Source organism: Talpa occidentalis, unplaced genomic scaffold, assembly GCF_014898055.3.
Source record: "Talpa occidentalis isolate TD23 unplaced genomic scaffold, MPIMG_talOcc4v2.1 talOcc4.15, whole genome shotgun sequence".
Taxonomy (NCBI): domain Eukaryota; kingdom Metazoa; phylum Chordata; class Mammalia; order Eulipotyphla; family Talpidae; genus Talpa; species Talpa occidentalis.
In genome coordinates this window covers 57,838,093-57,897,239 of record NW_023601543.1, presented here as the reverse complement: position 1 = coordinate 57,897,239, position 59,147 = coordinate 57,838,093, and the positions used below count along the sequence as shown (strand labels likewise).

At 47.3% G+C, this 59,147-nt stretch overlaps 4 protein-coding genes across 6 annotated transcripts in view; 1 reads left to right on the top strand and 3 right to left on the bottom strand.

Annotated features, from left to right (window-relative positions):
• Window positions 1-7,219, bottom strand: part of CFP (complement factor properdin) — a 7,711-nt gene extending 492 nt beyond the window's left edge. Inside the window, exons 1-10 of one of the 2 annotated variants that reach the window (XM_054695753.1) lie at window positions 6,547-7,219; window positions 5,791-5,916; window positions 5,567-5,717; window positions 4,231-4,406; window positions 3,649-3,819; window positions 3,325-3,516; window positions 3,015-3,188; window positions 2,576-2,767; window positions 2,329-2,440; window positions 1-1,001 (exon numbers count right to left, since the gene is read on the bottom strand). The exon at window positions 1-1,001 is cut by the window's left edge and continues 492 nt beyond it. In XM_054695753.1, coding sequence (XP_054551728.1) covers window positions 839-1,001; window positions 2,329-2,440; window positions 2,576-2,767; window positions 3,015-3,188; window positions 3,325-3,516; window positions 3,649-3,819; window positions 4,231-4,406; window positions 5,567-5,717; window positions 5,791-5,869 — 1,410 coding nt within the window. In that variant the 5' untranslated portion in view covers window positions 5,870-5,916; window positions 6,547-7,219 and the 3' untranslated portion in view covers window positions 1-838. Of the gene's footprint in view, window positions 1,002-2,328; window positions 2,441-2,575; window positions 2,768-3,014; window positions 3,189-3,324; window positions 3,517-3,648; window positions 3,820-4,230; window positions 4,407-5,566; window positions 5,718-5,790 lie in introns of both variants that reach the window. The other variant, XM_037512461.2, reaches the window with a different exon arrangement.
• A 4,482-nt stretch (window positions 7,220-11,701) lies between these two features.
• Window positions 11,702-23,295, bottom strand: ELK1 (ETS transcription factor ELK1). Its single transcript, XM_037512460.2, is given in 7 exon segments — window positions 11,702-11,791; window positions 11,794-11,842; window positions 11,926-12,027; window positions 12,711-13,157; window positions 13,814-14,263; window positions 16,169-16,441; window positions 23,211-23,295. Coding segments are annotated over 7 exon segments (1,419 nt in total). The 5' UTR covers window positions 23,262-23,295; the 3' UTR covers window positions 11,702-11,744.
• Window positions 23,296-24,560: 1,265 nt separating this feature from the next.
• UXT (ubiquitously expressed prefoldin like chaperone) lies at window positions 24,561-32,098 on the bottom strand. 2 transcript variants are annotated; one of them, XM_037512465.2, is made up of 7 exons: window positions 32,031-32,098; window positions 31,749-31,855; window positions 30,717-30,798; window positions 30,529-30,596; window positions 30,162-30,269; window positions 24,880-24,943; window positions 24,561-24,666 (listed from the first exon to the last, which is right to left on the bottom strand). In XM_037512465.2, exons 2-7 carry the CDS (start codon window positions 31,844-31,846, stop codon window positions 24,613-24,615), a joined length of 474 nt encoding a protein of 157 aa, XP_037368362.1. In that variant the 5' UTR covers window positions 31,847-31,855; window positions 32,031-32,098; the 3' UTR covers window positions 24,561-24,612. The 2 variants fall into 2 exon arrangements, with proteins under 2 accessions (XP_037368362.1, XP_037368361.1); XM_037512464.2 differs by lacking the exons at window positions 31,749-31,855; window positions 32,031-32,098 and adding an exon at window positions 31,355-31,578.
• Window positions 32,099-50,870: 18,772 nt separating this feature from the next.
• LOC119245680 (CXXC-type zinc finger protein 1-like) lies at window positions 50,871-58,783 on the top strand. Its single transcript, XM_054695944.1, is given in 10 exon segments — window positions 50,871-50,929; window positions 53,520-53,627; window positions 53,753-53,979; window positions 54,602-54,809; window positions 54,878-55,000; window positions 55,294-55,343; window positions 55,515-55,588; window positions 55,591-55,610; window positions 57,359-57,511; window positions 57,587-58,783. Coding segments are annotated over 9 exon segments (1,104 nt in total). The 5' UTR covers window positions 50,871-50,929; window positions 53,520-53,525; the 3' UTR covers window positions 57,734-58,783.
• The last annotated feature ends 364 nt before the right edge of the window (window positions 58,784-59,147 follow it).

Here is a 59,147-nt window from a genome sequence, read left to right as displayed (position 1 = left end):
CTGACTCTTCTCTATTACCTATGATGTCCAGCACTATTGTTAGTATACAGTAGGCGTAGATAAGTGTCAAATAAACGTTCAAATGAAAGGATCACCCATTCTGAGTCTGTTCTCTTGCTCAGATGTCCTCTCCTTTTAACCGTCCTCCACCACCCTGATGCCCAGACTTAGCTGTAGTATCCATTAGATGCTAATTAGTGTTGAATGAACAAACGCTAGAGGAACCTGTGTCTGGTTTGGTCTCAGGGCTCCTCCACGCAAATGCTGACTTTAGCTTCTCTCAGCCCCCACTCCAGCTCTGAGCACCTCATAGGCACTTCTTCAGTCCGCCCCCCCTTCCCCCTCCCGGAGCTATTTGTCGACACTAATTGCAGCATTGGAATTGGGCTGTTGGGAGTGGGCGGGTGCAGGTGCTCTCGCAGCGGGGTGCCAACTTCAGCCACGCCTCTGCCGCCATTCAACTGTGGATTGACAGGCCAGCCAAGAAGCTCCTGTGGGTGGGAACCTAGGGAGCTCAAGGAGGCGGGGAGACAGAGAATAAGCAAGCCAATCAGGAAGCCCGGAGCTCTGCAGAGGGATGCGCTGGGTGGCCCCAGGGCATTGTGGGTGGGGCGGGGTGCAGACCTTGGGGATAAAGCAGCGGAGAAGGAAGTTGGAGCTGGTTACTTGCCTGCCAAATTGTGGTCACATTAAAAAATAAGAGTTTTCCACAACAGTCCACTGTGAACTTAGCTTACACTGTGCCCTTTGCCCTAGAAGATGCTATGGCCCCACTCCTGGGGAAAAGGCTGGTTTATTGAGCTCTAGGAGGTTGGGGTCAGAGTGGAAGAAAGGGGTATTAGAGCTTATCTTCGGGGTCTTTGCAGGCAGGCACGTGTAGACATGGCCGTTTCTCCTCCACCATCATCTTCTGCCCCTGCAGCTCCTCACACAGTGTTGCTGGTTTCCCCCAGAAGGTTAAGTTCTTCTCATCCTGCCCTTCCACGGTGGTTAAGGTGAGCCTGGGACATTGGGAAAGATGGAAGGGAGCAGCTCAGAAAAGGCAAGGATACATTCGGCAAACTGTGCTCAACCCTATTTGCTTTAGCTGTGAGATACTGGGTCATTTCTGTATCTGCGCTTGCCTGTTTCTCTCATCTGAAAAATGGCAATAATACCTACCTCACTGGGCTGAGCGGGGATAAATGAGCTCATTCTGGGAACATGCTCCAAGTGGTGGCTGGTACACAGCAAGTGCTGGTAATTGTTACCTGTTGACACCAGCTACCTTCTCTTACCTCCAAAACCCTTTATATCTCTCCCTACTGCCCACTGGAAAAAAAATCCAAGTGCCTTGCCCTGGCATTCGAGGCCTTGTTGAGCCCAAATTCCTGCCCCAAGTCAATCCCTCCCTTTCTCTTCCACTAAATCCAGACATGGGACTGGTCCCATGTCCAGAAGGCTCTTTGCCTGGATTATTTCTCCCACTAAGAAAGCCCTCTATTCACTTCCACCCTGACTCTTTCAATCAGTCCTTTCTTCATTCTTTCCCTCATCCACTCAACATCCCCAACATCTTCAGAATCTACTCTAAACTCCACAGCTGGAGATCACTCCCCAGATGGCAGCCCTTCGAGAGTTGGAAATAGTCCACTCAATCTCATAGCTTGACATATGTGGAAATAAGGAAGGGATGAGTGCTTTAACCCTCTCCAACACATGGGTCGCCCTGGCCACCTGGAGACACTTTGGGCAGCTGGCGCCTATATCCAGGATAGAATGCTGTTCCCAAGCTCGTCCCCCCAGGGATACCAGGTCCTCCTCCTGCATCCAGGCTGAGGCGGCAGTCAGTCCCCTTTCCATGCACCAACCATTCCTCATATGCCCTCAAGGCCTTGCGGACCTAGAACCCCTGGGGGGTCCATGGGATCTGTTGTGAGTCTGCATCTGTTGCCAAAAAGGGTTTAAAGTGCCCTGGGGCAGTGAGATGGGAAGTGAGACATGGACTCATCCATGGAGGCATGAAGGACTGAGGGACTGAGTGAGCAAATCAAAGCTGGGGTAACTGAGAGTGGAGCAGATGGTCACACAAAGGACTGAGGGAACAGGAGAACGGCTGAGGGAGCAAATGCATGACTGAGGGTACAGAGTCTAATTTTCCCCTCAGTATCTTCTTTCTCAGCTCCTTTCATCTCTCCCCTCTTCCTGCAGTGGAGCATTTTCAGCTCAGCAAGGCAGGCCCCTTAGACCCAGTGGTGGGAGCTCTGGTTGGAGGTAGCTGACTCCCCTGCCTTGACTGCTGACAGTGATATCATGACCCCCTCCTAGGCACACTGGCCCCACACTCACGAGAACTTGGGGAGTGGGGCTGTGCAGAGGCGCTGGCGGCTGCGGAGGGGGTTGGGTCCACATGGGGGCATGCACAACCCCCAGGTACTCCACTCTGTCCATGAGCCTTTCCCTGCAAGGAGAACGGGTTATAGACTTAGTCAGACTTAGAGGTCTCAGTGAGGTGGTGAAAGGCTGCAGGAACTTGGGGTGCACGGCAGAATAAGAAAACTGCTGTGCTGGTATGGGCTGGCCCTGGGGCACTCACAGCGGCAATGCTGGATATTGTAGCAGTTCCGGATATCCTGTTGTTGCCCAGTACATCGCTGTCCATCAAACTTGCGGCCCTTGCAGCTCCTGGAGCGAGACTGTTGGCCCTGGATTTCTTGACAGCTGATGTGTTTCATGCCTGGGCGGGTACAGGTGCTCCACTGCCCCCAAGGCCCCCACTCTCCATCCACTGCAGAGACACAGGCAACAGGGACTCACACCAAGGCAGGGAGCCAGTGTGGGGGCTCAGAAGAATGAATGAGGAGCGGGGAGGAGGTGGGAGTGATCAGATGAGAGAGTGGGGGATCAGGGGCAGAACCAAGGCATCAGGGCCAGGAATGGACAGATGAGAGTCAGGAACAAGGCAATGGCAGCAGAATGGGATAGAGGAGAACAAGGGAGCTCAGGTAGGAAATGGTGCATCTGGAGGTTCTGACCAGGGCAGGACATGGTTGTGTTGCAGAGGTGAGTCCGGGTGGCAGCACCAGCACATAAGGGGCCCCCATGCTGGGGCACAGGGTGATCACACTTTCGTTGTTCCATGGTCTGGCCCAAGCCGCAGGTCACAGAGCAGGGGCTCATGGGACTCCATTTTCCCCAGCCCCCAGCCACTGTTGGGGAGGGGAAAGGAATTAGGAGAAAGGTCACCTTGATCCTCACCCTCAGCCCCTAGAGCTCCACATTCGCAGGGCAGAGAATTTGTGCTCAGATCAAGAGCTGCATGTCAGAGGTCTCATTTCTGCATACCTGGGCAGGGCGGCAGGCCGCTGCAGACTCGCTGCTCATAGGCTGATCCTACGCAGGGGTTCCCAGGAGGCTCCCTGGACGGCTCCGGTGCAGAACAGGTGCGGCTCCGCCTCTCCATAGGCACCTGGGGTCCACTGTGGCAGGAGCCCGAGCAGGGGCCCCAGGGACCCCAAGCAGCCCAGGCCCCGTGTACTGTGGTGGGGTGGGGGTATGCCAAGTGTGGGCACGTGTGTCAAAGTCCTCCCATCCTGACAGTTCCCTGCTGTAAACCCCCAGCACCACCCTGGGCACCTACATCAGTGTCCCATGGCTGCCCTCACTCACTCGGGCAGGGCTTCTTGGTGTCACAGGCCTCTGACTCATGTGCTTCTCCTGGGCAGTGTCCCCCACATTTGGGGGTGGGGCGATCACATGTTCGACGTCGGGTTCGGGTCCCTTTGGAGCAGGTGACAGAGCAAGGGGCCCAGGGCCCCCAGTCAGACCAACCGCCCATTTCTGTGGGGGGAAAGAGGGACACGGGATGGAGGTGTGGGAGTCACTGGGGTCCCAGTCTGCTCATTTCCTTCACGTCAGTTCATCCTGTCCTCCGCCACACCTGGTTCACCATCACTGCTCATCTGGACTATTGCTTCCCCCCTCACACATAGTCCGTCGTCCTGACAGGGAGAGGGAGCTGATAGAACTTGAGTCGGATTATGTTCCTCCTCTGGCCGCAAACTGATCACCATGGCCCATGAGGACCGGCCCCCTCTGATCTCATTTCCCACCACCCTCCTCTGGCCACACCAGCTTCCTCCTTAGCACCTCATAAACATCAGGCACAATCCCACCCTCTGGGCCTCTGCCCTGACTGCTCCCAGTGCTAGATGATGGGCAGCCCTTGCCCGCTGTGCTGATCTTCCTCACCAGGACAACATGGCTGGTCCTCACAGGCCTGAAGCTGCCACTCGAGAGTCCCAGGCTCCACCTTTTCAGGGCACTGCCCACCCCAGCCTATGCAGCGCCGGTGCCGCAGCTGGGAGCCCTCGGTGCAGGTCACTGAGCAGGGGGCCCACGCAGACCACAATGACCACCGTGGAGATCTGCAGAGAGGAACGCATTGTGTCCCATCCCAGTGAGAGCTGGCGAGATGGTGCATGGGACAGCAAGGTGTGGGCAGGTATGCAGGGCTGCTGGATAAGTGTGTGTGGAATGGATTGATGATACCTGTTCCTAGGGGTACTGGAGGATTGAATGGGAAGAGGTGGGCATGCAGTAAGTGTAATAAATGTCATTTACCTTTATGATGTGGAGTTACCCTTTGAAGACCCCAAGGACATTGCCAGGCACACAAATGTGAAGAGTAGGAGCTCAGAACAGCTGTTAGATACCCACCAGGCCACTGCAGTACACAGTAGCAGGCAAACAGAAAGTGCTTTATAAATAGAAGCCATCATCCCAATGTGCTCAGAGACCTCCTCAGAAATACCCCAGATGCCAGATCTACCCCCAACCTCTACATAGCATAATGCTATGGAGGTGAACTGCTAACACGGACAGGGGCCCCTCCCTATGATGTATCTGGGATACACAGCAAAGCAGTTAGAAAATATATCACGTATAGAGAGTGGGGCTCAGTACATGTAAAGTGGCATCACGATGAAGAGACTAGCGCTCCCCTCGGAAGTCCTTAGCTGGCCCTCACCCCTGTGATGCATCTGCTATGCTGGAAGTGCCCAATGGATATGAAGTGTTATCAGTATTAGGGGTCTGGAGCTGCCCTCAGAATTCCCCAAATTCTCCCACCCCACAATGTGTGTACACAGTAAGCACACAATAGAAATACCTGTGCTGCAAGCCACCCACAGTGCTTGATAAAGAGGAAGTGTTCTATCTCTGGTTTCAACTTGGTGGGGGGGGGGCATTTTATCCTGCAGGGTGCATGTGGTAATGTCTGCAGGTATTTTTCCTGTGGCAACTGGAAAGGGCGGGGGGGGGAGGTTTGGAGGGAGTTGCTACAAGCATCTAATGGGAAGCCAGGGATGCCACAACACATCTTGCAATGTACAGGTTAGCCTCCCCACAATGAAGAATTTTCTGGCCCCAAATGTCAATAAATTTGAGGCTGAGAAGCCCTGAGCTACAGTCATGACCAGGGCCTTGGAGCCCCCCCTGGGAATTCACAGAGAAGGAAAGAGCCCAGTGCCGGGTAGCCTTATAGACAGTCCCTTTTGCCTCCCCCCAAGCCCAGGCTCCTCCTAACCTGCATGTGTGGCAGAGCTTGCTGCCGGGCTCCTGGAAGGCATAGGCAGTGTTGAGACAGCAGTCTTCAACACGGATGTTTTCCCCCAGGAGGCCCTTGCACTCGCCCGAGGATTCCTCATACTGGGTGAAGCAATGTACAGGACCCAAACCTGTAACAGGGCAAGGGGTACATGGTTAGGGATGTAGTAGATCCGGGGGTCAGCAGGGCCCTCACTCACTCACCTGTGGCTGGTAGCGTGAGCAGCAGCAGGAGCAGCAGTGGCAGCAGTAGCAACCCCAGGACGTGCGCTCCGGCGGGCATGTTGAGCACTGCGCCCCTGCAGCCTGCCTGGCTTTATGTGGTCTGACCTGCACCGGAATCAGTGGGAAAGAGGAACCAGGGGCAGGAGGAACTGGGAGGCTGAAGGGCAGGCAGCAAGGGGGAGGGGAGGGCACCGTGCAGGTCTCTTCAGCTCACACCTCTGCCGTCACCTCTTCTCCTGAGCCGCCTCCTCCCCTCCCTACTTCCCTGCTCACTCTTGGTCCCGTTTTGTTTGTCACTGTATCCCCAGTACCCTGCGCTCTGCTCAGCATCTCTTCAGCACTCAGTCAATGCTCCTTGGACAAATCTTACTGAGGGAAAATGGAGCAGAGGCGTTTGGAGCAAGACGGACTTCCTGGCTGACCTCGGGCAAATCACTTCCAACCTCTCTGAGCCTTAGTTTCTCCACCTGTAAAATGCATAACCTCTACCACAGGGACAGGGTGAAGCTCGTGGGGGTTTTGAACAAGGGTGGAGTGAGTGTGGCGTGTTCCCCCTCATGGGGTGGAGCAGGCATTGAAGTAGTTGCTTCATTTTCTATTCTGACCTAACTGCTGTCCTCTTTCCTGAAAGTGAGGTTCTCTGCGGTCAGCATGTGGAGGGAAAGGCAGCACAGGGAAGTGAGAAGGGGAAGTGACAAGAGTGTGGGGAAGATTGGGTGAATTGGGGTTACCCACTGTCCTGCCCCAGCTGGAGATATCTTCAGGGCCCTGCCAGGGTGGGTTGGCCAGGAAACCACTCGGTGATATTTCATCAGAGTCACTTGGGGAGATGACACCTCCCCCCCTGAGCCTACATCACAGTGCTTGTTGGGAAGATTGAGAGCTAAACTTTTAAAAAAGTCTCTAGTGCAGTGCCTGGCATGAAGTAGATGCTCTGTGTCTGTTAAATACATTTATTCAACATTTACTGAGCACCTATAGGTGCCAGAATCTCTTCTTGGCATTGGGTGGAACAGAGAACAAGACAATCCCAAATCCTGGCCCTTAAGGAACTTATGATCTAAAACAGGAGACAGATGAGTGGCATCTCCCTAACAGAGGCATTCCCCAGCCATTCTTTTGGATGGGGTCCCATCACCCAGCGGCTCTCAAACCTCAGTGTGTATCAGAATCATCTGGGAGGTTAGTTACATCAAGGGTTCCTAGGCTCCACCCATTTCTGATTCTGTGAGTCTCAGGTGGGGCTCAAGAACATGCACTTCTAACAAGCTCCCAGGAAATCGCCCAGATGCCGCTGGCCAGGGACCACCCTTTAAGAAAGGGTCCTTCTAGTCCCTGATCTCGCTTTACTTTTCTTTGGGGGTCTCACCTGGAAAAACGTTTTCATGTATTCCTTATTTTACTGTTTTTTTTTTTAAAGATTTATTTATTTATGCATACAAGAACTGGGGTACAGGCCAGAAGTGTTGGGGAGGGGTGAGAGGATTCACCAGAGACAGAGCAGGGAACAGAACAGGCAGTCTGACTGAACTACACTGCTGAGGGCAGCAGTGGGCGAGCCAGGAGAGGTCTGCTGTGCCATGTGGGTTGCGCCCTGGCCAGGGATTGAACTTGTGCTTGCAGTGACTGCGGACAGCTTCATAGGTTGCGTCCTAACCCCTTGCGCCACCAGGGAGGCCCGATCCTTATTTTACTCTTAATTCAGCCCATTTTCCATGCAGTTAAAACTGAGCTCTGCAGACCTATTTTCTTTTAATAAGCCCTAATGAGTGAAATTCCAGAGCCTGTTTTAAAAGCAGAAATCGTTGTAATTAACAAGAAGGAGCCTATAAAAGATAGGGAGACAATTCCCCTAAATTCATGGAGGGAGAAATAACATCCTGCAAATTAAAACAAGACCAAAGAGTTTGATTTGGTCAGGTGTTAAAACAACTTTCCCAAGAACACTGGTCTTGTTTTATTGATGATAAAGTGTGTTGACATTGGTGTTCATTACAGATGTATTTGGTTTCCCGATAATATAAGCCTGTTTTTGAGAGTGTGCTTTGAACAAAGAGGTCTTGTTGATTCTAAGACTTCAAATACCAGCATTGTGTTATCTTGTGAAAATGAACTTCCCAAGAAATCTGTAATTCTAGTTGGCTGCTTTATCTAATCACCTGTTGCCCTGGTAATAATGTTATCATTGATATTTTCTTTGTTCCTAAATTGTATAAATACTCATTGGATTCCCTGTGGAAGAGGATTGTGTTCCCTTTCTCCCACACATTTGGGCAATAAAATGACTCTGCAGATTTCTTATTTAAACAAAGACCAGGAGAGTCTTGTCTCATTTAATGGTGCTGCTGCCATCTGATACAATGCATTTGTCTGTCTGTTGACCGCTGCCCTCCCTAAAACACCAGTTCCATGAGGGCAGGGATTTTTGTCTGGTTTGTTAACTGCCATGTTGGCAGGGTGTAGCTGGGCACCAGCAAACAGTAAGTGCTTGGTAGAGATGTGCTGAGTGAATAAGTAAAATTAACAAAACTTTAGAGATTCTGGTAAGGGCCAAAAGGAACAGTCTGGGTGGGAGGTAAAAATATGGGCATCACTGTGGCGAGGTGGGGGATAATCAATGTCTTAAAGAGGGAAGGAGCCTAAGGCAAAGTTCAGGGGAACTCCAACATTTCAAGTTTTGGAGAACTGGGAAAAGCCAGACCTGGGGACCAAGGAGGAAGGGCCTATGGGGAGGAAGAGGACAAAAGGAAGAGGACTTTCCCCCTAGGCCGGGCATAGTTGATCTGTGGTCTCTCATTTGGTCTCAATGTCGCGTTTCTTTCACAAAGTTACATACACAGCTCTGGATTTACAGCCTCTGTGATTATCTCTTACCAAGAGGCTCACATACATACTGGCAACAGTCTCGCAGACATTTCTCCATCACTCACTCGGAGTATTTTCTCTGCCATTGACTCCTGGCCTTACCACAGGCTCCTACTAACAGTTTCACACTCGTAATCATGTCTTAGAGCCTGCTTCATTCAGCAAATATCACCAGTATTTACTCTCACCAGCATTTTTCACATACACACAGTCACACCCTTTGATGTTTCAATCACTCAGTCAGGCCACCATTTTCTCACAGGCTCCAATAGTCCCTGAGTTAAAGGCACCACTAACTAATCTCTCATGAAGTTTACCACACACACAAAATCACCATCTCTCCTACCTCTTCTCACTCCAGCCCCCATTTCACACACCCACAGTCCCTGGTTATAGCTTCACACTCATGCACAGCCACATAAGTACCTCAGACACTGCCATAGACACCTAATCTCACAGTTCTTCTCAAGTGGCTTCCAACATAGCTGCTCCTTGATGTGCAAACTTTAAGAAAGTGTATTGCAAAGAGTTTTACACATACCCACACGATACATTTCTCAGACACGTGGTCAGTCACCCATGCACGGTCACCATCATTTTTATCTCAGTCATCTTCTGTCATTCACAGTCATTCATTCACAACTGCTACTAGGCGCTTAATAAGCTCCACACATTATGTCTCACAGCCCATCTCAGTTGTCCACACCATTATTTTCTTCACACAGTTTATCAAAAATGATTACAGCCTTGTTGATTTCTTGCACACACTGACACATATTCTCACACTCTCTCACAAAAATAAGAATCTGATGTAGTCTCCAGTGAAATGTTCTGCAGACCCACATACTCACACAGTGCTCAGTGGTCCATTCTCTCTCACACAGCTGACTTTGTTATTGGTATAATAGTCTTTCACTCACAGTTACCTGACCTCTAAAACTGTTTCAGTCACTCTCACCATCGTTTCTCTCATACTTTCATAATCCCTGAACCTGGGGGCTAGACTGTAGTAGTGACTGAAAATCAACATGCTGCTAGCCTCAGGCACACATACACAATTACAGCCTCTCCTATCCTTCCAGTCAAAGCCTTTTTTCCTAATCATTACTAGTCTCCCATGAACACTTTTTCACACAATCATGTGTCTTGTCTCAGTCACCCATTTGGCCTCACAGCCCCGTGCTCTCAATCAACTTCTCACATATACACACCCATCACCTTTGTTGATACAACAGCCTGACATGAAATTTCATGATTCCAGCAGTCACCTGTTTACATATAGTGATGTTTCTCACCTCCACACGGTCCTTAACAATCTCTACCACACTTTCATGTCCATGGAGGCTCTCACATGTTATTTTTGGTCATTCAGTTGTTTTGCTCATTCTCAGTCTGTCAAGCAGAGACTGATGTGCCGTCCCTAATGCCTTCCCATAAACATGATTTCAAACACATGCCACCATTTTCTTATCGGTACCTTAATCACTCATTCAGCCCTCCAGTGATTTTCTGACATAAGAGTCGCAATTTCTCACACAGACACAATGTCAAGTTTGTCAACTTCCACTTTCTCACACTCAGTATCATACACCTTCACACAATCACAGCTTCCCACAGTTTCTCTCTTTTACACACCTGGCTACCAATGTGCAGTGTCTACTACTGTTTCTTAGACACGCCATCATGTTCTCTTTCACAATCATTTTCACACCCTCACCCCCTTTCACACACAGCTATGCCTATTACACTCAGTCCCAACAGCTTCGGGGAAAAAATGCTAGCAGCCTCTAGTATCACCTTTAAAAATATATATTTACAGGAACAATTCCCCATTCTTGGGGACTCTTAGAAAAAAAAGATCCATATTTAGGGGAAGTGAAACAAACAGTGGAGACAGGTGTAGCACCGTCCCCCAAATCACCAACCCCCAGGTCCCCAGGCCCAGGTCGGGCCAGTGCTGACAGGAGGGCAGCCCAGGCGTCCTGTGAACCCACCCACTCCAGCCTGGAATTCAGACAGGACAGGCGCTTTAATGTCCCCCTTTCCTCCCTCCCAACTCCAGGGACACTTAGAGGGTCCTTTGTACCCGCCCGCAGGAAATTGGGGGGCTGGGAGGGAGCTGAAAATACACGTTTGGTATCAAAAATAAACACATGGGGGTGGCAGGAAGATCCCCCCAATCCCTTCCTTCCCACCCACCCCATCTCAGATATAGGAAGAGATGTCCTCTCCCTTGGTGAAAAGTCCCATTTAAAAATAGATTATACTATCAAAATGGCAGGGAGTGGGGGACAGGGAGACCTGGAGTACTGGCTGGAGAGGCCCCCCAGACGGGGACCACTCCCCCAAAAAACCCTCCATTGGGAGGTAACAGGCAGGACCCCAGGAGTTTGGCAGACACAGGAATGGCTTCTCAGGGGGAGACGAACAAAAGGGGCATTCCTCCCCGGCCAAGAGGTGTTTGAAAAAGGACAAGCTGTCTGAGAAAGGCTCAGGAGGTGGAAGCGCCTATTCCAAGGGTGTGAGTCATCCTTGGCCAAGACTCCCAAACCGTTAAACAGCACAAACTCTTCCTGGACCCTTGGGTACGGCCAGGAATAATAAACTACAACAAGCTAGCTCTTCTACTCACACCCAGAAACGGAGACAGGGCTCCCTCAGCTCCCCAGGGGCAGGCTGAGAAATAAATAAAGAAAGGTCCTTCTCAAGCCAGACCCCGATTGTCTCATCTTGGGGGAAATGTGTGGAGATGGGGGAGATGCCCTCACCAACCCCCTGAAAGGGTTGGGCCAGGTTCCTCCCAGTGGCCTTCAAAAAATAAATAAACCATCCCCACCACTGGAGTAGGGACGTGTAAGGGCGGCCACCAGGGGACTGACAAAGAGAGAAGTTGTGTTTTTCGGTGGAAGGGTTATTGAGAGAACCTTTTCCCTAAGAATCCCCACTCCACCACGACCACAGAACGAGTCTGTCGGATGAACTATGTATCTCCTTGATACGGCTGGCTGGAGAGAAGTTCAAGGCATGGATGGAGTAACCCAGGAAAGGGGTGGTGGTGGTGGTGGTAGTCATGGCTTCTGGGGCCCTGGGGAGAGCACCACGGGGGTGGAGAGGCATCCACGCTGATGGAAGGGATGTGCACCTGGGCGCTGCCACTGGATGGAAACTGGGGACAGAAATAGGGAGAGGTCATGGATGGGGCCAGTCAGGGTCTTGTACCCAGTCCAGGATGTGGGGAGGGGATCCTACCTGAAAGGAGAGCTTGGCCGGGCTACGGGGTGCAATGGGACTCAGGGTGCTCCAGAAGTGGATGCTGGAGGGCAGCGAGCTGGGTGTCAGCAGCACCGGGGTCTGCAGGAAAAAGGTGATTAAAGCTCCCGTGAACAGAGGGAAGGTGAGGGAAAAGAGAAGGAACTTGGATCCAGCTCCAGCAGCCTTCCCATTCAGACTTCTGAGGTCACTGCCCCGAAGTGCACAGACGTAGACCGTGACTAGTAAGACATGCCGGTGGCATCTCTCCAACTTTACACAGACACCATGTCCCCAGTCCTGAGAGCCCACCCCTCAGCCTCAATGGGCAAGACCACCCACAAGACCCTATCCACACGCTGGTTTCACACCTCACAAGTCACCACGCCAACACAAGTCACCATGTCAACCTCAGGTTCTTACAGCAGACCCTGCAAATCTCCCAGAAAATCCCAGACCAAAAACCCCTGCCCATGCTCCTCATGCCATGCCCCAACTCAGTTTCCAAGAAAACTCAGGGGGCGGGGAAGGCCTCAGACCCCACCTAGAAAACTCCCGGCCCTGTCCTTCATTTGGACCATGGTCCTGGGGCTTGGAGACTCGCCAGCCCTTCACTAAAGCACCCCTGGCCCTTCAACCTGGCCTCGGCACAGCCAATGCCACTCCCAGGCACCACCCTCCCACTCAGACAACCGCATTGGCCCTCGTGGCGTAACTCCTCCCACTCGCGCCGTGCCAATCCCACTAGTCCCGGCTGCCAGCCCCGCCCCTCTGCCTGCACTCACCAATGTATGCGTAGGTAGCAAGGATGGCGTCAGCGCTGGCCCAGGAGCCTGCAGACCAGAGCCGGCTCCCGATCCTGGAGTCCGCTCGGGTCCCGGCCCACCCAGCAGGCTCGGGCTGAGTGGAAGCTCCAGATCCCGGGGCTTCCGGCCCTTCTGAGGTTGAGCGATCTCCGTGCTGGAAGGTGCGGAAGCAGGGAGGCCGCCCACCTGCGCAGCTGTCTCCATGATGACCGCGGGCAGCCGGGCTGGTACGCCCTCTGCAGGAGGGACTTCAGCGCCGGCCTTAGGGGCTTCCGGCCCAAACCCCATCTCGGCACTGGATGCGGCTTCCAACTCCTCTTTGGGCCGGTCCACTTTCACTTCTGGGGGCAGTGGCCTGCCCAACCCCGGCTCCGCACTCAGCTCTTCTGATTTAAGGTTTGGGGCCTCGGGTGGGGTCAGGATGACCTTGGAAAGGATTGGGTGCATAAAGATTGCCACGGGAGCCAAGCCAATGATTTCCCTTAGAAAGGTGATCTTAGTGCTGGGGACATGACTGCACACTGGGACTGGTGCTCCAACAGAACAAGGGAGCTCCAACTCGCCAATGAAGGGGGACCTCTTCTGGGGCAGCTTCTCCTAGCTGGGGGTAGGGCTGCCCCTAGGGCTGGGACTCCTTGGGATACCTCCCTCGTTTACTAAAGCAGTGGTTCTCAAAAATCTGCCTTAGAGATCAGCAGCATCTGCCTCGTCAGGAGACTAGTTAAAAATGCCAATTCTCTGGCCCATCCCCAGACCCACACAATCAGAAACTTTGGGTTTTTTTTTAAACAAGCCCTCCAAGTAATTCTGATGAGTGCTAAAGTGTGAGGACCAGTGCATTAAACAAATACGTTCAGGGCACCTAGTACATGATGAGGGTACAAGGAATCATAGCACGTATCTCCTGCCTTCTCAGTGCAAGCCCAGCTCTCCTCCCCATCCCCTTCTCCAAGGGGACTTCAGTGTCCTTCCTTCTGCCACACTCCCTTTAATAGGACATTTATGTCCCTTCTACCGCCCCATTCCTCATTTGGGAATTGCATACCCCTCCTCTTAATGATCTTCCATATTCCAGTCCTTACCTGAAGAGGCAGGCAGGCCTCCTCAGCCTCCAAGCAGGTCTCCAAGGGGCTGGGACTGGTGCTTCTGCTCCCCGAGGAGGGTACTCCTGTTCCTGCTGGGATGGTGTTGGGGAGCACTGAGACAGGCCGAGGGTGAGTGGGTGGCTGTGACTGTGGCTGCAGGGACTGGATGGTGAAGGTGGAATAGAGGCCTGAGCGCATGTACTCATTCCTGCTGCTGCGTGCCAAGCCACCTGGGCCTGCCATTCCCGCACCCTTGGGTGTGCCTGGCTTCCCAGAGGCAGTGTCCCCGGGGATAGCATGTATAGCAGTGGGGGCCACATTTGCCACAGTAGAGGTGATAGCCATCTCGGGTTGGGGCAGGCAGTCCTCAGTAGAGCACCCTGCGACCTCAGGGTAGGACACAAACTTGTAGACAAACTTCTGGCCGCTCACTTTGCGAATGATGTTCTGGGAAGGACAGAGACAGGACAGAAGGGCTTAGAAGAAAGGGCCAGGGTGGAGGGAGGGTATAGATAGAGGTGGGTGGAGGGGTGTGTCTCCTGTGTCTTTCTTCCCACCTACCCCTTTCCTGTCTTCTTACATAGCCACTCCTCTCCACCTCCTCACATATTCCCCCTCCCAGCCCATTTCACATCTTACCCATCTCTTTCTCAATTTGGGGGCTCCTCCCTTTTCCTCCTGCAGCTTCTACTTCTTTTTCCCCATCCAGATGCCTCGCTATTGTTTTCCAGTTTCTCCTCCACAATTCTTCCTTTAGTCTACTGCCCTTCCTCTCCTTCCCATCCATTACCCTCCAAGTCTCCCTCCCTCCCCCCTTGGCCCCACTCTACAATGGCACCCCTCTAGGAGAGTTGGTATAGGGGTAGGCTTTCCTCCTTGTTCCAGGAACTAGGGGTATCTGTGGGTTAATGGGGCAGGCCCTGGGGATGGCTGCCAGGACATGGTAAGACAGGAAAATAAAATCATTAATATAAATGTTGAAAGAAACTAAATTAATGTAGAAGAATGTGGTTACAAATTATTAATACAGAGGATCATTTAAAGCTATTGACAATGGTGTGGAACAGGACAAGGTCACGAAGGAGGACAGGATGAGGAATCTCATTCTTGACACTGTTATGGATGTTTAAGCTATGGTGGCTAGCAAACAAAGTAACTGAGAATAACTACACAAAAACATTAAATCACTGGTATAAATATCGGGGGGATAATCTTCAAGTTGGCTTTGGTGGGTCACAGATCATGTCTGGGGTATTTTGAGGGTAGGTCTGGAGGGTGTCAGGAATGTTGTGTGGTCTCAGAACACCAAGTGATACCACTGTTTTGGCTATTTGAGCTATAGGTATCAAATATGAAAATGGAATAGATGCTACAAATGATTGGGGGTGCACAGCATAGACCTAAGGCTGTTCTGGGGGACGAGAGGCATCAGAGGATACGAGGACACCCTGGGGACATCTGTAATGATGATTAGGTGTGTCAGGACTGAAAAGGAATTAATGAATATTGTTTTGGAAGTTTTAGGTAAATAAGTTTAAAAAAGAAGAACTGCTATAAATATCGGGGGTAGAGCGAGAATATCCAGTGTTGGAGTCTGAGAGGGTAAGATGAGGATCATTGTAAGTTTTAGCTGTAGAAGAAGATGGCAAAATAATTGATTTAAAGAATGGAGTGGACCAGTGTTGCCTGGAGAATCCAAGAGGAAAGGGTGAGGAGCTTGCATGATACATGTCATTTGGGAGGATTTAGCTAAAGTAATGAGAGAAGAAAAGAACTGATAAAAATGTTGAGGGTCCCAAAGGAGGAGGTAAGGAAAGGTTAGTAAAATGTCGTCATAGAGGTCTGGATATTAGGAATAAGAGTCTTTTGGAATCTTCATTCTTAAAACTGTTATGGGTGTTTAAGCTCAGGCAACTAGCTGTAATAAGAGCAGATTATTAAATAACTGGGGGCACCCAGAATGGGCCCAGGGGTTGTAGAGGAGGAAGAATCATTATTAATAGTGTTTTTAAAAGTTTTAGTTATAGGAATAAAGAAAATGAAATTTTATGTTGGGGAGGGGCAATGGGACAGTATGACTTTTGGAATCTCAGAAAGGGGGGTGAGGGTGGGTCCGTATTTAATATTGCTATGAAGGTTTTGGCCAGCACAGTAGGACCAAGAAATGAAATGACTGAGCTAGATGGGAAATGGTGTGTGTGGGGTGGGGGCAACAATGGACTCAGAGTCCCACAGGGTGGGGGAAGGATACGAAGTGGCCAATCTGAGTATGGTTTTCAAAGTTAAAGCCATTCAGACAATAAAATGAAATAACTGCCATCGATGTCCAGGTGCCCAGCCCTGACAACTTACCTTGTCGTAGTAGTAGCGCAAAGCCCGGCTAAGCTTGTCGTAATTCATGTTGGTCTTGTTTTTGCGCAGCCCCCACAGCCGGGCGACCTCCTCGGCATCCACCAGCTTGAACTCACCACCATCCCGTGAAGTCCAAGAGATGATGTGGCCATTGCCTTGCTCTCTCAGCAGCTGCAGCAGAAACTGCCACAGCGTCACAGAGGGGTCCATCGCTGGGGAAGCACTCACGCCATCCCAGGGGTACCTGGAGGGCAGAGGCTCAGAGCTGAGAGGCTGTGGACACATGAAGGGGCAGAGGTCAGCAGGAAGAGGATTTCTTTCTTGCCACCTTGCTCCCACCTCTGTTCCGGAACCCCACCTTCATTCCCTAAACACCCTCAGGCTAAATTCTAAGCTCCTCTGCTGGCCTTTGGATGACCTGTCATGGAATGAAACTTTTGGGACCCGAGGGTAGTTGTGAATTTTTTTGCATGTGGAACAAACATGACTCTTTTGGGAGACTGAGGGCAGACTGTAGTACACACAATAATCTCCCCTCCCTCCCCACAAAGGTGTCCACATCCTAACCTGTGGAACCTGGGAGTATATTATATAACATGGCAAAAGGAACTTTGCAGATGAATTTAAGATTACGGACCTCAAGATAAGGAGAGTATTCTGATCCAATCACACGAACAGGCACAGGAACCCTTAATAAATCAGGAGACAGGAAGGTAGCTCAGCAAGATACGTTGACGGGAGAGGCAACAGAGGGTAAAAGCATGGGAGGGACTTGCCCTGCCAATGCTGCTTTGAAAGTGGAAGGGGGCTCTGAGCCTAGGAATGTGGTGACCTCATAAAGCTGGGAATGGCCCTCAGCAGCCAGCCAGTGAGAAACTTTACTACTACCTCAAGGAAGTAAATTCTGCCAACAATCAGGAAACCCATCTTCCCCTGGAGCCTCTAGGAAGGAATGCAGCCCTGTGGACACCAGATTTCAGCCTGGTGAGACCTAGGTTAGACTTGTGGCCTATAGAACTCTGAGATAATAAATCTGTGTTTTCAAGCAGCTAAGTTTGGAATAATTTGTTACAGCAGGTATAGAAAACTACCATAATGGTCCACATCAAACATCAAGTTTTCCAGGAGGTTCCATCTGCTGGCCCCTTGCAAAGGCTGTTCACTCCATGTGGGGTTTCCTTGCTCATAGTTTGAGTCCCAGCCCAAGGGGCCTTGCCTTTGGGATGCCTTTCTGCAACTAGATGCCTCCTCTTGTCTGTCCTCTACCCCACACTCTTCGCACCTATTTCTGTCTCTATATGTCCTCCTTCTTGGTAACAGTAATAACATTTACTGAGCGCTTAGTCCCTGCCAGGTGCTATTCCAATTAGATGCATATGGTACAGTGGCCCAGGCTCTGGAGCCCACCTGCCAGGGTTGGAATCCTTGGAACCCGGGTTCTGCTACTTTATATGCTGGGCACATTCTTTAACCTCTCTGTGCCTCCTTTTTTCCATCTGTAAATAAGATTAAGAATACCATCTCGTTCAGAAGGTTGTTACATGGATTAAATACACCAGGGGCACTAGTTTCTGATTTGCTTGTAATTCCTTATCTGCTATTCCCAAACCCTAAAAGCTCTAAAGGCAGGAGGTTTCTCTGTAACCCTTTGGACAGCAAAACCTGATCTGGAATGAAACAAGGCCCTTTCTGATTTTTACTGATCCTCACTTAGCATGACTGTTAATACATTTTGCTGCAGAAATCTGAATGTGGCTGATTATGAAGCCCACTAAGGGTGTTATGTAACACCTTCTGTGCACCTTGTTATCATTCTAAACTCTGAAAAATTCGAGATTCTGAAACACATCTGGCTCCAAGGGTTTTGGATGAGGGCATGAAGACTTGTACTGTTCTTCTTTACAGGCATTGATTCACTCATTCCTCAGCCCAACTCTGAAGAGCAAGGTATTCTTAATATTGCTGATTTGCAAAGGAGGAAGTGGAGGCTCAGGTCTACGTGATGTCTACAGGCCACCCTGCTCTGAGGCAGAGCCAGGATTTGGACCCAGGCAATTGGGCTCCAGTTGTTTTAGCTTCTAATCTTACATGAAGCAAAACGGGGCCTTTACTGCTCCCTCAGCATGTCCCACAGAGGACAGGACCTTCCCTGTCCTCAGAACTGCTCTCTTTCCTGAGAGTGCATTGGAAATATACATGAATTTCCTGTTCCTTAACAAGCTTTCATCAATCAACTTCAGAGTGCTGGGATTGCTGGGTGGGGTTAAACATAAGACCTTCTAAATCAGAAGGTTTCAAAGAACCTCCCTCTGTCATTTGCAGCTTGATTCTTTCATCTGTAATGAAATATACAGTGTGTTCCTCTTCTGTCTGGGCTGTTCTGAAGTTCACTCAGCAGACCCAATTTTAGGCAATTATACAAGGCACAAAGCCATGAAGCATCCAGATCAGAGTGTCTGGTCATCGGAGACTTCATTGAGCTTATTGTGATGGTCTGCTTGTACCACAGGCGCAACGAGCTCAGTGTGACTCCTGGTGGAGAGGACAGGCAATTTTACCAGTTCCTCTTTCGGCTGCAAGAGAACCTACCAGTGAAGGTACAATCTTAACGATCTGCTTCAGGTCTCAACAGCACACAGTTCTTGTATTTTGCTTATTATCGTACGTCCCATGTAACCCCCAATAAGAATTCTAGTAATCATCCTTCCTCAGACCTGTGTTTATATGTCTCACCTCATTCACTTAGGAAGCATTTATCGAGCGTCACCTGTGGGCCAGTACTGGACATATAGTAATGCGCAAAACAGACCCAAAAAAGCCCTGCCCTGGTGGAAAACACATCTTAGTGGGGGAGACAGACCAGAAACAAGGTAAGCAAGTAGAGAATATATCAAATGGTGATAAGAGCTACGGACAAAAATGAAGCAGAGTAGTAGGAATTGTGATTTGTGAGGGGTAGTCGAGGAGGTAGTCACCGATGAGGTGACATGTGAGCAAAGACCTAAAAGAGGTGAGGGAGTCGGGCAGTGACCACCAGGCAGAAGAAACAGACAGCAGGACAGGCCCTGAGACTGGACACTGCCAGGAAAGTCAGAGGAAGAGAAAGGAGTGCAGTGAGGTTGGAGAGGAGGGAGCAGGACATGGAGCGGAGTGGCAAAGGGGGCCAGACCAAGTGAGACATTATGGGCCCTGTAAGGACTTCCATTTTGACTCTGGGTGAGACCGGACCCACGAGAGGGTTGTAAACAGAGAAGGTGATTTTAACAGGATCATTCTGGCTATTGTGAGAACTGACTGGAGGAGCTGAAGAGGCTACTGGAATAGTCCGAGTGAGAGATGGTGGTGGTAGCAGCAGAACTGGTAGAAATGGCTGAGTTCTGGATAAGATCTGAAGACAGAGCAAAAAGGATTTGCTGATAGATAGCATTGTGGGTGAGAGAGGCATCAGGGGTGATTCTAGGTTTGTGGCCTGGTCACCTGGAATGTGGGAACTTGGATCAAATCAGATGGGAGGGCAGGTTTGTAGAGGAGATCAGCAGGTCACGTTTGGAGATGGTTGGTCTTAGAGGCTTGTTAGATACCTATGCATATGTGATGAGTAATAATATTAACTTGAAAAACACAAACCCGTCATACAACCCTGACTGTGCTACACCATTTTCACCAATTAACTCATTTAATCCTCAAACTAACACTACGGGTTGTAGGAATTATTATTACCTCTCATTTTCCAGATGAGGAATGGAGGCAGAGAGGTTAACTCACTTACCAAAGGTCACACAGATGGAAGTCGGCAGAGCTGGGGTTCAAACCCAGGTAGTATGACTCTGGTTAGCGATCCTAGCCACTTACAACACCAGCTCTTGATGAAGAAAAACAGAAGGGTAAGATCCTAGAGGGTGTCAGGGATGCTTTTCACACAGGGTAAGCAGGGAGGACTTCCCTAAGGAAGAGACATTTGAGCAGAGACCTGAGAAAGCCGCAGCAGCAACAAGGCATGCTGACATCTGTGGGAAGGGTGTTTCTGAGAGAGGGAACAGCATGTACAAAGACAAGCCTGGCATGCATACTACATCACAGGCAGCCCGAGTTCATCCAGTTCCCACCTCTGAGCATAGTAGGTGCCATTCTCCCTGCCAGGAGTGCCCTTCCCCCTTCTCACACCTGGTTGACCCCTTTATTACACAATCACCAAATTCCAGCATTTCTCGGGCAAAATTAATTCTTCCTTGGTGCGGTCCTATGTGCCCAATAACCCGTCTGTCCTTGCAAATCTGGTCTCTCTGGGTCTTCAGTCTCATACTCCTCTGCCCTGTTCTAGCTGTGTGACCTTGAGCAAGTTACTCAACCTCTCTGGGTCCGTTTCTATACCTGTAAAATGGAGATATTTACCCTCAAAATAAAATATCCTTAAAATATACCTACTCTCAGAAGCTTCTGTGAGGGCTAAATGTCAACATATGTAACTTAGATTAGTAGCTCAGGCACACATTAGACATTTAACAAATGCTAACATTAGCCAGTGTGTCATCCTTCTCCGTCCCTAAATCCCTCCCGTCCAACCTTCTGGATTCCCATAGTCTATACCATTTGGCTCCTCTCTCCTCTCTACTCCAGCCACACTGGCCTCTGTCACATTCCTTGGACATGTTAGGCATTATCTCATCTCAGGGCCTCTGTATCAACTGTTCCTTCTGCCTGCCTCCCACCCTGACCTCCTTCAGGCCTAAATTTGACACCTTCTAAGTAAGGCCTGTCCTGTGCCCAAGATTTCAACCACCCCCATGGTCTCTTCCTACTTACCCTGCTTTCATTTTCCTTCTTAGCATTTCTTTAAAACACTGATTTTACCTGTATTTCTATAGTCAATTGCCCTCACTTCTAGCAAGCATTTGTTCCATCATGGCAGGAATTTCTGCCTGTTTTGTGCCCTCCCATATGCCCTGCACCTAGAAGTGTGCCTGGTATTCAGCAGGTGCTCAGTAATTGCCTGCTGAATGAACAGTTACAACTAACTAGCCTTTTAACCAGCTCCCATACGCCCTCTTCATCTCCACCTGCCCAAGCCCCCCTTCGTCTAAAATGATAATGAGCCCACATTCATATTCATACAATCGATCTTACTGAGCAGCTACTATGAAAAAACTGTAAGCCCACATGGGACTCCAATTCTGATGGGGAGGCAGACAATAAATACAGAAACTGGTAATTATACCATGGGTCTGATAATGATAAAGGGCATAAGGGCAAATGAAACAGAGAGGGGCCCGAGCCCAGCAAGGTTGATATCTGGAAAGACCCCTGTAAAGATAGGGGGTAGAGTGTTGGCATAGAGAAAAGAGGCAGCACAGACACCTTGAGCAGGCTGAAACTCCTCTGGTGAATTTCAAGAGGGAGAATAGTGTGGCTGGAACAGAGTTGAGGTGGGGGGTGTAGCAGGTTGCTGTTTTATTACTAAGTCACAGGTATTCTTTATTTATGCTGCAGAGATTCTAGTTCTGACCCCCCCCCCAATTTTACAAATGAGGAAACGGGCAAAAAGTGGTTAAATCATTAATCGAAGGCCACAGAGCTGCAAGGACTGAGGATGGATGGCTGCGAGACAAGGTGTGGACTGGAGACAGCTCCGCAGGCAGAGGGCACAGGCCAAAAATGGCTTGGTGAAGGGAACTAATTTGTTTTTTTAAGAAGTAGGGTCTTGTGTGGAATGGGATGAGGTGAGAGGGGGGATAGTATCAAAAATAATTCTGTGTTCTGAGGGGTAACAGAAACTAAGCACCCACTGGGCCTCCTCTGAGTGTTTAACTTCCCTATGTCAGTTTCCTCATAGGGCTATGCTGAGAAATTAAATGAACTCTTTATTAGAAAGCACTTTACCTGGTACCTAGTAGGTGCTCAATAAATGTTAGCTCCTAATGGTATTATCACCATTACTAATTAATTCATTTACTGCAGTGAGGCAGAATGTTTTAATTGTTAACAGTGTGTATGGAGGTGTATGTTCTAGAGTAAAAAACGAGCACGCAGGCTGGTCCGCTATTAAGAAAGGTGGTAGAGGCAGGGAAGGCCACAGACTAATCCACCACAAGGAAAAGAGGGGAAATAAATAAAAGCACACAGGCTGACCCTCCTGGAGAAGGGATTACAAAGCACCGACCAGACTTGAGAGCTTGAGGGGGTGGAGGGTGAACCCAAGTCCACAGGCAGTAAGAAGGCCAATGAGCAGATCTGCTGCAAAAGCAAGGTGGTGGTGAGGGAAGGGGCAAGAAAACCCCATTGACTCTTACACAACAGTGGAGGCTGATTAAAAGGAGAGAGGGACAAGGCCATGGACTGGGCTACTGAAAATGGGGGGAAATAAAGCACTAAACTGACCCACTATTAAAAGGAAAGAAGCCCACGAAGTGGAGTGAATCTACCAAAAGGGAGGAGAGAGGGCAATGGACTTATAAGTAGGGGGATATGACTACAAGCATGCCGACAGATCCACTGTAAAATGGGGGTGTGTGTGTGTGCTAAAGCCAAGGACTGATGCGATGGGGGGTTTGGAGGAGGCAGAAATACAAATTCACAGATCAACTCACAATTATGGGGGGGGGTGAGCTCAACGCCGTGGATTGATTCACTAGAAGGAACAGGAGGGATGAAACAAACAAGATCACAGACAGGGTCCTGAAAGTTGAGGATGGAAGAGACACACTCAGACGCACCTACTGTCAAGGAGTTGGACAATGCCAGAGATTAGTCTCCAATAAGTGGGGGTGGGGGCAAGACCACGGACGAGTCTACTGTAAGGTCGGGGGAAATGTAATCACGCAGACCGATCCATTATAAAAAAAGGAGGGGGGATTAGGCCATGGTCAGTTCCACTACAAGGGGAGAAGGGAGGGGACAATGCCACTGGCAGGTCCACCACCCGTGGTGTGGCAGTGGGGAGTCGAACACCAGCAGGCCACCGGCCAAGCCACATCCCCCCGTGCGGGGGCGGGAAGGATACGTGGGGTCATGGACCCGGCCCTTTACCCTCCAAGCCCGGGCTCACCTGTGCGTAGCGCAGCGGCGGTGTTAGCAGCTCCGGGGGCGGGGGCTCCATGCGCGGCCCCACCGCCCCCCAGGCCTCGGCTCCGAGGCGGCGGTGGCGGCGGTGGCGGCAGCAGCAGCGGCAGCGGCGGTAGCACCTTAGAAGCCGCCCCTGCGTTTCCCCACCGCTCACGTGGGCCTATGAAGGAGGAGCCAAGCGTTCCAAGGCTTGAGGATTGGCCAAAGCGTCACGGATCCAGGGCGCGGGTTCCCGGGTTTGGGAGGCGGGCCCTGCCCCACAGAGCTTTGCAGCGATTGGCCCAAGGGGAACAGACGGAACGCAAATGGCCGCCTGGGTTCCGAGGGGCCTGTTCGCCGCCGGCACTCAATCCTGATTGGCTCAAGGAAGACACCGAGCCCAGGGGCGATTGACAAGAGTCATGGGGCGCCTGCCTCGCCCTGATTGGCCTGTAAGGGCCTGATGGGAGGCAGCCAGCTTCCGCGGAAGGGGACGGGTGGGCCTGCTCTCTGCTGGTTGGCGGACGAGGGACTCCTAGACAGCTGCCAAAACACCAACGGGGCGGTTCTGCACTCCACGCCGCTCGGCGGAAGCAGGACTTGTATAGGAGTGGGCGTAGCAGCCGGCAAGTTGGGGGTCGGACCAGGGCTCTGCGTAGGCGGGCAGGCCAACTCTACAGTGATTGGTTAGAAAAGACAAATTTAGAACCGAGCAGAGGTAGGAGGGCAGGACAGCTGCCAGACGTGCTAAGGAGCGCTGAGTGGCGGAAACCAAGTGCCTATGAGGATGGCAGGGTCGAGCTGCAGTTAGTTATAGAGGGGCGGAACCTGGCTCTACACTGATTGGCTAAAGTTGGACTCAACCTGGAATAGGGCCGGGCCGGGGAGGCGGGATCCGGCTCTGCGCCCATTGGTGGAAGCTGGGACTCTTTAGAAGCCGGCCTTGGCCGTGGTTGGGCAGAGGCGGGCGTGGGTTTAGGGTACCTGAGGAACGACTAGGGGTGTGAGAGAGGGGTAAATCTCAGGACCTGGAGTGAAAGGCTAACTGCCTAGGGCACGAATCTCTACCCTGCATCGGCTCATTGGCTACGGTCATTAACTCAGAGTGTGCACAGGAAAACAGACCGAGGGGTCAGGGGGCCCGGGTTGTCAAGGAGACAGAATATAGAGGGCACCATAGAAAGTGAAGTGGTAAATGCTGCCAGGCAACAGGCTGGAGGCGGGACTAGAGGGGAGCTTTAAAGGTTCCACACAGAGACTAGATCTCTGGGTTTCCTCATAACTTTGTGCTTTAGAAACAGGGTACCTTAGTAAGCAGCAAGGGTTAAAGGGGAAAAGAAGAGCCATGTGACTCAAAGAATTCAGTCTCTTTAATATGAAGTGGGGGAGTGGAGTGGGGGCAGAAGTCAATGGTGAGGCATCTCCGGGAAATTCTGCAGACCTTGTAATTCTCTAAGCCCCTGAAAAAAAGAAAATGAAAGACATTGAATGGAGGCTGGGTTCAGGCCTCGCCCCAGGCTTGCTCTGATGCCCCCACCCCGCTCAGAAACAGCCTGGCTCTAGCTTGGCTGCAGTTTAGAAAGAAATATGGTCTCTGGCTCTCTCCCTTGCTCAGGTCACTGCTCTAAACACACATGGAAGACAGAGTCTGGGATGGGGTGAGCTGTTCTCACCTCTAGCAACATGTGGATATGGGCCTTGATATTCATGGAGTCCTTGGTGAGGCTGTCGCTGAGCCTGGAGAAAAGAAACAAGAAAAGGGCCAAGTGGGCCCCACTTATGATCCTGAGGGCCATACTTCCTCATCACTTCAAGAACTACCTACCTCTTAGGTGACTTCCACATCGCAGGTGGCAGGACACCTGGCTACCTGACCAGCTCCTATGTAGAGAAGCCTGGCCACCATCTGGACTGCACTGATCCAAAGACTTTTATTGAATGCCTACTCTAGGCCAGGTAGTTTTAGGTACCTGGGAGACAGCCGCAAACACAACAAAAACCTTAGCTCCATGGAGCTCAAATTCTTGTTAAGAGGGACAAATAAATGATGGAATAAAATATGAGTATGTTAGATGATTATCAGTACAATGAAAAATTAAGCCATGAGGGAAGATAAGAAGTGTAGCAGTGGAGGCTGCAACTCTTACAGTGTTCGGGATGGCTTCATTGAGAAGCATTTGGGCAAAGATTTGAAATGAAGAAAATTGTGTGGACATATGGAGTCCGAATGTTCCGGACACAAGGTATAGCAAATGCAAAGGTGCTGAGGTGGAAGTGTATCTGGCACATTTAAGGCACATCAAAGAGGCCAGTGTGGCTGCAGAAGAAGTTAAGAGGGTGGAGGAGATGAGATCAGAGTCAAGCTGTGGGGGCAGGTGTGTGAAACCTACAAGGCCACGGTAAGGACTCACTTTTATGCTAGGTGAGATGAGAGCCAAAGGATGGCTGTGAGCAGAGAAGGGATGTGAACTGACAAAGGAGTAAAAAGATCCATCCTTCTGATGTGTGGAGAATTAGCTAGGGCTGAAGGGAGAGTAGAAGCAGGAAGTCCAGTGGAGAAGCTATGCAGTAGTCCAGGTGAGAGATGGAGACAGAGACTACAGTTGCAGCAGTTGGGGTGATGGGAAATGATTGGATTTGGGATATATTTTCAAGGTAGAGTCAACCAAAGGGTTAGATGTTGGGTGTGAAAGAGGACTCTGAAGATGTCAAGGTCTTAGCAACTAAGCAGCTGGAGTTGCTTGAAACCACTCTGGACCTGGACTGCTGAATTACATAAAACAATTTCTTGTGTCTAAGTCAGCTTTGATTGGTCACCCAAAAGAATCCTGATACAAAGGAAAAGGAAGGCCTTTCTGAAGAATGAGTAAGAATTAAACGATAGGAGGATCTTTCCCACATAAAGCCAAAGAGGCATAAAAGAGCTTTTTGAGGAGCAGTGAGGAGACCAGAGTAACAATTAAGTAAACGATGGAAGGAAAGTGATACAGAGTCCAAGAGGTAGGAGAGGGCTAGATAATGCAGGATCTGGATGTGCCAAGGAATGTGCATTTCATTGTGCTGGGTTATCTGTCAATATAAGAATCAGTTTTAGGGATGCATGAAACTAAACACTCTAAGGAAAGTAGAAAGTCATAACATAGAGTGTTAAATTGGAAACAATTAGTATGAATCCATTTATAAATCCCTATTTCCCAAATATATATTTTCAGTCCAGACTACCCTCCTGAACTTCAGCCTTGACAGCTGCTCCTGCCCTATCTTCTCCACTGCAGATAATGGCAACACCATCCTTCCAGTTGTTCAACCAAAAACCTGGACTCCTCTTTCTCTTCTTTTTTACCACTCCTCCCACCCATGCAATCAAACATTATTTAAAATCACAACTGCTCCATCCTAGGTGACGTTTCTTATTCTCCACAGCATTGTCAGCCTGTGACATTATTTCATTTATTTATTTTTTGTCTGTCTGCCCTGACTAGAATGTAAGCTTTGTAGGGGCAGAGATCTGGCCTGCTTTCTTCCTTGATGTATCCCCAGGAACCAAAACCATGTGTAGCACACAGTAGGCACCCACTGTGTGTTGAGTGAATAAGTGAATGATTACTGCACTCAAAGGAACCTGAAGTCCTCAAAAGATAGTTGAGTGTATGTTTGAGGACAGGAAATAGTGGAGTGTGGTATTGTTGCCAGGAAGTAAGAATGCTTTCAAGAGTATCTGGGGTGGTGCTCTAAGAACAGAGGCTTGAACTTAATCAGCTTCTAAAGGAGAATTTGAACATCAAAAAAGAGAACAAAGTTAGCTTATGGTACAAGCTGAATCTATAAAACGCTATGAGCACAACACTTAAAAGGAGAAAAATGTAGGGCCTCCCTGGTGGCGCAGCAGTTAAAGACAGTGCTATCAAGCTATCGCCAGCCACTGCAGCACAAGTTCGATCCCTGGCCAGCCAGGGAGCAACACACATGGCACAGCAGACCTCTCCTGTCTCGCCTGCTGCTTCCCTCAGCAGTGTAATTCAGTAGATCCACCTGTTCTGCTCCCCACTCTGTCCCTAGTGAATCCTCTCACCCCCAACACCTCTGGTCTGCACCCCAGTTCTTGAATGCATAAATAAATAAATCTTTAAAAAAAGGGAGAAAAATGTAAAGTTCACCAATGCTGGTTGTAACGTAAAAGGGATGTTTAAATATTACTACTGATTGACTATGTAAAGTAGTATTAATAGTCATTACATGTCTACTTATCTGTGCAATCAGGAAAGAATATACACACAGACCGGATCCACTCCCCAAACAAAGAGATACTAAAAAGGGGAAGGATTGACAGGTAGTTTTGGTTCCATAAAATAACTTGCAAGAATGTTAATTCAAAGTAACAAAGTATTTTTATTTTTATTATTATTATTTTATTTCAGAGGCATACCTCTGAAATTTTTTTTTAAAGATTTATTTATTTATTTATACAAGCACTAGGTTATAGTCAGAAGCGGGGAGGGTGAGAGAATTCACCAGAGCCAGAAACAGAACAGGCAGAGTGACAAAATACACTGCTAAGGGGAGCAGTGGGCGGCAGGAGAGGTCTGCACGCCATGTGGGACCCTCGCTGGAGGCCAGGGATCGAACTGGTGCTGCAGAGGCTGTGGGCAGCTTCGCAGCCCAGCGCTCAACCGCTGCACCACCATGGGAGGTCCTTTTTTATTATTTTTTAAAAGATCTATCTATTCATGCACACAAGAACCAGGGCACAGGCCAGATATGCGGGAGGGTGAGAGGACTCACCAGAGACAGAACGGGGAACTGAACAGACAGACTGACTGAAACACACTGCTGAGGGGAACAGTGGACGAGATAGGAGAAGTCTGCCGCATGTGGGAATCTCACTGGCCGGCTGGGAATCGAACCCGCGCTGCAGAGGCTGTGGACAGCCCCATAGTGCTGTGCTCAACCACCTGCACCACCAGGGAGGCCCCCAAGTATTTTTAAAGAGGAGAGTGAACTACATTGATTCAAATCCCCATCTTCTAGAAAGATCAAACTTCTACAGAGTCCTACTAATGATAAAGTGATGAGAGATTCAATCACATTTCTCATCATACTAATAATAAACCAGCTCAATATATCAAAAAGACAAAGGGGCTGGCACTGACAACTTAAACCACCCCATTTTTGGGAAAGACATCAAATCCCAAAAACTTAAAATCTATCTAAAATATTTAGGAATTTTGCAATGTAACAAGGAAAGCTTTGTTATTAAAAAAATCAACTTGGTTTAAACAGCCAAGAATTCAGAACTGCACTGGCCAATGAAAGCACATCCTGCAACCAAACTCTTTCCCAGTGATCTGATCATTAAGACCACGAAGGTCTGAGGTTCTTCTGGGCCTGCTAACTCTGACACCCTGGAAAACTTTGGAAAGAGAAGAATTACTGAAACTCTAGAGGAAGCAACTCTGGAAGAAATGAATATAGGGATAATAGAGACAAATGTGACCCAGAGGAATTTTAAATGAGTGATATTCATACTGGTGAGGTGCTGTTCATCTAAGTGTGTTGCTCAGCGCCCCTCCCTCCCTCCTCCGAACTATGCTCCACTCTCTTCGAAATTCCCCTAACTCAGCAGGCATGCTGGTGCCCTTGCCAGGAATGGTCTTTCTCAGCTAGCCTCATGGCTTGTTCACTGGACTCAAATATTCCTTCTTCTGGGAAGCCTTCCCTAGCTACATGTCAAACTTCTCATCCACACTCCCAATTTCGCCTCTTGCATAAAACCTTAAACTCAACCAGGGCCCATACTTTCTCCCCATATCACCTTCCTATCCACCATTTACAGAGATCTAATTGACCCCTCACATCAATTTGTTTCCTTTTACATTTATCCAACAAACATGGAGTACCTACTATATGCTATGCACTAGTCTAGTCACTTGGGGGTACAAACTATATCTTTTGCAAAGTTTATATGCTAGTGGGAGGAGGCAATGAACACTACAACAAAGTAAATTACATAGTAAACATTAGGAGGTCCTAAGTGTTAGGGGAAAAAAGAAAACAGTAGAGTAAGGGAGGGGAATCAGAAGTGCCAGGGGTTGCAATTTCAAAGTTAGGTTATAAAAGGGCTCATTGAAAAGTGACATTTTAGGGCCTCCCTGGTGGCGCAGGGTATTGAGTGCAGCACTGTGAGGCTGTCCGCGGCCTTTGCAATGCGAGTTCGATCCCCAGCCAGCCGGGAACAACCCACATGGCACAGCAGACCTCTCCTGTCTTGCCCGCTGCTCCCCTCAGCAGTATATTTTGGTACATCTGCCTGTTCTGCTCCCCACTCTCTCTGGTGAATCTTCTCACCCCCTGCAACTCGGGCCTGTATCCCACTTCTAAAAAAAAAAAATGACATTTTAGCAAGACTTAAATGGAGCAAGGAGGAAGGATGCCATACATGTACCTGGGGAAAGTGCTATAGGCAAAGAGAACAGCCAGTACAATAGCCCCAAGGTGGGACCATCCTAGGGGTGTTTAAAGAAGTCTGTTAAAGGTCAGTGTGGTGAGAGTACAGTGAAAAGCACCTTCACAGAAGGTGAAGTCAGAGGTAACTTGTTTTATTGTTACTGATTTATAGGCTGAGAATCCCCAGATCTGTTCAAAATTGTAGTAATGTATAATGGTATAATCCTTCTAGAATGTAAACCCTCAAGGAATCCTTCTTATCTTGTTCACTACTTTCTCCCCACCACCAACTACAGAGCCTGCCATATAACAGATGCCCAATTAACTATGAAGACCATTAATGAAGTGCTTATTATGTGCTACACTTAGGGGAGGGCTTTGCAGCCTCACTTTCCTCAGTCTGAGCTCCAAGGAAGAAGGGAGATGGGTCCCACAGGCAGCCATGGGAAAAGAGAGATGGGTTTTGCAAAGGGTGGTGTTTTTAGACACTATCCTCATGGAATGGACTTACTCTGTGAGGAGACAGCTCTTACGATCAATGAACTTCAGAGCTTCTGCCAGTGTCAACTCCAGGAAAAAGCCATATCCAAGGGCAACATAGATCCGGGAAGTATCTGGGCTGAGGACAAAGCAGAGGAAGAAGAGAAAGTCCTTATCATGTTTCTCACACCACACAATTTAAGATTTTTTACTTCCCTCTTCCCTCCTTCCCCAAATTGAGGCTCTAAGGGACGGCAGGGGTTTTGTCCTACTTTATTCATTGTACATCTCCAGCACCTAGGACAATGTCTGGTATGTACCAGATACTCAAAAAAAAATATTTGTGGAATGAAGGAAGGGGGAACCCTGTGGGCTCAGAGGGGTAGGTAGACACTCACACAACTGTGTCAACGAAGAAGTTACAGCCCAAATCCACCTGCATATATAACTCCGAGTGATTAGCGTCCTGTGGTGCCAGTGAAAAAGAGGTAGGGGTCAGTGGTCAACTTTTGGGTCATGTGACAGATTCTGGTCTCTTCCCATCCTTCTCCCTTGCCAAAAAGGTACCTAACCCTGGAGTCTTTACCTGGAGTCGCTCAATGACATTTCTCAGTTGAAGGTATTTGGCCAGCTGCTCATAAACCTTGTCCCGATGGTCCAGCACCTTTCTGATGTGACATGATGGGACAAGAATAAAACGGTGACCAACAGGAAGCCCTGTCCCTCTTGGGATACATGCTATCATGATCTTAGACCCTCATTCACCTAGGCTAAAGTGTGTTTTAGTGCAGAAGATCTGGACTCTGGTCGGACTGCTTGGGTTTGAAGCCAGGCTCTCCATTTTTATTAGCGGTGTGACTATAGAAAGTAATAACCTCTTTGGGACTCCATTTCCCCATCCATAAAATAGGGCCAAGTATAGTACTTTAGAGAATCATTAAGAAAACTAAATGAGTGTTCACCATAAAGCACAAAGAATGGTGCCTTCCAAATAGTAAGTTCTGTATTTGTGTTAGTCATTACTTATTAGCAGTAGTATTGCACTCCATTCCCAATACCTTCCTCCAATCAGAATATCCTGTTCTCACCGCTGAAAATCCTCCATTCCTTTTAGGGTACTCTAAGTCCCAGTTCTGAACAGAGTAATAATGACAGTAATAATAATTTTCATACTCATAGAGCCTCTAGTATCCATGTTAAATCCTTTACAAACACTGAACATACGGAAAACTCAAAACCGCCACTTGCGAAGGTCCCATTAACTTCCTCATTTCACGTATGAGGAAACTAAGGCACAGAAAAGCGAGGCAAGGGCCAACGTGCTCACAGATGGCGGAACGGTCATGCCTGGGCAGGAACCTGAGAACTCAGGCTTCGGAGATTTAGCTCTTAAGCATGAAGCAACATGAGGCCGCGCATGCGCAGACACACTCTACCGAAGCTCGCCCAGTCGCAGCCAAAGCGCACCCCGGATGTCGCCCCTCCTTCTTCCGTGAAGGGCGCCAGAGGGCTGGGCTCTGAGCGCCTCGCTCACCAATCAGAAGGCTAGACCCTGACTCCGAAAGTCCCGCCCACCACGTGGAACGTTCCAAGCGCCCCGGCCGGCGCTGTCACTCACTGCAGGTCCCGCTGCAACACGTCACTGATGAAGGCCTCATAGCGCAGCACTTTCTCCCCCGTGGTGTCCAAAGCCCGCCGCTTAGGGGGCGTCGCCATGATGGGCTCCTGAGGAATGGGGAGGGGGTAGATCACGTTGACCAGAGTTTGGCTTCATGCGCAATACCTCTGTACCCTCTCGACGTAGGGAGTGGGCTCGCCCAGCTCATGCTGGGGGTTCCTCCTTCTGCCCCTCCCAACTCTGGGGCCCCGCCACCCAGGGACACCCAAATACGGCCATTACCTTAGAGCCACCGGCTATAAGAACGGTTGGTATTAACCAGGGCTTCCGGGTGGCGCGGGTGTATGACGTATGATAAGGGCGCAGGCCAACCAAATAGCCAGGTGGGGAGGGGCGGTCCTGAGCCAAAGAAAACAGCAGAAGTGAGGAAGGGAGGGGCTGGGCGCTGTGGAATCTGCTGAGATGGCGGAGTTGTGGAGCGTGGGAACAGGGACTGCGCGTCTAGCCGTTCGTGGCTGATGGGGTGGGGTTTAATTGGATTTGGCCGATTAGGGAGAGGCGGAGCGCACAGGTGGAGGTAGAGGGAGTGGAAAATTTAGTATTTAAAAGCCAGAGCTTGGGAAGCAGAGGGGTCAGAGTTGCGCATGGTTCTGGTGTGTAAAAAGGCGAGTACACCCCTGTGATCTGTCCCCTGGATTTTGAAGTTCCACACGGGAGGATTGGGTTAGACTCCGGCAACATGAATGAATGTGAGCATTTAAAAAGTTTGAAATGGAGACAAATTTTCCAAACTTCGTCTTTGATAACGACAACCCCGCGACCCACAATCCATAATTGGGCTTCAGGCAGATATTGACAATGCTCCGTGTCCAGTCACTTCATTTAATAGGGGCGTCAAATGGAGGGTCGCTGAAGTCCTTTGCCCAAGATCCGCTATTTGTAGTTAGAAAGGTTCTTATGTTTTTATTTAAATGTGTAAGCTTTTTAAAATTTATTTTTGTTAGTTTTTTATGCGCTCAAGTTACTGAATGGATTTATTGATGCAGCAACAAAGTATATGACTGTCTCTGTCCCACCAGATAAGCGCTCTCATTTCCTTTCTTACCTCCCGAGGGGAAAGAGCATCACTAAGAAGATAGTATCTGAATTGCTGACCACCATGTGATAGCAAAACCTCCACCAAAACCGCCAGATGTTTGTGTCACAAGGATGGATATGCTGACCCTTGCCCACTCCCCCTGTCTACTACCTTGTACCTCTAGATAAACCCATCCTCTGGTCTACTGCCCTCCTTCATTTGTCAACGAATTGAAATACTTTCCTTCTCCTCAAACTCTTGTTTCCTTTTATTGGCCTTCTCCGCTGCCAGGAGCCCTTGATGTCCAGCCCCCTGAGCTCCTTATCACCCTCCTGGACACTTGGTCTCAGGCGTGCCCCACTGTGCTGAAGCTTTTCAGATAGCACTGCTCCCTGTACTCCAGATGTGTCCTTGGGCTGGAAAATTAACTCAGAGCAGACAGACCATAAAAAGATGTGTGCAGATTTCCTACTATGCCACGCACAGTGTCCTACCTAACCTCCTCTCCCTCCCTAACTGCTATCTGTGTCACTATCCACAACCAAGCTATTCCCTCCTTCCTCTCTGATAATCACCATTTTTTTTTGGGGGGGGGGCTTTCCTTGGAATTGATTCAATAGTTCATTCCTCTTTATTGCTGAGTGGTATTCCAAGGTATGGATGACCTGACCATAGTTTAACCATTCACCTGTTGAAGAATATCTGGGCTGATTCCAATTTGTGGTTATTACAAATAAAGTTATTAGGAGCATCAGTGGATAGGTTTTTGTGTGGACATAAATATTCACATATCAGATAAGTGTACAAGAGTGCAATTGCTGGGTTCTTATTCAATGTTATACAAAATGGTCAAACTTTGTGGCTGTTCTATTTTACTGTCCCACCAGCAATATATGAGTAATTCAGTTTCTTTACTGGGTCATCACTACTTTTGAAACTGAAGTCATTCTGATAACTGTGTAATGATATCTCATGGCAGCCTTAGTTTTCACGTCCCTGAAAGCTGATGCTATGGAACATCTGGTTGTCACTCAGATATTCGTTGTGTTGTCATTCAGAGATTCGTTGGTGAAATGACTTTTCACATCTTTGACCTGCTCCATATCTGACCTGCTCCATTTCGCCCCTTCTTAGACAAGTTGGCAGTCCCCCACTCCTGGGAGTTCACCCTATCGATGCAAGCCTTAGTGAGGATGCCCACTTGTCAGGGTGCACTACAGCTCAGAACTGGCCTCGAGCTACCCTCCAGCCTCAGCTTAGCAAGAGCTGGGACTACAGACCCATCCTTATTCAGTACAGTGCTGCATCTCCCAATCTCTAATGAGGGTACGTGCCCCTGAGTCAGTAGCTGTAGTGGGTTCTGTGCAGCAGCCACCCCTTCCTCCCTTGAGTTGCACTGCCCTAGAGTTGCTGCAAACACAGTTCAATTAAAGTTTTTCTTAACCTTTCTGCTGGACTGTTGCTCCTGTTTCATACTGCAGTTGTCTATCTCTCAGGCGTCATTAACTTTGTTTTGCTGCAGTTTAGTTGGGACTCTATGGAGAAGGCTAGCTTAGCATCGCCATTCTGCCACCGACTTGTTGCACTCCCATTTTGCCTTCATTTTTGAAGCTTAGATTTGCTAGATATAGGTTTCTCAATTGACAGTGTCTTTCCTCCAGCAGTATGAATATTATCCCAGTCTTCTGCCCCACACTTTTTTCTGAAAACATGTCAGATTTAATCTTATTGTGCTTACTTTTTAAGATTCACCTATTTATGCATACAAGAGCTGGGGCACAGGCCAGAGAGGCGGGAGGCGAGAGGACTCACCAGAGACAGAGCGAGGAACAGAAAAGGCAGACTGACCGAAGCACACTGCCAAGGGGAGCAGCGGGTGAAGTCAGGAGAGGCCCACTGCACCTTGTGGGCTGCTCCCTGGCCGGCCGGGGATCTAACTCGTGCTGCAGAGGCTGCGGACCACTTCACAATGTGGTGCTCAACCCCTTGTGCCACCAGGGAGCCCCTATTTTAGTTACTTTTTAATGTAGTGTTATTTTCTCTTGCCAATTTCCACATTTTTCCCTGTGTTTCAACAGTTTCACTATGGTATGTCTAGTCTAGGTGTGCATCTCTGTGTGTGTGTGTGTGTGTGTGTGTGTGAAAACAGGACATTTTATTTATTTATTTATTTATTTAAAAGATTTATCTATTCAGGCATACAAGAGCTGGGGTACAGGCCAGAGATGTAGGGGATGAGAGGATTCACCAGAGACAGAGTGGGGAGCAGCACAGGCAGACTGACTGAAACACACTGCTGAGGGGAGCAGTGGGCGAGAAAGGAGAGGTCTGCTGTGCCACGTGGGTTGCTCCCTGGCCAGCCGGGTTCGGAACTCGTGGTTTTGTTTGTTTATTTGCTCATCTTCTGACTTGCTTGGACTAATTCTAAGGACTCTGTTTCTTAAGTGTCTGGTTGCTTTTGTTTCTGCTCAGTTTTTACAAAAATTGTCTTTATTATTTAAGCCTGGCTTTGTTGGGGTAGTCCCTGGGTAAGCGTAGCTTAGTGGTCAGCCATATGATTGGTCAGAGATTACAGTTCAACATGTTCAGGTGGTAAAGGAGCTATGCTTTGCTAATGGATCTGCATGTAGCTTGAGGAATACATTCAAAGTGCAGCTATTTTCCCAACCATCTCCTGCCTTTTCCTTTCTACATTCATAGTGTTTTAAGCCCAGCTAGGGCTGAGTAGCTTTCTCCAGTTTATCTAGAAAATTCAGGCAGATTTGCTCATATGTTTGCTGTTCCAAACCACTGGGGATAAGTACAACCTGATCAAGGCTTTTCTTTTTTTTTTTTTTTTTTTTAGATTTTATGTATTTTTGCATAGAAGAACTGGGGGTGCAGGTCAGAGGTAGGGGGGGGTGTTTCTTATCCATTTCACATCCCTGCTAGATTTATGACTGATCTTTTTCTTGCTTGCCCTAATCAGTGTTGAGACCTCAGGCTAACTGAACTTTCCTGATTGTTAGCTACTGAGATCACTGTTGTTTTCAATAATGCCCTTAGGCATGGAATTGTTCTCCCTCTGAACTTGGTGTAGAGCTGCTTATTCTTTGGGCCTGCTCTTTCCTAGTGAAACTTCTGTGTCTGACAGCTACAGGAAAGAGGAACAACTCTAGATTAAAACAAGAGTCCCACCATTCTGAGATTCAGTAGAGTATAAGTAGATTATCTTGAATAGACACTTCCCAATATGTGATATGACTTTGGCCCATTTCCAGAGTTGTTATTTCCTGGTTTTGGCAATTTTGTTCACTTTTGTAATTGCTTTTTGGGGAGAGGATTTACCAAGTTCCTTACTTAGCAATTCCATAAGTCTCTCCCTTCCTTCAACTACATGCCAGTATAAATATAGTTTAGATAAGACTAATTTATGCATGCTGACTTAGAATCAAGATGAGGGGCCTTCCCTGGTGGCGCAGGCGGTTGAGTGCCACAGGCGGTTGAGCACCATGCTGTGAAGCTGTCCGCAGCCTCTGCAGAGCCGGTTTGATCCCGGCCAGCCGGCAAGGGTACCACATGGCACAGCAGACCTCTCCTGTCATGCCCACTGCTCCCCTCAGCAGTGTACTTCGTCAGTCTGCCTGTTCTGTTCCCCCCTCTGTCTCTGGTGAATCTGTTAGGGGGAAATGATGTCCTGAGTTAATCCCATACAGGCTTTGTGGTCAGGCACCCCGTTTTGTATCGGGTTGCTCTACAACAAATCTTCTCACCCTCCCGCGCCTCTGGCCTGTACCCTGGTTCTTGTATAAATAAATAAATAAATAAATAAATAAATCTTTAAAAAAAAATAATCAAGATTAGGTCCATCACTGATTAGTCACCTGGCAGTGTTTGTATTTTTATGTGTTTGTTTATATATGTGATGATTGTGATACATAAGAATGAGTAATGTCACTTTATTTCCCAAAATGGAGGATAATGGTTTGAATGGGTAATATTATTGAAATGGGTAATATTATTACTCTCCCTTATTAATTGTGTCATTATTTCAGGGGCTAGTTTTGTCACCTTTTTTCATGTTACTTCTGCTTAACATTCTTTTCTCTTATCTAGGCTCCCCAAAATGTGGTGTTCCATTAATATGCCTTATCGCAGATGAACTATTGCCTCCTGACTATGAATTTCTGAGATTAATACAATGATGGAACTTGACATGCTCAATCAGATGGTGTGTTTAAAATATATTCATATTTACAAAAAGAAACTAGACATCACTTTTCCTATACTACTGATCTCTCTTTTTTTAAAAAAAAGATTTATTTATGCATACAAGAACTGGGTACAGGCCAGAGGTGTGTGTAGGGGGTGGTGAGAGGATTCACCAGAGACAACATGGGGAACAGAACAGGCAGATTGACTGAAATACACTGCTGAGGGGAGTAGTGGGTGAGTAAGGAGAGGTCTGCTGTGCCATGTGGGTCTCCTCCGTGGCTGGCCGGGATTGAACTTGTGCTGCAGTGGCTGCAGATAGCTTCATAGGCTGCATCTTAACCCCTTGTGCCACCAGGGAGGCCCTATACTACTCTTAAACAGTTACCTTAGATTAGATGACAGGAATAATTTTGTGCTTTTATTTTTCTGTAACCAACTGGAAAAATAGTGTCACATTCTAGCATGCTTGAAATTTTGAATATTTTGATATTAAAATTATGCTTTCTAAGATGATTTACTAAAAATTATTCTTCTAGTAGCAGAATGAAAATAAGTTTTGAGTTTATAGAAGGTGAATATATTATTCCTGAATACTTTTATTTTTTATTTTTTTTATTTTTTATTTTTTTTTTATAGAGGCATGTTTTTATTTATTTATTTGTTTGTTTGTTCGTTTGTTTCGTTTATACATGCACTGGGTACAGTCAGAAGCGCGGGAGGGTGAGAGAATTCACCAGAGCCAGAGCCGGGAGCAGAGCAGGCAGAAGGACCGAAGTACACTGCTGAGGGGAGCAGCGGGCCGCAGGAGAGGTCTGCGCGCCATGTGGGACCCTCCTCTGGTGGCCGGAGCAGCCGGGGATCGAACCGGCGCTGCAGAGGCTGCGGGCAGCCTCGCAACCCAGCGCTCAACCGCTGCGCCACCGGGGAGGCCCTCCTGAATACTTTTAATTCAGCAAAGACTAATTTTAGAATCTCAAGTCTGTTTTCCTTAAATATTCTATATTCAACAAGTTTTGAAAATGCTTCATGGACATTGTAAATTGAAGATAATTTCTCAAATTTATGGTCTACCATTTAAATAAAAAGAACTCATATAACTCAATAATAAGAAAAATCCAATAAAAGATGGACACCGGAACTTAATAGTCATTTTCCAAAAAAAGATGTAATGGATGGCCAACATTTGAAAGTTGATCAGCATCACTAATCATCTGGGGAAATGGAAATCAAATGAGATAACACAATGAGATAACACCTCACATCTGTTGGAATGTTTATCATCAAAAAGATAAGCGACAAGAGTGTTGATGAGGGTGTGGAGAAAAGGGAACCCTTTTAAGCTGTGGGTGGGCATGCAAATGGTGCAGCCACTATGGAATATAGTGTGGAGGTCCCTTAAATAATTAAAAATAGAAATACCCTGTGATTTAACTATTCCACTTAGGGATATATATGTGAAAGAAATGAAATCATCATAGTGAAAAGATATCTATAACCCCATGTATTGGAAACAAATGTCTATTGCTTAACAAAGCGGGCATGTTCTGAAAAATACATCATCAGGCAATTTTGTCATCGTGTGGATGCCATAGAGTGCAGCCACACAAACCTAGCTGGTATAACCTACTACACACCTAGTGTAACCGATTTGGAGCACTGTGGACTGTGTTCTCTGCTGCTGACAGAAACAAAATTAAGTGATCCATGACCATATACACACAGTGGAATATTATTCAGCTATAAAAAGGGAAATTCTGTCCTTTGTGACAGCATGGATGGGCCCTGAGGGCATTTTGCAAAGTTAAATAACCCAGAGAAGACAAATGTTGTTATGATCTTGTTAGGGGAGTTTCCATGTTCCCCACCCCCACCTACCCCCACTTAAATGCAGTGCCTTGGGCTACCTCCTGGAAATTAGGTGCAGAGCTGAGCAGCCAGGTGAAGCTATATAACATAGAAGGCAGGCGGACTCTAGGAAGGAGGCCTCTTGCTTCTCTGATTTAGACTTGCACCCAGGGAAGGGACTGGGGGAACTTGGAGGACATGTGTGGAGGAGAGACATGTAAAGACACTTGAAGGAGACACATGGGTGAGAGACATGGGGAGGCTGACAGTGGCTACTCTTCTTTTGATGTGTTGTCTCCTTCTATTCTAGTTTTTTGGGAACTGCTTCGGAAACACCTTTCCTGTGGTTCCCAGCCAGAACGTGACTTAGACTCATGGCAGGCTTTCTGGCCTCAGCATTCCTGCTTCAGGCCGACCCTGCTTGTCTAGGCATTTACCAACAAGGAGTGGGCAATTTTCAGATTTTTTATTAGGAATACCCTTTATTCTTTTCTCTCTGTGCAATTCTAACAAAGAGCTTTTTTTCCCCCTAATAACACCAATTCTAATAAAGAGCTTCTGCTCCAAGATTCTGCTTCCTTTGTCTTTATGTGTTGAACGGCAGGACCCCATTTTTGAGCGTGCACCCATTTGTTTGGGGTTCCTGGGTGCCCCTCGGTTGTGTGCTAACAGTCCCACTTATATGTTAAATCTGAAAAAAAAAAAAAAACCCACCAGTTTGATGGCTGCCAGAGGTGGAGGCTGGGATGGACAAAGTGGGTGAAGGTGATTAAAAGGTACAAACTTCCATGTTATATGATAAATAAGTTCTGGGGATGCATGGTGACTATAGTTAACAATATTGTTTTGAAAGTTGCTAAGACAGTAGAGCTTAGAGCTTAAAAATTCTTATCACAAGAAAAATATTTGTTACTATGTGAAGTGATGGATGTTAACTAAACTTGATGTGACAATCACGTCACAATATATTCAATACATTCAAATAATTATGTTGTACACCTAAACTATTAAAACACTGACATTAGGGCCTCATTGGTGGCGCAAGGGGTTAAGACACAACCTATGAAGCTATTTGCAGCTTCTTTAGCGCCGGTTCGATTCCCAGCTGGCCAGGGAGCAACCCACATGGCGTAGCAGATCTCTCCTGACTCGCCCGCTGCTCCCCTCAGCAGTGTATTTCAGTCAGCCTGTCTGTTCTGTTCCCCACTCTGTCTTTCATGAATCCTCTCATCCCCCCACACACACCTCTGATCTGTACCCCAGTTCTTGTATGCAAAAATAAATAAATCTTAAAAAAAAAAACACTGACATTATATGTCAATTGTATGGCAATGAAACTTGGGTGGGGGAAAGTTTGCCAATGCACTAATTTGAAAAGTTGACTTTTTTTTTTTTAAGATTTATTTTTATTTATGCAAGCACTGGGTACAGTCAGAAGCGCGGGAGGGTGAGAGAATTCACCAGAGCCAGAGCAGGGAGCAGAGCAGGCAGAAGGACCAAAGTACACTGCTGAGGGGAGCAGCGGGCGGCAGGAGAGGTCTGCGCGCCATGCGGGACCCTCCTCTGGTGGCCGGGGAGCAGCCGGGGATCGAACCGGCGCCGCGGAGGCCTCGGGCAGCTTCGCAACCCAGCGCTCAACCGCTGCGCCACCAGGGAGGCCCGAAAAGTTGACTTTTAATGATTTTTAAAAATGAGTTGCTGTACCAAAAATTCCATATTACTGCCAAACAACCTTTGAAAGCAAAATTGTTTATGAATAGTAGGAGGGTTTTTTTAGAATCCTGGGATATAGAGCGATAACCACAGGATTTAAATCATAGCAGAAATGTACTTTTCTGAAGTACTATTAGTCTGCTCAATTCCTGCTAATCATATTAAGCTATGAATAAATCTTTATAACTGTTTTCTAATGGACAATGGGCATAATTTAGTCTTGAACTATATTGAATGTTAATAATGAAACCATATATTTAATGTGTGGACTTAAATATTCTAAATACTCCTTTATGGCCTTTTTCCTGAAAGGACCATAGAATAAATATTTTAAGCCTTCCAGATCATGTGGTCTTTGTCAAAACTGCTCAGCTCTGCTGTAGCATTGAAAGCAACCATAGACAATATATTAATGAATGGACATGGCTGTGTTCCAATAAAGATTTATTTACAAAATAAGATGGCATGCCAGATTTGGCCTATGGGTTATAGTTTGCAACCCCTGATTTATGGAATTATTTTCTTTCATCTTGAAGAACATGAACTTTGCTTCAATTGATTCAAATTGGGAAGATTTTATTTATAAGAAAACTCTCATTCCAATGAACTATTCTGCTGTAACACAGGAAAATATGAATCTGTTTTTACAACATCCATCAGTGTGAAAAAACATATAATTCTGAAAACAGAAGAATTTGCACTAAGCTCATTATTCACCCATAACACTGGCAACTTTTGCAGGAGAGGTCTGCACGCCATGTGGGACCCTCCTCCAGTGGCCGGGGAGCAGCCGGGGATCGAACCAGCGCTGCAGAGGCTGCTGGCAGCTTCGCAACCCAGCGCTCAACCACTGCGCCACCAGGGATGCCCTATACATAAATTTTAAAAAAAGACTACCATATTCATATCAAAAGAACCCAGAAACCAACTGAAGAAGCTTCCACTGATGAAATAAGGGGCAATTTGAGCATCAATAGGGATAATTGTAATGGGTTAAAGCACATTAAATACATTCAAATCCAAGAGTTTGGATTTGAAAAACAGCGCATAGGTCACATTTGGAGGTGCTAGCCAACCACCTCCTTAATTTGAAAGATGCTTAAGTAAAAGGAAAGAAACACTTATCTTGCTTTTCTTTTATTCTGTGTTTCTTTTTTTTTTTTTAAGATTTATTTTATTTATACAAGAACTGGGGTACAGGTCACAGGCGCGGGAGGGTGAGGAAATTCACCAGAGACAGAGAGGGGAGCAGAACAGGCAGATGGACGGAAGACACTGCTGAAGGGAGCAGCGGGCAAGGCAGGAGAGGTCTGCTTGGCCATGTGGGTTTCTCTCTAGCCGTCCGGGAACCGAACCCACACTGCAGAGGCTGCGGACAGCTTCAAGTGCAGCACTCAACCCGCCGCACCAGTGCGGAGGCCCTATTCTGCATTTCTTAAATGACATATGACTCAATATACCCAAATTTAGTTGATGAAAACAAGTTTTTCTCTATAAAATACTCCTAATAAATGAAGGAGTGATAGAACTAGAACATCATTGTATTCCATTCTGAGTTAGTGTAACCTTAGTGGAATAAGTCTGGGTTCTGCTGCCTGTCATTACCAAAAAGCCAATAAGCAGAGACAAGAATTGAATCTCTAAATGCTTTTATTTTTCAGATTATTTGTCATTGATCTGAGAGAAAGGAGAGATCTTTCTGCCCTCTCATCTCCAGCTGGCCTTTTGCTAATGCATTAAACAAAACCAATCTTAAACAAACAGTCCATCAGAACAGCCTGTCATAGTTGAATCAGTTTATCAGAACAGCCCGTCACAGTTGATGTTCTTGGTATTCGTCACACTCAGCCCCCAGGGTTTGTTATCAGCCTCTGGGTTTTCTTGACCTCGGTACATCCTGGCCTGCTGAGCTTGGTTAACTTCTGATGGCGTCAATGTCCAGCACTCATTTGGGCGTTATTGGGCAGGAATCTCAGTTCAAAGCAAGAGTTTTAAAGCAAACAGGTCATCGGTCACGTAGTGTGTAGAGCAGCCTGTGCTCCGTGTGTGTGTGTGTGCAGATTCCTGTACTGGGCGTGGTGCCCTCCCGCCGCCTAGCCTGCTATCCTAACCAGGCAATATCCACCAATTACTCCTAAAATCTCAAAACAAGATAGAAAATTTGACATTCCAACCTGATGGAATGTCTTGACAAAAAATTTGAGTCAGAATCTTATCAATAGATCTAAACATCAGTTCCCCAGAAATATGGGGAACAGATGAACATGTAAGATATGTCCTGTGTACATTTGGAAATTCCTTCCAAATACATTCATTTGGAATTTCTTCCAGACTATCTCTTTTCACCAACAAATACATGCAGTCATGATGTGTGAGCATTATTTATATCCTTATTCAAACAAACTATTTAAAGATGTATAAGACAACTGGGGAAATCTGTTGTCTTCGTTTTTGCTTTTCCCTAATGGACTTTATTTTTTAGAGCAATTTTAGGTTCAAAAGTAAAATAGGGCAGAAGGTATACAGATTTCCCACATGACCTCGGCACCCCCCACCCCAATGAATAGCCTCCCCTTATTATCCAACACCTCCAACAGTGGTATATTTGTTACAATTGATAAACCCACAATGATATATCATTATCACCCAAATCTTTAGGTTTTATTTTTTTAGTTTTATTTTTTTCTTAAGTTATCTATATTCTTACATTGTTGTTAATTTTTGGACAGTATTTGATTTCTCCCCTCAGGTGTAGTCCGCTTGGGGAAATTTGAACCCAGGATACTTGCTGATCTGGAATTATGACATTTTTAAGTGGAACAATGATGTTACAGTAATTATTTTCAAAGGTGCCATTATTTGGGAGAGTAACCTTAAAAGAAATGGTAGTATGTTAAGGATTTGCTTCCAAATAACCCCAGGGGGAGAGAGCAGGGGTACATAAGTTTTGTATCTTGTATTTGGCTGTTCTGTCTCAAGTCATAATAGCCCTCCCTTTTTTGAAAGATTTATTTATTCATGCACACAAGAGCTGGGGTACAGGCCACATGCACAGAGGGTGAGAGGATTCACCAGAGACAGAGTGGGGAGCAGAACGGGCTAAAATACACTGCTGAGGGGAGCAGCGGGCAGGTGAGTCAGGAGAGGTCTGCTGTGCCATGTGGGTAGCTCCCTGGCAGGGATCAAACTTGTGCTGCAGTGGCTGTGGATAACTTCATAGGTTGAGTCTTAACCCCTTGCACTACCAGGGAGGCCCTGAAGTAAGTATTCTTTTTGTATTATTGTTCTCTCTCATTCTATTTTCCAGGTGACGTTCCTTTTTTCCTTAATTGGTTTTGCTACATGTTTCTCTTATAAAATAGCACTTTACATTTTAAAAGGCCTTCCCATGAGTAGCCTGGTCCATGGCCTGCTCACATCTTGCCCACCTTACCATTGGCTGATGACTGTGATGAAATGGGACTTCAGATTCCACTGGATCCATCCGGGATGAGGCTGACCTGGCCAGCTACATTCTCAAGCTGGAACTAATAATCTCGTTCTCACAGGCAGCAAGGTTGAGAGTCCTCTTCTCCCATGTGGGGTAAGACATGATTGCCCTGACTTTTCATGTGTGAATGTGTGAATGCGCAGATGGACAGGGAGGGAGGAGGAGCTCAAAATCGGTGTGTGTGTGTGTGTGTGTGTGTATGTGTGCGTGCAAGCATCCAGGCTTTTGTTTTTTTTTTTTAATATATTTTTTTTAAGATTTATTTATTTATTTATACAAGCACTGGGCACAGTCAGAAGCGCGGGAGGGTGAGAGAATTCACCAGAGCCAGAGCGGGGAGCAGAGCAGGCAGAAGGACAGAAGTACACCGCTGAGGGGAGCAGCGGGCGGCAGGAGAGGTCTGCGAGCCACGTGGGACCCTTGCCCGGTGGCCGGGGAGCAGCCGGAGATCGAACCGGCGCCGCAGGGGCCGCGGGCAGCTTCGCAACCCAGCGCTCAACCGCTGCGCCACCGGGGAGGCCCAAGCATCCAGGCTTTTGGTTGCAAAACATGTGAAGCCTGGATTCTCCAGCCTCCTTCGCCCTGAGTTCCACTGTCTCAGGGCCTGACCGTCTCCTGAAAGAGATACGAGGAAAGAAATAATGGTTTCCGAGTTGGTAACAGATTTGTCACAGATCAGTTAGGATTGGATCCTTCTCCAAAAGTTAGGCATCAGGGAGACTTTTCTCTGCTGCCCGACCAGGAGTTTCCTAAAATAGACTGTAGCAGACCTAGATTCCTGGTCAGGTTTTGCCAGGTCCTGGGCTGCTTGTGGGTGGGGAGGGACTACACAAAAATGCTCCCATTCAAACCCTTGCCCAGGCCAGCTGCTTTCACATTCTGGGCATCGCATTTTGCTACATGCTGTGGTGACACTACAGAGGAGATGCATATCTCTTTGTCTCAAGAAACCCATGTTCTCCCAGGGGAAATAATTGTTTCAGTTATTCCGTGTTTCATTCTTTTGATAGTGTTCATGAGACAGGGTTGAATGTTGGAGAAAGAGGAATAAACCTGGAAGAACTCAGGGTCTAGTACTGGAAATATCAGCTAAGGCACATGTTAGAGGTGCTATTTGCGTTGAGACTGAATGTGGTAAGATGCCTTGGCAGTGAGTGTGGACAGTCTTAGGGTAGGAGACTCCGCTAAATTTCCTCTAAGCCAGGTCTCCATATCCCAGGGCTAGCACCTTATTCATCTTCTCGTGACCATTAGAGGAGACGGTATGTCACTGAGACAGGATCTGTGATTTTGCTGGATCCAGCAGCTACTGAGTATGTGGCTATGGATTTACCTCAGGGAATTGGGACCTGCTGAGGACCTCATACAGAGATGTGACACCGAAGAGCTACAGCCATCTAGTAACACAAAGCACAAATGCCATTGCTCCTTTGCTTATGGGGACAAGTACTTCTAAAGCACCTGTTGTGTTCCTGGATGCGCACTGGGGACTGGGGAAATACCAGTATATGTGACAGAAATGATCCTTGCCATTTCGGGGCTTATCTAACCACTTTCTCATGGAAATGAAGACCTGTGCTTTTCACTGACTTTTTGTTTCCTCCATGGTTAGAAAATGTTGGGTTCCTCAAAATGACTATCTACATTTGGGCATGAATTTTATTTATTTATTTATTTAATATATATATTTATTACATCATCCTTTATTTTTGTACAATGTATGGGCATGAATCTTAGACACTGGTGCTCTTTAGTAAACTGGGGGCACAGAATGACTATTTGAATTTGGGATCCTTTTGAAAAACTTTCATTCAATTGATGAGAATGTGAGTGTGCTTGTTTGCTGCTCTCATGGTCACACTTGCCTGATTTGAGAACCCCAGAGGGTGACGATGTCAGCAGCTGTCTCATCAGAGGTCTTATTACCCTCTGTGCAGTGGCCCAACATCATGCACTCTTCCCCACGGAGACATCAACCACATATACCCAGCCCAACCTCAGAGAAAGATTTTTTTTTATTTATGCATACAAGAGCTGGGGTGTGGGGGAGGGGAGAGGATTCACCAGAGACAGAGTGGGGAGCACAACAGGAAGACTGACTGAAATACACTGCTGAGGGGAGCGGCAGGCGAGACAGGAGAGGTCTGCTGTGCCATGTGGGTAGCTCCCTGGTTGGGGATCCGACTCATGCCATAGTGCTGTAGCCCTGAGACTTAACCCCTAGGCCACCAGGGAGGCCCAACTACAGAAAAATCTTTTGTGAAAGGAAGAGTTAATGGATGCAGCAAACTTCACTGTCGCCTTATTTTCAGTAATTGCCACAGCCACTCCAGTCTTCAGCAACTACTACCCTCATCAGTCGGCAGCTTTCATGAAGGTAAGATCTTCCACCAGCAAAAAGATTAGAATTGCTCAAGGTTCAGGTGATGGTTAGCATTTTTTTTAGCAATAAAGTACATTTAAAATTAAGGTATGTACATTGTGTTTTAGCCATAATGCTATTGTACACTGAATAGACTACAGTGTAGTGTAAACATAATTTTTATATGCACTGGGAAACCAAAAAATTCATATGACCTTCTTTCTTATGATATTTGCTTTATTATGTTGGTCTGGAACTGAACTTGCAATATCTCAAAGGTGTGCCTGTATGCACCCATGTTTGTTACTTATAATAGCTAAGATGCAGAAACAACCTAAATGTAATATGGATGGATGAATAAAGAAATTGTGGTATATGTGGTAAATATATATATAATATATATAATTGTGGTAAATATATATAATTCAGCCATGCAAATGAACAAAATTTTGCCATTTGCAAAAATATAGATAGGCCTTGAGGGTATCCTTAAATTTATGCTAAGTGAAATAAGTCAGATGGGGAAAAACAAATACCCCTGTGATCTCTCTTACATGTGGTATTAAAAATAAAAACCCACCATCAAAAAAAAAAAAAAGCTTATGGATGCAGAGAACGGATTGGTGGTTGCCACAAGGTGGAGGATGAGGTAGGAAAATGAGTGAAAGGAATTAAAAGGTAAAAAAAGAAAAATAGTTTAAATATAGAAACAGGCTGCAGAGAAAGATTAAATTTAGAGTATCTGCTCTTGGGCTGGTTCATGTTTTTGCTCCATCCTACCTGAATTGCCAGTCTAGCATTTGTCTCTAAGGGTGTGCTTATTTGCTCACTAAGTGCTTGGCATCCAAGTATATCTGGGAAGTCAGAAGAGACCAAAACAGTAAGAATCAACAGCAAGTTACAGGAGCACTGGGCTGGGAGCAGAGGCATTCTCATTCCTGCATTGCCGTAACTTTCTGGTAAAGGAGAGAAGCCTTTGATCCAGTGACAGAGAGCAGAATGACAGAAGTGTTGTGGGAAAAATGAAGAAGGAGGAGCAAGGGGTTTGGGAAATGCTTCCCAGCGGGGCAGGCCTCTGGCATCTGAGTTGAGCAGAATGTTGACAGGCAAAAATAGACAATTATGAAACAGACATGAGAGGTACATGCAACACTCCCCCATCCTTTATAATTCTAAAATTGAAATAAAAGGAATACCATTCATTATTATAATTATGCCCACAAGTACATTCAGAAGAGTAGCAGGCCACACAGTTGAAAAGGGAGTAGAGGGACATTCCCTAGAAGGCAAAACCAAAGCTGAGTCTTCAGGAGTGAGCAGAAATTAGCAAAAGAGAAGGACAGTCTGAGCAGAGTCCCAAGATAGGGAAGCCCTTCCTAGATTGACAAGAGGGTGCGTATTCAGGATGCCCTGAGTGTTCAACACATGGATGGTCTGGGGAGAGGACTTAGCAGTTACAGGAAAGCAGACACTGTCATAGGGAACTCTGAAGGACGCCCAGAGGATTGAGGGAAGATTCCCAAGGAGCATAACGACATATTCTTCATCTGTGACCCGTTGGGAAGACAACCCAGGAGGCAGAAAGGATGACCAGGCACATCAAAGAGGCGGGTGGCCACTGTTATGTAAAATAAGGGAAACCTGGGCTAGGGTTGTGGAATCAGGAATGAAAGAATACAGCAGTAAAGAGACATGAAATTTTAGAGAAGTAGGTCTGAGTCAGATGTGAGGAAGCATTGATGACTCCTTTGAGGCCACAGTGAGGAAAAATAACTCAAAGGGAAGTTAAAACATGCCTTCCGCTTGGACACCACAAGCAGTGCTTAGAACGTGCATAGCCACAGAGAGGTAATAAAGTAGTCTTGCCTAATCCCCGGTTTCACGTTCCACAATTTCACTTTCCTGCAGCCAAATGCATGAGAACAGATACTATAAGGTATTTTGGGAGAGACCCCCACCATTTACATCACTTTTATTATAGTATATTATTATAATTGTTCTATTATATTATCAGGTGTCATTAATCTCTTACTATGCCTAAATTATAAATTAAACTTTATCATAGATGTGCATAGGGGGGTCTTAGAACATACCTCTCAAGAACTACTATTCTTTCTTTAGAGCTTACAGACAGCCTCTGAGTTCAGCTTGGATTTCTCAACTTCCTGCCCCAATCCATATACTGAATTATGAAGCTGGGGACACCAGGCTTGAAATAGGGAAAATAGCTTCTGAAGAAAGATCTTAACACTTTTTGAATTTTGCTTTTCTTCTCAATTATTAAACGTAACTCTAGTGTAAATTACTGCAGATATTTGTTCTTATCTTTAAGAAATAACAGGGAGCCAGACAGGTTACAGTAATTTGCTATTTTGCAACAGCACCAGAGGGGCAGGCTGCCTGATGCGTTTAAAACTGAGGTTGGATGGTCAAATTCTTCTCAGACTCTAAAGCATAAAAGAAAAAAAATCATATGTAACTTTTTCTTTCAGCCTTGTATTCACAGACTTGGCAAAACTTTGAATGTTTATCTGCAAAGGATACAACCTGAGCAAGCACGGAAGTGACTAACCTTGAGCTGAGCCCCAGACTGCCTGGGCCTGGGAGCTTGCAAAAATGAGGGGGTGGGGGTCAAAGAGGGACCGACCCAGATTGTACCTAGGGAAAGGATCCATTAACATAGAAAATCCAGTTATTTAAGGGATCCTCTCCATATATTGACCAATTTTGTACCCCTCCAATAAACTTCAGTCAAGTCCATTTTACCCTTAGCCCACTCTTTAGCCATCAACATTTAACTCCTTTGGATCAGGAAAAAGACAAAACTTGCAGGCAAACCATAGATCTGAGGCATAAAGTAGGGGAGGAGGAGGGACAGGGCTCAAAACAAGGGGAGGGAAGAGCACAGGGACTGTGGTGATGGAGATGGTCCTGGGTGCTGTGGGGGTGGGGGAATTGGGACTACACCTGAGGGGAGAAATCAAATATTGTACCAAAATGAACAATGATGTAAGAAAATACAAAAATAAATTAATAAAAAAATAAAGAAAATGTAACTCCTTTGTTTTCTAAGCCACTCCCTCAAACCAATGTAAACCCCTTTACTTTCCTGGAAGACTTGGGGAAGCAGATTTGAATTTTCCTTCTGCCTCCTTGCAGAAAGAAGGTTTGCAATAAAGCTTTTTTCTTTCCTCAGAATCTGGTGTCAAGGTATTGTCCTCTGTGCCCACTGGGTAGAGAGTCTATTGCTCTGTTACACGTTCCTGTGATCAGCAGGGGCTACCAGACACCCTTGTGTACCAGGCAGTCACCTGGGCACTGGGCAGCCAACAGTAACCAAGACCAACACTGTCCTTGCCCTCATTTCTTGTGAGGAACACAGGCACAAAACAGGTGTAAGAGATTCAGGAAATATCCCTTTCCTTTTAATTTCAAATTACAATAAATGGAACATATTTACTGTATAATTATGTCCATAAGTTCACTCAGAAGACAGGTCAGCCACCCAGATGAAAAGGAAGCAGAGAGACCTTCTCAGAACAGTGGTGCAAAAACTGAGTCTTGAACAGTGGTTGGGAATAAAAAGAGCAGGATGGTTGCAATCTTTCATAAAGACAACTTTCCCCTTATTTTACTTGTTCTAATATAGTTTCTTTATGTCTATTTCACATCATCTCATTGTGTGTAATATTGGGATTTGTGCATCTTCATGGTGAATCAAGTCACTATGGAATGAACCTTTCAATTGTAATACTTTCTGTTTTAGTCTTAGTCAGATATTAACATAACCTTTATTTTTACTTGCATGTGCTTGGTAAATTTCCTTCCATCCGTTTACTTCAAACCTTCCTGTATTCTTATGATTTACTAGGTTTGGCATAAATGGCACATGACAAAATGTGTTAATTTTCATCCAAAAGGAGTGTTTGACTTGAATTGAAGAGTTTTTATTCATCATGTAATACGATATGAGCTTCAAATATTAGCTTATTCCTGCCTTGTTACATTTGCTATTTTTCCTGATCTTTCTATAAATTGTTTTCTACTTTCTCCACTTAAAGAACTGATTTATGTGTTTTTTGCTTGTTGCCTATCTCACTAATTAAAAAAGGTGCTAGTAAAGAGTAATAATATGAAATTATTCAAAAGAATTGGAAATAAGGGAGTCTATTTTCCTTTCATACACAATAACTCAGTGATCAGTCACTCCAGTATGTGAAACACTGCGCCGCGGGCAAAAGAAGACACAGACGTATCTCCGTAGCTCTATCGCGGTATTCTGCAGATTGGCTCTCCGCAGCGATATGTTTTCTCTGTTATTTTCTATTCAAAAATGGGCGGGCTGGTGGCTCGGCAGGGGGTCTTGAGCAGGCGCAAAACCTAACACATGCCAGAAGGGGCGGGGCTACAGTTGACCTACGAGTAGGAAGAGACCCACCATCCTTTTCGCTGCACCTGCCACGAGGCTCTCCAGCATTTCGGGCCTACCCAGCACTGAGGTATTTTCGAAAGGGCTTTGGTGAGGGGTCGTGGGTTTCGTGATTGGAGGGAGGAGCGTGGGGCTCGCTGAAGGATATTTTGGGATCGATAACCTGGATCTTTGGAATGAGGATTGGGGTATGTTCAAGTTTGCTTCGAACACGCCTATCAGTCATTTCCATCTTATAGTCTCAAGATCCGCAGTTCATATGTATTTTTTTTCATTATTAAGGCCTCAGTATGTTCTAATTTCGGTTATTTTTCTTTGTACCAAGTGTTACGTAGAAGCGGCTTTTCTGTTTTTCAAAAGTTAAACCTTGTATTGATTTTAAACTACACTTATTCATGCCCCGTGTGATGTTTATTCATTGGAATGTTTTTTGATTCCTTTAAGACTAAGTCCAGGGTCAGTTTTTTAAAAAGATTTATTTATTTATGCATACAAGAGCTGGGGTACAGGCCAGAGGTGCAGGGGGTGAGAGGATTCTCCAGAGACAGAGTGGGGAGCAGAACTGGTGGATTGACTGAAATACACTGCTGAGGGGAGCAGGATAAGACAGGAGAGGTCTGCTGCGCCATGTGGGTCACCTCCCTGGCCGGGGATCCAGCTCGTGCTGCAGTGGCTGCTGATAGCTTCATAGGTTGTGTCTCCCTTGCGCCACCAGGGAGGCCCCAGGGTCAGTTTTTCTTAATATTACATCTCTAGCTCGAAAATAGTTTGAGTTCTCCAACTGATTTTCTTATTCAAAACATGTATATTCTCTGCATGTTTGTTCACGTAATCACTAAAAGTAGTGATTTGTTTGCAAGCGTATATATATATATATATTTTATTTGTATATTTATATATTTTAATATTTGTTTTTCCCCCGACTTTCATTTCTGTGGTTCCCAGAATGTGAGAGATTGTCACTTAAAAACATTAAGTGTTGGGCCTCCCAGGTGGCGCAGCGATTGAGCGCTGGGTTGCGAAGCTGCCCGCGGCCTCTGCAGCGCCGGTTCGATCCCCGGCCACTGGGCAAGGGTCCCACATGACGCGCAGACCTCTCCTGCCGCCCGCTGCTCCCCTCAGCAGTGTACTTCGGTCCTCTGCCTGCTCTGCTCCCCGCTCTGGCTCTGGTGAATTCTCTTACCCTCCCGCGCTTCTGACTGTACCCAGTGCATGTATAAACAAAACAAACAAACAAATAAATAAATAAATAACATTAAGTGTTAAGATGGCACAAAATCCCGAATGAGGGATGGAAACATCCGGCAGGCAGAGTCCATTTTCGTGTATTTCGGAGTCGTTAACGGGGGACTTTGGAATCAGGATGGGGGTTTGTTCAAGTTTCCGTCGAAATATTTTTTATATTGCGCATTTATTGATATTTTATATTTTAATGATGTGTTATTTGGATGTTCATATATTTTGCTTATTACTGTGTGTGGGGAGGAATACTTTTCTGAATAAAGACTAAAATTCTAGGTAAATTAGTTCAGAAGGATGAATAGCGTGACATATTTAGATGGGGGGGGCAGGGCTTGGTTTACACTGCTCAGCAGAAGGGAAGGTGAAACTGGTTACATGGGGGGAGGGGCATATGGGACTTAGCGAGTCTGAGGAGGTGGGGCCTGGCACGGGGGTGGGGTTGGGTATTCCCTTGTCCAATGTGTGGAGGGCACTGGCTGGGAGCCTCAGGCAGATATAGAGTGTGTCCAAGAGGACAGGGTCTGGCAGGGGCGCCTAGAGAGTCTAGGTGGACTGGGTGGGCCAGGAAGGTGGCTCAACTTGCCAGAGCATGTTGTGGGGGGCATGCATGTTTCAGCAGGCTGGGCAGAGGTGGGCTTTGGGTTGCTGGTGCAGGATGGGCAGGGTAGCAAATGTGTCCTGGAAGGCAGTGCCACTGAGCCAGGCAAGTCTAAGGGGGTGGAGTCTAGTGTAGCTGGATTGATAAGCATGGTCTTATGCATTCTGGCAGGCAAGATGGATTAGCCCAGTGTGTCTGGAAAAGATGGGCAAGAAGGGCCAGGTGTTGCCAGTAATTCCCAGGTAGACAGGACCTGGTGTATCCAGGCAGGTACTTAGGCCCAGGCCACACTGGCCAGAAAGTGAGACCAGAAGGGTTGGGACTTGGTGAGCCTTTCCTTACCTACTTAGTACTGACACAAGACTTCCTCCCACCAGCATGGGAACCCCACTTGTAACCCCTGGTCTCTGGTGAGTCCAGGACACAAGGTGGATGGCAGAGTAGAGTGGGTGCCTAGCGCCTGCCTCTCAGTTCTTGCATGAAACACCATGCAGACCTTCCCATGGTCCCACTGGCCACTGATCCCTCAACCAAAGCTTCCTCCACTGCACAAGTCCAGGCTTCCCAGAAGTCCAATGGCAGCTGTGACATTGGCACAAAGGAGGCACTTGAGACAACAACCACATCCTGTTGTCTGAAGACTGCCTCAGAACTGAATCCTATACCCAGACTCTTACATAGGGGACTTTTTGATAAGCAAAGCCTGATGAATGTGTGGCAGGAACACTGGTGGAAGCATGGGGACAGTGAGAGCAGAGAGGGTCAGCATTTAGGAAGTATTTAAGTTGGGGAGACCTGTCAACATTTTCCTGGTCTACAGCTCTAAATGAGTGCCACTGATGAGTTGATGGTCCTGGACCCTTCACTGCAGGAGCAGGCAGTGAATGTGAAGAAAAAGGAGAATGTGAAGAAAAAGGTAGAGCGCAAGGTGACAAAAATGGTGGAATGGGGGGCATGGAGGCAGAGGTTGGGGTAGTATACAGGGCAGGGATACAGGGTTAAGGGACTGACATCAACTTCCCTGCCCCTGCCCTGCCCACTCTTGCCCCACAGAAGGAGGAGAAGAAGGAGAAGAAGGAGGAGAAGAAGAAAAAGAAGAAGAGGAGGAAAAGAAAGAAGCAGCAGCAGCTCACAGACAAGTGGAAACACTCAGAGAAGACAGATGCCGAGAACCCAGACCCAGCCTCGCTACGGCAGTGCCTGGGACCTAAGTGTGTGTATCCCACCAGGCCAGGCTCCAAGTACTGCTCAGATGACTGTGGCATGAAGCTGGCAGCTGAGTGAGTGTACCTGGAGGTTCAGCAACAGGGCATGGAGTAGGGTGTTATCTATGCTCTCTGTAAATTCATCCACCAATCCATCCATCCTTTTTTTAAAAAAAAGAGATTTTTTTATTTATGCATACAAGACCTGGGGTACAGGCCAGAGGTGTGAGGGGTGAGAGGATTCACCAGAGACAGAGTGGGGAACAGAACAGAACAGACTGACTGAAATACACTGCTGAGGGGAGCAGAGGGCGAGTCAGGAGAGGTCTGCTGTGCCATGTGGGTTGCTCCCTGGCCCGGGATCGAACTCGTGCTGCAGAGGCTGCAGATAGCTTCACAGTGCAGTGCTTAACCCTTTGCGCCACCAGCGGGGCCCTCCATCCATCCTTATAGCCAACCACCCACCCAACCACCCAGCCTCATTCCACCCACCAACCCACTCATTCACCTTTATAGTTATTGACCCACTCACCTGTCACTCCACTCACCCATTCATCCACCATTCAACCACCTATCATCAATAGTCATTCACCCACTACTAATTATTCTTTACATTCCCTATTTGGTGGCTCACTCCTCCATTTCTCTTTTTGATGCTCTCACCTACCCATTCCATTCCTGCGGTCTTTCCTCCCAGCCGCATTTATGAGATCCTGCCCAAGCGCATCCAGCAGTGGCAGAAGAGTCCCTGCATTGCTGAGGAGCAAAGCAAGAAAGTGCTCGAACGCATTCACCGTGAACAGCAGGACACCCATGCCCGCCTGAAGTACATGGAGTACCGGTTCCATGAACTTGAGGCCATCATTCAGCACGGCAAGCAGCAGACAGTGTGCAGGGATGAGGAGGTAAGAGGGAATGGGTGGGGTGATATCTGGTATCTTGCCTTACCCATCCTCACTCTGTACTGCTTCAGTATTACCTGCAGAGTAACAAAGGTGGCAAGGATGGTGTAGACCTGAAGATCTTCTGTGTCTCCTGCGGGCAACCCATCAATATGAATGTCGCCCTGCGCCACATGGAGCGCTGCTTTGCCAAGGTCGGGGTTTTGGCTGGGGGCAGGTGGGGCCAGGGTGTCCGGCTGTGTGGAGTCCACAGGAAGGAGAGTAGATTTGGTTCCTGGCTCTACTCTTTTGTGCTTTTTTTCTATCCTTAGTATGAGGGCCAAGATTGGGGTGTCAGTCAGCAGTGAGGGGGCACAAAGGCTGGGCAGACGCAGGGTCTACAGGGCACAGCGTCTACAGGGGACACATATGTGTTCGAGCTTGGTCATGGGAGGGCATGCAGCAGTTTTTATCTGAAGTTCTTCCCACCTGTATTCTTTCTTCCTAGTATGAGTGCAAATCGTCCTTCGGGTCACTGTACCCCACTTGCATTGAGGGGTGAGTGTTGGTACCAGTCAGGGTCAAAGACATGCTGTGAATAATGGGCTCAGATGCAGAGGTGGGAACGGGACAGGGTATGGGTGGGGTTGCGGACAGAGTGAAGTCAGGGTTCAGGGCAAGACTTCCCTCCTCCCCATTCTCAGTACCTCACTCTCAACTTCCTCTCAGGGCCACAAGACTCTTCTGTGATGTGTATGACCCACAGAGTAAGAGGTACTGTAAGCGGCTCCAGGTGCTGTGCCCGAGCACTCTCGGGACCCAAAGGTGAGACTGTTCGTTTTCTACCTTATCCCCCTCCTTCTCGTTCCTCCTCCCTGCTGGCCTGCCTTCCTCCCTCCTCACCAGTCATCATGTGTCCTCTCTTCCTGATCACCCCATATTATCCTCTCCTCGCTGCCTGATTACCTATTCTTTTTTTTTTTAATTTTAACTGTGCTATTTTTGTTTAATATTTTATTTTATATATTTTTACATCATTTTTCATTTTTGCACAATGTATGCTTTTTCATCTTGGTTATATTCCCCATACAATTCCCACCCCCCTTATTTTGATGGTAATCCCTCCTACCCCTCCCCCCTGTAGTGTGTCTCTGGTTTATAGTTGCTTCTTGATTTTGATTTTTACTTTATTATAATTAGTCTTTCTCCTGGTCCCTTATTTAGGTTTTCTAAATTCCTGCTATGAGTGAGACCATCAGGTATTTTTCTTTTTCTTTCTGGCTTATTTTGCTGAGCATGATCCATTCCAGCTCCATCCATGTTGCACCTGCAACCCTATTTTTTTTTTAAGATTTATTTATTTATTTATACAAGCACTGGGTACAGTCAGAAGTGCGGGAGGGTGAGAGAATTCACCAGAGCCAGTGCGGGGAGCAGAACAGGCAGAGAGACGGAGGACACTGCTGAGGGGAGCAGCGGGTGCTGCAGGAGAGGTCTGCGCACCATGTGGGACCCTCGCTGGTGGCCGGGGATTGAACCAGAGCTGCAGAGGCTGCAGGCAGCTTCGCAACCCAGCGCTCAACCGCTGTGCCACCAGGGAGGCCCTCTGCACCCCTATGTTTATAGCAGCACTGTTTACAATAGCTAAGCTTTGGAAACAACCCAAATGCCCAAAAATAGATGACTGGATCAAGAAGATGTGGTCCATATACACCATGGAATATTACTCAGCATTCAAAAAAGATAAACACATGCAATTTGCAGTAACTGTGTTATTTTTTCTGGAGGTAACATTGGTTTACAGTACCGTATATGATTTAGGGTATAGGCTCATACCTTTCGGGATGTATGTTACCACACCGTGAACACCTATGAACTTTTCTCTTTGCCTGACTGCTGTTTTATTCAAACCCTCTTCACCTGACCGCCCCCATCTATTTCTCTCTCCCTCGCTGCCTGACACCCTCCATTCCTCTGCTCTTCACTGCTTAAGCAGTCCCCACTCTTCTCCTTGCTTGGCCAACCTCCATTCCTTGCCCTCCCCGCGTGCCCACACGCCTCCTCTCCTCCCTGCATGCCTGCCATCAACTCCTTTCTTCCTCACTTTCTGACTTCTCTTGATTCTTCTTTCTGCCCTACTGCCCCGATCATCTTCTCCCTGCCTGTCATCTCCCAACTCCTTTCTTCCTCCCTGTTTAACCCACCCCCTTCCTCCCATCACCCAGCCTCGTCAGGCCCCCCTCCCCCGCCTTACCAAGCTGTTCATCTCCTTCTCACTGTCTGACTTGCCTTCATCCCCTCGCTTCTTCCTGTGGGACCTGTTTGTCCTTCTTCCTGCCTAATCATGTCCATTCCTCCATTTTTGCCTTGTTAACTTCATTCCTTCATTCTCTGTCTTGGTCACGTCCCTTTCACCTCCTCTTCCCTACCCAGCCGCTGGTTCCTCTCTTCTCTCCTACACCATCACTTGCTACTTCTCCCCTTCCTGCCCAGCGGCCCTCTAATCCCCTACACTTATCATGTCCGCCCCATCACACTCCTCCTACCTCATCATCCCTCGTTCTGCCCCACAGGCAGCAGACGATGAGGTGTGTGGCTGCCCGCTAGTGCATAATGTCTTTGAGTTCACCGGTGACTTCTGTCGCCTCCCCAAGCGTCTGTGCAACTACCACTACTGTTGGGAGAAGTTGAGGCGTGCCGAGGTGGACCTGGAGCGCGTGCGTGTGGTAAGTGGTGATGCTCGGTGGGGCTGGGGCGTGCGGGAGAATCCTGGAGTCCCCCCTCACACTCACCTTCCACAGCTGCACAAGCTGGAAGAGCTGCTGGAGCAGGAGCGCAACGTGCATGCTTCCATGACTAACCGGGCAGGCCTGCTGGCGCTGATGCTTCACCAGACGACCCAGCACGACCCCCTCACCCCTGATCTGCGTTCCAAAGATGAAAACTGAGCTCTGCGCACCTAAGGTCCTACACCCAGTGCCCTGCATGAGGGAGACACTCCATGAATTCCTCACACACCTATCTTTCTGTCTGTTTCTTAGGGCATCTTGGACGTTCTCCGTGCTTCTGTGTTCACCATTTGGTCTCTTGACTCTGTCCTTAGGGGCAGGGTGTACTCAGAATTCTCCCATTTCTGTCCATCCCTCCATCTCTTTCTCCCTTGAACCTGGACATGGTCTGCCCTCATCTCCCACTGCTAGAGTTTCGTTCATTAATTTGGAACAATAAGAGCTCTTAATATCCCCCAGTGTCCCCTAAACCTGTATCTGTGGCCACCAACTCAATTCCAAACCAGCCTGGATAGGACAGCCTGGAAAGGGCAGAAGAGCAGGGTGGTTGGGAGGAAGCCTGGGAATTGTAAATATTCCCCACATCAGAGGTGTTAAAATGTTAGGGTGGGGGATAGGTGAGTGCGGGATAGTCTCCCTTGATGATTCCACTTTGGGACACTCAGGAGAATTCAGAATATTGGGGCAGTCATGCTTCTGCCCTCACCGATCTTGTTCTGCCCTGGCTGGTGAGGTCCCAGCTTTCTGTCCACCTTGGCACCTGCTAATCTCATCTCACACCAGCCCATCACATTCTGGCTTCCTTCCCAGTACCCCACTCTGGATCTGCTCTTTCCAGCCCGTCCTATCCATTGAGTCCCCATCTGGCCATGTCCATTTCATTCTTATAAGGTGGTCAGAAGAGAACGAAGACCTTTGCCCCCTCTGCCTTTGCCGGTCCCAGCCAGGTTCCCTGTGCCTGTAGAGGTGTGTCCAGTAAAATTGTCTCAGACATTACACACTGGTCCATTAGGGATTTTTCCATTAATTTTCACAATTACTCTTTTCTCAGGGACTCATGTATTTCACCTAAATATTTAAGTATTGCTCTATAGAGATTTATACCTCTTCTTCCACTATAAGTTTATATTATGACCTCTTGTTTACCATCACCTTTTAATGCAATATTTTTTCTTTCATTTCAATTTGATCAGATTTGCCAGAGGCGAATCCATCCAATGTATTCTTTCATGTTTTATTTATACTTCTTAGGTTTATATTATTTATTTAAGCTTTCATTTTTATTAATGCCACTACTCTATTTTTTAGTTCTGTGTTTCATTTTCATGTGTTTGCTTGATTTTTTGGGTTCTTTTTGTCATTTTGAATATCAAATTCATAAGCTGATTATTTTTTCATTCTCCAGGTTTTTTTTTAAATATAAAGGATTACAGACTAGACACTTTACTCTTAATGGAGCTGTATCTCAAAAACTCTGGTATGAAAGATTCAGTTGTAGAACTAAATTCACTTTGATTCAAGTAATTGAAGTTTCTCAGTTTCTATCTGGTTAAGGTTTTTGTTGTCTTTTCTT

What these genes read in the sequence shown, in the direction of transcription:
- UXT (XM_037512465.2), bottom strand. Translation starts at nt 31,846, where the DNA reads ATGGCGACGCCCCCTAAGCGGCGGGCTTTGGACACCACGGGGGAGAAA. An exon ending in ATGTCATTGAGCGACTCCAG is followed by an intron (nt 30,597 to 30,716) that starts GTAAAGACTCCA and finishes CTGGCACCACAG; the next exon opens with GACGCTAATCACTCGGAGTT. An exon ending in AAGAGCTGTCTCCTCACAGA is followed by an intron (nt 24,944 to 30,161) that starts GTAAGTCCATTC and finishes TCTTTTCTCCAG; the next exon opens with GCTCAGCGACAGCCTCACCA.